The 71,864-nt window shown below is 38.3% G+C and overlaps 5 protein-coding genes and 1 pseudogene across 6 annotated transcripts; 5 read left to right on the forward strand and 1 right to left on the reverse strand.

The window, feature by feature from the left end:
- Window positions 1–22,346: 22,346 nt before the first annotated feature.
- LOC145598536 (osmotin-like protein OSML13) lies at window positions 22,347–23,033 on the forward strand. The gene has a single exon (XM_081654910.1). The coding sequence runs from the start codon at window positions 22,365–22,367 to the stop codon at window positions 23,031–23,033; it is 669 nt and encodes a 222-aa protein (XP_081511036.1). The 5' UTR covers window positions 22,347–22,364.
- Window positions 23,034–25,182: 2,149 nt separating this feature from the next.
- On the reverse strand, window positions 25,183–25,869 carry LOC145596734 (alpha-amylase/trypsin inhibitor-like). The gene has a single exon (XM_081652942.1). It carries the CDS (start codon window positions 25,867–25,869, stop codon window positions 25,183–25,185), a length of 687 nt encoding a protein of 228 aa, XP_081509068.1.
- A 3,801-nt stretch (window positions 25,870–29,670) lies between these two features.
- LOC145598943 (uncharacterized) lies at window positions 29,671–32,599 on the forward strand. Its single transcript, XM_081655343.1, has 2 exons — window positions 29,671–31,033; window positions 31,523–32,599. Exons 1-2 carry the CDS (start codon window positions 29,771–29,773, stop codon window positions 32,549–32,551), a joined length of 2,292 nt encoding a protein of 763 aa, XP_081511469.1. The 5' UTR covers window positions 29,671–29,770; the 3' UTR covers window positions 32,552–32,599.
- Window positions 32,600–40,104: 7,505 nt separating this feature from the next.
- On the forward strand, window positions 40,105–47,121 carry LOC145597799 (carbamoyl phosphate synthase small chain, chloroplastic-like). Of its 2 annotated transcripts, none has more exons than XM_081654043.1 (11): window positions 40,105–40,291; window positions 43,018–43,161; window positions 44,007–44,145; window positions 44,246–44,334; window positions 44,516–44,576; window positions 44,658–44,725; window positions 44,834–44,962; window positions 45,040–45,149; window positions 45,242–45,589; window positions 46,033–46,198; window positions 46,407–47,121. In XM_081654043.1, the coding sequence occupies exons 2-11, from the start codon at window positions 43,035–43,037 to the stop codon at window positions 46,454–46,456; spliced, it is 1,287 nt and encodes a 428-aa protein (XP_081510169.1). In that variant the 5' UTR covers window positions 40,105–40,291; window positions 43,018–43,034; the 3' UTR covers window positions 46,457–47,121. The 2 variants fall into 2 exon arrangements, with proteins under 2 accessions (XP_081510169.1, XP_081510170.1); XM_081654044.1 differs by having other exon boundaries at window positions 44,013–44,145.
- Window positions 47,122–58,231: 11,110 nt separating this feature from the next.
- On the forward strand, window positions 58,232–62,803 carry LOC145598883 (uncharacterized). Its single transcript, XM_081655284.1, has 8 exons — window positions 58,232–58,773; window positions 59,055–59,109; window positions 59,268–59,325; window positions 59,646–59,740; window positions 59,864–59,967; window positions 60,546–60,674; window positions 60,797–61,824; window positions 62,421–62,803. The coding sequence occupies exons 1-7, from the start codon at window positions 58,634–58,636 to the stop codon at window positions 61,809–61,811; spliced, it is 1,596 nt and encodes a 531-aa protein (XP_081511410.1). The 5' UTR covers window positions 58,232–58,633; the 3' UTR covers window positions 61,812–61,824; window positions 62,421–62,803.
- Window positions 62,804–66,993: 4,190 nt separating this feature from the next.
- LOC145596735 (galactoside 2-alpha-L-fucosyltransferase pseudogene) lies at window positions 66,994–69,036 on the forward strand (annotated as a pseudogene).
- The last annotated feature ends 2,828 nt before the right edge of the window (window positions 69,037–71,864 follow it).

The raw sequence follows: 71,864 nt of genomic DNA on the forward strand, positions 1-71,864 counted from the left end.
TACTTTCTTTATTAATCAAGAAAATTTCAGCTTTTATTTTAATTAACTTTCAATTAGAGCAATGAAAACAATTACAACATTTGTTTTTCGGAGAATTAATTCGAGTACGAAAGTCGAATAAATTTCCAGAACATGCGAAACTGGTCTAGACACTCGCAGAAGACTGGCGCTGCTATCTAATGCACTGTCGCTGACGATTTAGCTCTGTCGCCTGGCGACAAAATTGTCGTCTGGCGACAGAGACTATCGTCTGGCGCCAGTTTTGAAATTTTGCGGACGTGCATTTTTTACTTCGGGGATACAGAATTTGTAGGAATTAAAGTGGCCGCACCCTGTACGGGTTGCCTACGTATCCTTTGCTTAAGGAATCAAGCCAAACGTAGCTCTCTTGAGCGTTTCACTCAAGTATTTATGGGTAGTATTTCTTAATTTGGTCAAGGTTTGTCATGTTTGAAAATTCATTGCCATCCATATCAGTTAATTTAGCCGCGCCTCCTGACAGGATTGTTTTGACAATATATGGTCCGGACCAATTAGGCCTGAATTTGCCTCTTGGATCTAAAACATTTTTCCTTAATGCTTTTAATACCAAGTCCCCAACCTTGATATTTCTAGTCTTGACCTTTTTGTTGAAATGTCTAGCCATACGGGTTTGATAACATTGGGTATGATGTAGAGCTTCTAATCGTTTTTCATCGAGTAGGATTAACTCTTCATATCGTGCTCTAGTCCACTCAACTTCATCGAGTTTACTTTCTAACGCAATGCGTAAAGAAGGTATTTCTAACTCTACAGGTTGTACGACATCCATTCCATATACTAAGTTGAATGGCGTATTTCCTGTTGATGTTCGGATTGACGTGCGATAACCCCACAGTGCGAAGTGAAGTTTGTCAGGCCAATCTTTATAATTTTCAGTCATTTTCTCAATGATTGTTTTCAAATTCTTATTAGCGGCCTCAACTGCTCCATTTGCTTGAGGTCTATACGGGGAAGAATGGTGATGTTGAATACCATACTTTTGTAGCAATTCTTCACATTCTGCTTGAAAGTGAGTTCCATTGTCACTTATCATTTCATGTGGGACTCCGTATCGACAAATTATGTTTCTTTCGATAAAGAGTGCTACATGCTTGGCGGTGAGTTTAGCATATGATTGTGCTTCCACCCACTTTGTGAAGTAATCTATTGCAACCAAGATGTATTCATGGCCTCCTGTTCCGGGAGGTGTAATCTTTCCAATTATGTCTATTCCCCATGTAGAGAAAGGCCATGGTGAAGTGTAGGTGTAGAGAAAAGATGGTGGGATATGTTGCAAATTTGCATTAAATTTGACATTTTGGGCATCTTTTTACATATTGATGACAATCTTTATTCATGGTAGTCCAGTAATATCCTTCTCGCATTATCTTTTGGACTAGCATTTTGCCGTTAACATGTGTTCCGCATATACCCTCATGGATTACTCTCATAGCCCTTTGAGCATCTTTTTTGCCTACACATAATAGAGCTCGTCCCTTAGGTACCCTTTTGTGTAGTTCATTTCCTATGAGTACAAACTGGGAAGCTAAGAGTCTTAATGCTCTTTTTGCTCTTTTGTCAGCATGAGGAGGATATTCTCCTTTGGTGACATAATTCAATATATCTACGAACCATGGTTCTTCCTCTGGTTCTTCTTCTTGAATTACTTCGTCGTCTTCTATGGCCTGAATGTATGCTGGTTTATGCCTTTTTTCTATGGTTAAAGGCATTTGCTCGATTTCCTTAGGTATTCTAACCATTGAGGCTAGCCTCGCCAAGGCGTCGGCGAATTGGTTTTCCTCTCTAGGTAGGTAAGTGTATTCTACTTTTTCCAATTGATCGGTGAGAGTTTACAAATATGTTTGGTAAGGAGCTAAACTTTCACTCCTAACCTTCCATCTTTTGGAGATTTGATTAATAATTAAGGATGAATCTCCAAATATCCGGAGTTTCTTTACGCCTAGGGCTAAAGCGGTTTCGAGGCCTACCACGCATGCTTCATATTCAGCTGCGTTGTTGGTGACGTCGAAATCTAATTTGATGGATATAGGGACATGTTCTTCCTTAGGTCATACTAATAAGACTCCTACGCCGCACCCCTTTTGGTTTGAGGCCCCATCAAAATATAGAGTCCATGTATCATCCTCTGTCATCATTAAATTTTCGTCTGGGAATTCATCCTCTTCTAAGGGTGTTGAATCTTCTATTGGGAAATCTGCTAGAAAATCCGAGACCACTGATCCTTTAATTGCTTTTTGAGGCATAAACCTTATGTCGAATTGGGCCAAATTTACTATCCATCTTGAGATTCGTCCATTAAGTGTAGATCTTTCGAATAGATATTTTAGGGGATCCATTCGTGAGACTACTATACGTAAACAGTATGCACGAGCATGTAATGTCTCAATTTAGTTGTGGCCCATACCAACGCGAGGCACAGCTTTTCCAATGGTGTGTAGCGTGTTTCATACTCGAGCATTTTCTTACTTAAGTAGTAAATAGCATTTTCTTTGCTTTCTACCTCTTGTGCGAGCATAGCTCCCATTGTTTCCTTTGTGACGGTTAAGTATAGTCTTAAGGGTATTCCGGGGAGTGCTGGGGCTAATACGGGAGGATTCGCAAGATAGGCTTTGATCTTCTCAAAGGCTTTTTGACACTCATCGTCCCATATGATTGGTACGTTTTTCTTGAGCTTTTTGAATATTGGTTCGCATATCGTGGTTAACTTGGATATGAACCTACTTATGTATTGCAACCGGCCAATAAATCCTCGAATTTGCTTTTCGGTTTTGGGCGGTGGCATGGACATAATTGCTTTAATTTTGGTGGGATCTATCTCTATTCCTCTAGAGCTTATGACATAACCCAAGATTTTCCCTGAGGTAACTCCAAAAGCACATTTAGAGGGGTTTAACCTCATGTTGTATTTTCTTAATCTTTCAAAGAATTTCTTTAAGGCTATTGGGTGTCCTTGGCGGTCTTTTGATTTCACAATCATGTCATCCACATAGACCTCCACTTCTTTATGCATCATATCATGGAGTAGGGCAGTTGCTGCTCGTTGGTAAGTAGCACCCGCGTTTTTTAACCCGAATGGCATTACCGTATAGCAATAAGTACCCCAAGGCGTTATGAATGTTGTTTTCTCCATATCTTCTTCGGCCATGAGGATTTGATTGTATCCTGCGTATCCATCCATAAATGAGAGAAGTGCATGGTTTGCTGTGTTATCTACCAAAATATCGATGTGTGGCAAAGGGAAGTCGTCCTTTGGACTTGCCTTATTTAAATCTCGATAGTCGACACACATTCGAACTCTACCATCTTTTTTTGGAACCGGGACAACATTGGCGACCCATTCGGGGTATTTGGATACCCGGATAAAACCTGCAGTTATTTGTTTTTGTACTTCTTCTTTTATTTTAAGGGCCACGTCGGGTTTCATTCGACGTAACTTTTGTTTTACCGGTTTCATTCCTGGAATTAATGGTATAGTGTGTTGAGCTATTTCTCTATTAATGCCTGGCATATCTTCGTATGACCAAGCAAATACATCGATAAATTCTTTAAGTAGATTAATTAAATCGGTTCTTTCTTCTTTGTTTAGCGTCAGTCCGATTTTAACTTCTCTTTTAATGGTTGAATCTTTTGAGATATCAACCGTTTCTGTATCCTCAATTATTGGTGTCTTATTTTCAAGTGTTTCCATTGCTTTAATTATTTCTTTGTCATTTTCATCATTATTTAAGCAATGCTCGTCATCTTTAGATAAAGAAAAACAAGAGGAATAAGGGGAAGAAAACATATTATTAAACTCAGAAGTCATTACATCAAATAAAGAGATGTCCGTCGGGACTTGATTGCTAACTATCCTAGGAGTAGAAAAAGAAGGTGAGGGTGCTATAACTAAAGACTTAGAAGACTCGATGAGGGAAGACTCTAACTCAGACTCTGACTCAGACGACTCTTCAAATATTGGTCCTTGCCCTGTAGTTATTGAAATCTTCTTTCCATTTATAGTAACTATCTTCACTGTCTTGCACCATCCACGCTCTTGATCTTCTATTGGAGTGATAAGTTCGGAGGGATCGAAATTTTCGCTTTGGAGAACCGCTTGGATAAGTGAAGAATCATCTTCCGCATATCTTGATTCGTTCTTTTCCCTTCCAAAGAGGAATCCCATGACATTAAAGTCGAAACAAGGGGGTGCCTTTTCCTTATATGTTGGAGCTGGGATCTCGTCTAGGAAATAACAATCCAAAAAGATTTCGAATCCAGGCTGTCTTATACCATTCACAACAAAAGGTTCAGGAAATTCGTGACAAGGGTAATCCTCTCCTTCTCTTATAAATTGCCCGTTTAAAGTGAGAGGATATTGATCCATGGGTATTTCCTTTTTTTGTATGCGGGCATTTCTTCGTGCTTTTGATTTTTCCTGGGCTCGTTTAAGGTCTTCGCGGGTTGGTTCAAAACCAAGTCCGAAAGTATCCAATTTAGGGAGGCCAGGTAAGCCCATGTGTTTAGCTACTCCTTTCTTCTTTCCTAAAGTCATTCCAGGAAAGTGTCCTTGTTTTCTTAGGATAGCATTTGTTATCATGTTTGAGTGGAGGTCATAATGAAGAGGGGTCCTTTCATCTTCCTCTATTAAGGAGACCTCTTCGCTAAAGCCCCACAAATCTTCATCGTTTTCGTCGTGCTCCACATTAATTAGTGGATTTTCTACTGTTTTAATCCTCATAGATGAAGCATCAATGGTTAATGGAATGCCTCCAACTATGGCCTTTACTTGTTGATGAAGAGATGAAGGGACGACCTTTAAATCATGAAGCCAAGGGCGTCCTAATAGTAAGTTAAAAGATGCCTTGATATCTACAACTTGAAATGTAGTAGCATGTTCTATTGCGCCTGCTGTTACATTCATGGTGATCGTCCCTAATGCTTGACGACGTGAATTATCATAGGCTCTTATTCCTTGGGTTGACGGGGATAAATCCTCATCTCTTATTCCTAACATTCTTGCGGTTCTAAGTGGGCACTTAATTGCTGAACCGTTATCCACAAGAGTCATAGGGACATTCATTCTTTTGCATATGACTGTGAGGTTTAAAGCTTTATTGTGTTTGTCACCTTCCGATGGTAGATCTTTATCCGAAAAAGTGATCAAATTAATTGGACTTGGGAGATCGCTCGTGAGAAAGTTTGCAAGTCCCTCAGGAGTGGTGTCCGAATCTATGCCTACCTTAGCCAGTGCATCCATGACTGCGACTCTATGTTCTCGAGATGTGGCTAAAAGTTTCCATACACTCATTTCTACTTTAATCTTTTTTAGCTATTTGACAACATCGTTGTCTTCTATAATAGGCACGGAAATTTGCTGAATAGAAGGTATGGGTTGTGTTGAAATGGGAGGTTGTATTCTCCCGGACCTAGTGAGGACATCTATGGGTGAATCCTCCTCGTCCCAAATGTCACTTACTGGGTATATTGTTGATAGAGGAGTTTCTTCAATGTCTTTAAGGTAAACATCTTCATCATCACTGTCCCATACTCCATTAATCATGGCATCTTGTGGAAGTCGAACTAACTTTTTCTCATCAATCAAACGTTGAACCAAGTCTTTAAACTTGAAGCATTGCTCTATTGTATGTCCTCCTGATTGATGATATGCACAATAATATTTGTCTGTCCTTTTCAGCGATTCAAATGGTCTTGGCTCGAGAGGTTGGATTTTTCCATTCTCGAAGAGCATCTTGAACATGTTTGTGTATGATGTCCCAATTGGAGTATATTTCCTATTGTTCTTTTTGGGAGTGTCAATTACTTGGAGAGAAAACGGTTTCTTCTGCTTAAGTGGAGGTTTATTTTTAAGCAACTCATTTTTCTCTTTTATAGCCTCGAAGGTTTGTGAGATTAATTCTTTCAATTCCGAAAGTATTAATGTCAATGCTAATACTTCTTGCTTAGTTGCGGGTTCCTGACCGGAGAATTCGAGAGCATCTTCGAAGATTTCTTCTTCAATGGTCTTGATAGGTTCTATGAGACTAGATGGATCCTCTTGGTTTTCTTCGTCGGAAATAGCCAAAGAATCCGATAGCGGTGCAGTATTGATACTTGGCTTCTTACTTGCAGGAGGTAATGGGAGCTTGTTACTATCAATCAAATCTTGAATGGCTTCCTTTAATCTCCAACAATTCTCTGTAGGATGACCCCTTCCTTGGTGATATTTGCAAAGTTCATTTGGGTTCCAGCTAGCCGTTCTCCTTTCGACAGGTGGGTCCCCGAATGGTCCAATAGGAGTTATAAGACCTTTTGCATGTAAGCGATCGAATGCGGTATCATAACTCATACCAATAGGAATATAATTCTTCCTAAATGGTTTCTTTTGTCCTTGATTATTATTCATTGCCAATACTTCATTAAAAGGAAAAGTGCTAACATTATTTGAGTGGGTAGATTTGGATGAAGAAGGATTGTCGTTCTTCTTGTTTTTCCAGCCACTACTTGAGTTGTTATTAGCAATTTTCTGTTTAGCAAGGTCATCTTCAATGTTAATTCCAATGTCATATACCGCTTTGAAAGTATTCAAGTTGCTTTGATATTTGAGATGCTTAGAATATTTTTCTTGGAGGTTTTTAATGAACATTCTAACGGATTCCTTTTCACTAGGCACTTCAACCATTTTCGCAGTGGTTTCCCTCCATTTATTGAAGAAGGAGGTAAAACCCTCGTTTTCTTTTTGTTTCAGCATTTCTAATTCTCTATGATCGGTTTCAACTTGTATATTGCATTTATACCTTTCAATGAAAGCGCTCACAATGGATTCCCATCTAGAGGTCTTTTCTTTATCAAGTGAAAAGTACCACTGTTGACATACAGCTTCTAAGGATAATGAAAATACAGAATGAAATGCCTTTCTATCTATCCCCTTAATACTCATTACAGTTTCAAAAGCTCTTAAATGAAAATAAGGATTGTCCATAGCCTTGAATTTAGGGATGTCATTGGGATTGAACTTTTGTGGAAGAAGGTCCTTATCCACCGAGACCCCTTGGGAGCTAATCTCTTGAAATCTAAAGTCGCTGGACAGTTTGCCCAAGCTTTCCTGGATTAGGTCCATTTGTTTTTGTTTTTCAGGATTACTTATTTGCAGCGATAAGTTTTGCAGCATTTCAGCCAAGTTGGCTACCTGTCCCTTGACTTCATTAAGTTCTTCTTGACTAGCCATTGCCTTCTTAGCTTTCCTTTTCCTACCGAGTGGTTTATCGAAAAGTAAAACTTGAACAAAAGTGTTGTCTTTGATTAAACGCCCTTCCTTTCTTGACCACGCGCTGTAATTTAAACCATATTTGTTTTAATATTTGACTCTAATTGACTTGACTTTATGTTTAAAAGACTTAAAAGAAAAAGTGAAAAAATGGGGTGTATATTTTAAGGGAATTTAAAAAATTGGAGGATTAATATCCGATACCCCCCTAAAAAAAATGACGGAAAACACGCATTTAAGATTCTCTAGACATGGTCATAATGTGACAAACATGTTATGTGTGTGCTTTATGTGTATGTGAGTGACATGCTTTGACTACTAGTGTATGACCATGGGACTTTAAGTGCCTAAACTCAATTAAAGACTTAAACATGGTTTGAACCATTAACAAACTGATTAATCCGATTAGTAGACTGTTAATTAGACTCGTCGTGATGACTTGAGCAAAAGAACTGGATTGTCGCTAAAACAACAGGACTGTCGCTAAGGTTTAGAGCCTGTCGCCAGACGACAAAATTGTCGCCAGGCGACAGACACTAGACTGCAGCGCCACAGTCCAAATTCCCGCGCCATTGCTGGAATATTAATCTGGACTGTTTCCAGTAATTTTACTTTAAATGGACATGCCTAAAGTCGTACTAAGTCGAATTGATTAAATTATTAGCCTTTAATTAATTCAAAATTAATTAAATAATTAGACAAAGTCCTTTTAGTCATTAGTCAATTCATTTAGTCTTAATCATAGGTCAAACAAACGGTTAGCACATATATAATAAATTCAAGCAAGGGTGCACAAGTAGTTCACATAGTCACAAGATGAGTTTGCAACCTAACCATGGCTCTAGTTCTCTAAAGTTCGAGGATATGGGTTAAGTCAAAAAAGGTCCATGGTTAAGAATCCATATGCATTGCACACAAGACTACCGGGAGGGTTGGAGCGAATGGACAGGATTCCGCGAGTGCGAGATGAAATCGGACTCGACTCCATGGTTTGGTGGATTCACAAACATTACACGTACCCAAATCTGAACTTTGCACATGATCGTGGGATATTCCATTGGGCAGGTGAAGCAGGAACCCCCAGAGGGTTATTTCCATATGTAGAACACATATGGGTTCAGAAAAGTGAAAAAATGACTCAATCAATAAGCAAAATCGAGCCAACAACACTAGAAATGGTCAAAGCAAGAAGGCAGACCCCTGGCTCGGTATTGGAAGAACTTGGCGCCAGACTACAGGGACTGTCGCCGCAAAAAAGCTTCTGTCGCCAGGCGACAGAAACTTTTTACAGGCGACAAGCCCTGTTTTCTAGACGCTAGTTCCTACATGCCTTGGCAAGTTTCTGTGTTCTTCGAATTTTCCAGATTTCGCATCATCTTTTCGATTCTAGTCATGAAAGATATTTCCCAAATTTCCTACGTGTAAAAATCTTATGGATTGACTCATGGGGTACTCCCATGAGAACCTTTTAATGCATATGACAATAATGTTAATCAAATCACGCACATGAAATACTTAGAATTTTTCAAGTCTCATCCGCTCATTCTAAATAATTGCCAAAATTTAATAAATTTCAGGAATATAAATAGAAATCCTCCCCAGTGGAGTCGCCAAAAACTGTAGGGAATATTTCAAGCATTACAACAACCCCAAACTTGAACCCCACTGTGATCATACACTAAAGTACGGTGGCGTTCCAAAGGGAAAGACAAAGAGCAAAAAGAGTCGCCAACAAGTTTTAGGAACTTGTAAACCCAAAAGACAATCCAAAGGACCGTCAACTACTCCATAAGGTCTAGAACCAAACAGGGTCCGGGGATGAAGGTACGAATCCAATCTACAAAAGAAAGGACCCGCCCTATAAAATAGGCCTCTACTTTGTTCTGCTCGTATTCATGCGCGCTTTTCGAATAACATACAAACATTATATTAAACCTACCCTGTTTATCTATGTTGGTTGAATATTAATGCACAAATAATACTATTATTGGCGATCACTTGACTTAAAATCACATTAACCTAAACCAAATTATCAATTATCTTATTAAGCGTGATTCCAAGTACAAATTCCCTTTAAAAATCATAAAAGGTGTGATCAAGCAATAACAATAAAATAAAATAAATATCAAGCAACATAATAATAAACAATAATGATAATAGCATGATAAGGCATAATAAAGCTTAATAATAATAGCAAGATCCTAGGCATGATACTAACAAGATTAATAACAAATCCTAGCATGTCACTAAACAATAAAGATCAAAGCTTCAAACCTGACATGGTACTAACATGATATTAGAAAGAGTAAAGGCACCCTAAACATGATACTAGAAAGCATAAAATAACATCCTAACATGATACTAGAAAGCATTAAAAGCATCCTAACATGATACTAGGAATATAAAACAATAATAAACATGCTTTCTACATTGAAAGAGAGTAATAAGATTACATACTTTGAAGCCTCGTACCTCTTTCTAATAACAAAATACACAAGTTAGTAAACTTCAATGAAAATAATAAACAATAATTAAAGAATTAAAGAATTAAAGAATTAAATTGAAATCAAATTAAATAAAGTTTAGACTAGATTTGGACCAAACCCTCAGAAAATATCAACCTTGCGCGTCTGGGGCGAAGGCAACTTCGAACTTGGCTAAGAGACTCTAAGTCTTGTGAATGCGGAATATTGTATGTAAAAAGGTTGTTTAGAAAGAGAGAGAAAGAAAAGAATTAAGTAATTCTTGAGAGGGAATAGAGAGAATTGAGAAAAAGTTGATGATTGTGAATTGATGAAGAGAATTGAGAATAGTTTGTAGATCCTTTTGAAAACAGAGATTCGGACGCTATTTATAATGAAAATAATCCGGAAAAACATAGAATTTGATAAGGAATAAAACTCCACGCTGTCGCCAGGAATTAACTCTGTCGCGACGCGACAATGTCTGTCGCGAGGCGACAGGGTCTGTCGCGCGGCGACAGGGTCTGTCGCGCGGCGACAGACTTGTCGTTTGGCGACAGCCTGTATTAGCGCGTTTTTCTTCACGCGGAATCAGATCTTTAATCAACTTGATCTACGGAATCCGTACAGAAGATAAAATACATACTTTTAAGATAACAAGACAATATTTTATTCCAAATAAAAATCTTTTAAAGATAATTAATTATTAAATCTAACAACATTAGAATTAAAAGGAACTTTCTAGAAACTTCTAGAAAACTATAATTAATCCTAATAATTTTAGGAATAATAATTAATATTGGGCCCTCCTCTAGATCATTGGGCCGTATTAAAATAAATAACTGGGCCCAGTTTAGTATTTTGGCCATAACTTCCTCAATATTCATCGGAATCGGGCTTATAATATATCGTTGGAAAGGTCTCTTCGAACCCCATCCATCTACACCATTATTGGACCCTTATTATGGACCAAAATAAACTGGAATGGACGTATTCAAATAAAATAAGTCATTTTCAAAAACAGAGAGAAAAGAATTTAATTAAAACTAAACCGCAACACTTGGCTCTCGAATCACTTTCACCTAATTCGATAACAACACAACGTGTAAGGCATTCATCACTGGGTTGGTTTTGGGGAGACACAAATGGGTGTCTACAGGCTTTTAATTGGATCATTTAATGACTAGGCCCAATTGGACTAAATTGGACCCAAACAACTTGCCCCCCAGACCCGATTTGGAAGAATGACGGGTCGGGTTTAATTAATCAGAAAAAGGAGGGAAGTAAATGATTTAATTAATCCAAAAAATTTAAATTTAAACTGCCATTAATGAGATAACGGATGATGGATGGATAATTTGTGGAAGTTGGACGGATAATGGGTAGTTAATCATTGGGACGTGTGTTTAACGGTTACTTAGTGAGGTATTTAAGAAGAAATTAAAAGTGCGGCCCCTCAAATTCCATTTCTGGAAATAAAACTAAAGAAGCGCACTATCTCTCCTCACTTCTTCACAGACACGAACCCAAAATTCTCGAGAGAACTCAAAAATCCGCATCAAAACTTCACCAATTCCCCGAGCTTTGAACCTGGAAACTGAAATCCGTCACTACCATCTTGTAGATCGGCAGATTCCGCTTCAGAACAAGGTAATTTTTCTCGAACTTAGTTTGATTTTCTTCGATTTGAACTCTTTCCCCCTCTTTTTCGACTTTTTTCTTCAAAAAATCAACAATGGTGAGAGGAGAGAGAGGTAGAACCCGTGCTCCGAGGAGGGCAAGGCAGCTTCCCGACCCTAGGAACGGGACGGGAACATGGAATGGAGAGAGAATGGGACCTGACCCTGCTGAGGGGATTAGGGCGGTCCCAATATCATCGGCACCTCCCGAAGGATCGGAGGGGCCCAGCGTTTCTGGGCGGGACGAAGGAGTTCCCGCCAGTCTTTGGCCTGTCCTCCCTGGGTATCAGGAGTGGGAGGACCCCGAGGTTGCCTCGTCCATGATAAAGAATACCCCTTACTCTTGGTGGGTAAAGCGCGCCGAAACGTGTCGGTTTGCTGAGCAAATTGAGTTGCATTACGGCATTATGGAAGCTGATGGGTATTGGTGCCGAATGCCCGTCGCATCGGACAGGATTCATCGCCCACCCCCGGGGTATGTGGGGGTGTACACTAGACAACTTCAGTATGGGCTGAGGTTCCCATTGGACTTATTCGTCCGAGACTTGCTGATACATTACAAGGTCTCCTTGTGTCAGCTAACTCCTGTCAGCATCCGAAGGGTGATGACATACCTCTAGGTCTGCAAGTTCATGAGATATATCCCCAACTTGCACTGTTTTAAGAAGATCCACAAGCTGGTGCCGAACATCCAGAGTGGACATGGGGACCACGGTCCTGGGTGGTTTAGGATCGAGTCTCGGCCAGGACATCTGACAATGTGGCCGAATGACTCTTCGGACAAAGAGTGGAGAGGCCAATGGATTTGGGTTAGGGCACCCACAGATCCTGACCATCCTCACGTCTTCAGCGCGCCGAGATACCTCTCCAACCCTGACCCAGAAATGCTCAGCCTGGGTCCCTTAGAGAACGATGGCCGAGGTGATCGTAACCTTGATCAGGCCAACATTTTTGGGAAGGCTGAGAACCCAGCTGGGAGAGGTCGTCTGAAGACCATTCCAGCAACTTGGCTCCCTGATAACCACTACATCTTTCAGGAGCACATGCTTGCTGCTGTCGGCCTCAGCCGAAAGTTCAGAGATGGTAAGCTATTTCGGCTGAGGCTGGAGCCCTTTATTTTTATTTTTTCGCTTTCGCACTTAAACTTTATTCGCCACTTTGATGTTGCTGAACTAACTCGTGTTCATTTTCTTTGTTCAGTGCTGAACGAGGTCACTGCCAAGGTTGACTACAATCGCCTCGGCGTTAACCAAGCAAGGACCATCTTGGACCGAGCCTCCTCTATTACTCCGTCCAAAGATCGCGCTATCCATTTGAGCTATACTCACTCCCAAATTGAGTCTTCAGACCACTATCTGCGGCAGAAGCCTTGGTGGAAGAAGAGAGATCCTTGGAGTCAGCTCCTGGACGAAGAACTTGAAGCTGCTTGTACTGCCGAAGAGGTTGCACGAGCTGTTGAAGCTTTGGAAGAAGGAGAAGGGTCCTCCAGAGCTGCTGAGGAAGAAGACGAGGCTTTGCTGAAGACCTCGGTGAGTTACACTTAACTTTTTAGCTTTGAAATTTCTTTTCTTCTTTTTTTTTTTAACTCACACTCTTCTTGCCCCCCTGTTTTTTGCAGTCTGAAGAGAGCAAAAAACAGAGAGAAGGAAAAGCTCTTGCTCGTCCCGAAGATCAAATCCGGGAAGACTTCGAAGAATCGGATATGGACGAACAGCCCCTTCGGAAAAGGAGGAGACGGATGGCCATCATCGGCCCTAACGACTTCCAAACGGGGCCGAGGTCAGTCGGCATCAGCATCAGGGAGCTCGAGGAAGGCGGCGAATTGCCGAGGGCTCCCCCACCACCACCACAATCTCCGCCGAAGACCCCTTCCCCACCTTCTGAGATGGAGGTGGACCAAAAGACTCCCAATCCCAAGGGAGGGGTCCCAGCTGAGGGGATTGTAGATAGTGCCGAAGGGCACAATGCTGAAAGTGCTGAGAAGCCCGCTGCTGAGGGTTTCTCAGCTGATATTGCTAGGGAGGTTGAGGCCTTCGTCCTCAACCCCGAAGAGGAAGCAGAGGTCATCATCATCGACTCTGCTGAGAAGGAAGAGAAGACTGCTGAAGAAGAAGAAGCTGAACCTCAAAGGGTTCAGGAAGTTCCTGAGTCTTCCTTCCCCTCATTCCAGACGCTGCACTCTGGAGAGATGGGGTTCTCGGCCTCCCGAATTCCAATTCCAGATCATATCTGGGACATCATATGGGGCCAGAACCGAGAAGGTGCAGAAGCCTACTTCGGCAATTTTGCTAGAATGTCCGAAGTAAACAGGGCAAGGGTCTGGTCGCTGAAGGCCACTGCTGGGATGGGCGAATCCAGCAAATCTGTCCCAGACCCTGTAAGGACGAATCAACTGCTGATGATGCAGGTAAATCCTTACACTTGCTTCTATTTTTCTATTCAGCTCTTCAGCTCAAAGTTATTGTGTTTTTTTTTTTTAACTGAGTTGTGCCTCTGCTTTCAGTTTGTGCACAATCAGACTCTCACTGTAGAGCTGATAGACACCCTACAAGATAGGGTGGACGATGCTGAGCACGCCAAGAAGGTGGCTCTTGAAGAGCTGAAGCTTGCTCAGCTGAAGCAGGCAGCAGCTGAAGAAAAGCAAAAGGAGGGAGAGGAATACGAAAAGAAAGCTGCTGAAGCCCTCCAGACCTTCTGCGCTGCTATGGAGAAGGAGGTTTTCCCCCCGCTAATAGAAGGGGAAAACTTTCTCCGAGACCACATGGGAGTGAACATTACCAAATTCAAGGCTGCCATTGAAAGCCGAATTAGGGATGGAGCTGCTGCACAGGCTGAGGTGCAACAGAAATTAGAAGCTTTAGAAGCCAGTAGGATGGCTGCTGAAGAACAGCTCCAAGCCCAAAACGTCCAACTCTCAGAGGCTGCTGCTGCTGCCGAAGCTGAGAGAGCCAAGCTTCGAGAGGCTGAGGATCAGCTAAGGGTCAAAAGTGACGAGCTGACTCAACTGAAGACTGAAGCTTCAGAGGTTCAGCAAGAGCTGAACAAGCAGAAGGGTGCCTCTTCCAAGCTCACTGAAGAGCTAAATCAATCCAAGAAAAGCTTGGAGGAGGTACAGAAGAAGCTAGCAGATGCTGAAGCCCTGCTCAAGACCCGCATTTATACTCAAGAAGAGTATGAAATGGGATTCAAGAACGGGTTCAGAGTATGCCGAAGACTTTGTCTCCATGCTGAGCCGAATCTGGACTGGTCCCAATGTGCTGAGTGGGTCCAGGATCCAGAAGATCCCCATATGAAGTTCCCTACTCAAGTCGAAGCTGAGATTCTTGCAGCTGAAGAAGCTGAGGAAGAAGAAGAGAGGAGGGAACTCGAAGCTGAACAGCTAGAGAGGGAAGCTCAGCAGGGTGCACGGCCTGCTTCATCTGTTGCTGGAGCTGAAGCCAGCATTGCTGATCAGTCTGATCCTCGGGCTGAAGCATAGGAACTCGGGCAGTCGTCTTCAGAATCTTGCGGTTCATCATGCGCTCAACTTTAGACTTGCCGCTTCTGAAATTTTTTGCCTTGTTTTTTGCTTCAGCTTGCCTTGATGTACAAACTGCTTTATTTGTTTTTGTATTGTACTTCGGCAGCTGTATTTTCCGCTTGTGGGCGGCTGCCGATATTTCATTATGCCTTAGACAATTCTGAATTCTGTAGCTCATTTTCTGAGCCTTTATCTTTTAAATCTGATGCATTTCTTCCATTTCTTTGTCTTTTTCTCTTTGAATGCTTTGCTGTTTTTAACATAGAAAAAATTTTAGTCTTCTTCGAAAATCCGCAAAAATTTTCTAAGTACAAAGCTTCAGCTTGAAGAGTCCTGCCGAAGGTAGGCTTGCACTGATAGTGCTTCTTTCCCCCCTTCAGTAATCTGAAGGCCTAAGGCTTTGGATTACTGAGATAGGCTACTCTGATTTTCAGACAAATTCTGAATAAAAAAATTTTTAACAGTTGTTACTTTCAATTTTCTGTCTATCCTTAAAATGGATATCTGAAACACAAGGCCAACTGAAGGCAATGTTTCAGATAATGGCTTTCTGGATACAAGGCTCAGCTAAGGCAATATCCCAGATTTGTCCATGGACTCATGTCTTTGAAGAACAAGCCTTACTGAAGCTTAGCTTCAGCTGAAAGACCAGAGTTCTTTTAAAAAGACGAGTTTGTCAGCAATCTGAAACCCAGTTACCCAAAGGCGAAGGTTCCAGACGAGGCTGAATGAAAACCCCTAAAGAGTAGATAAACTTAAAGAAAATTTTGAAAGGATAAAAAACTGTAAAATTTATAGAAATGGTGGCTCTAAGGCCTTTTATTAATAACTCAAGATGTACTTACAAAGATTGTTCTGCCCCGAAGGGTTTACACATGGTATTTCTTAAGTACATCAGCGTTCCAGTGATTTTTCAGCTTAGTTCCATCTAACTGACGAAGTCTGTATGTCCCTGGCTGAAGCTCATCATAAATTTCGTAGGGTCCCTACCATGCAGCTGAGAGTTTCCCATGGATTCAGCCTTTCTGAACTGCAGCAGCATTCCGAAGGACAAGGTCTCCAATTTTGAGAGGCCTTGCATGGACCCTTTGGTTGTAAAACTTGCTGATTCTCTGCTTATAGGCAGCCATTCTATCTCGGGCTGAGTCTCTTACTTCATCAAGGAAATCGAGGGATTCCTTCATAAGTTGCTCGTTTTCAGCTGAGAAGTGGTGCACTCTTAAACTTTCAGAACCGATTTCCACTGGAAGAACGGCTTCGGCACCATACACCAGCTCAAAAGGTGAATAGCCCGTTGCCTCTTTTTCAGTTGTCCGAAGTGACCAGAGGGTTCCTGGGAGTTCCTCTATCCACTTGGACTTTTGGTCTTCAACCCTTTTCTTCAAGGCGTTGAGGATTTGTTTATTTGCAGCTTCGGCTTGGCCATTACTTTGTGGATGACAAACTGCTGAATAGGCCAGTTTGATGTCGAATTGATCTGTATACCTCCTCAGCGGTAGATTATCAAATTGCCTTCCATGATCAAAGACAAAAACCCTCGGAATACCAAAGCGAGTAATAATATTCTGCTAGATAAATTTCCTGACAGTTTGCTCTGTGATATTCGAGGCTGCTTCAGCCTCAATCCATTTGCTGAAATAGTCGATGCCGACTATTAACCATCTTTTCTGGTAAGGTGCATCTGGGAAGGGTCCCAAAATATCCAGCCCCCACTGGGCAAATGGGAGCGGATTAAGGATCGGCTGAAGGTCTCTAGCTGGCTGATGGATGACTGGTGCGAATTTTTGACATTTCTCACATTTTCTGACCAGCTCCTTAGCGTCTGAGATCATGGTGGGCCAGTAATATCCAGCCCTCAATGCCTTATGGGCTAGGGTCCTTCCGCCGATGTGGTTCCCACAGATGCCGAGGTGAATCTCTCGAAGAATGTAATCCGCATCTGTTGGTCCCACGCATTTCAGCAATGGGGCTGAGAAGGATTTTTTCAAAAGCTCTCCTCTGAAGACGATGAACCTTGAGCTAGTTCTCTTCAGCTTGGAGGCCAAAATTTTGTCTTCGGGGATTTCTCCCTGAAGCTTGAAAGCTAGGATGGGGTCCATCCAGCTGGGCTCTGGGTCGGCGCAGCACACTTCAAGTGCTTCGTCGACACTTCTTTCTCGGTGCACTTCCACGTATACAGATCTGTCCAGCTCAGTGAGAGTTGAACTGGAAAGTTTGGAAAGTGCGTCGGCTTGTGCATTCTGACCCCTAGGGATCAGCTGTATTTCAAAAGTTCTCAGCTTGGCAATAACTGACTTGATCTTGGCAAGATAAGCTATCATGGAGGGCTCTTTGGCCTCGTAGCTGCCACTGATCTGATATGCCACTAGCTGAGAGTCTGTTTTGAGACAGACATGCTCGGCTTCCAGAGAGATGCACAATTCTAGGCCTGCAATTGCTGCCTCGTACTCAGCTTCGTTATTCGAAGCCTTGAAAGAAAATTTTAGTGCATACTCAAAGGATTTGCCTTCGGGAGAGGTTATCACTACCCCTGCCCCCGAACCATTTACGGTGGAGGATCCATCTGTAAATACGGTCCAGATTTTCTTTCATCGTCTAGCGTCTCTTGGTACGAGCATTCGGCCAAGAAGTCCGCTAGAGCCTGAGCCTTGATGGCTGCTCTCGGCTGGTAGCTGATGCTGAACTCAGTGAGCTCGAAAGCCCACTTGGCCAGCCTACCGGATTTTTCCACTTTGCCGAGAACTTTTTCCAGCGGCTGATCAGTGAAAACCACTATCTGATGGTAATCAAAATAGGGCCTCAACTTCCGAGCAGCTACCACTATTGCAAAGGCAATTTTCTCAAGCAGAGGGTAGCGAGTCTCGGCATCCGTCAGAGTGTGGCTGACGAAGTAGATCGGTTGCTGAACTTTATTTTCTTCCCTCAGCAGCACCGCACTGATGATAGCTGGGCTAACAGCCACGTACAGATACAAAGTTTCTCCCTCCACTAGGCTAGCCAGAGTTGGGAGTTGAGCCAAGTGCTCCCGAAGCTGCTTAAAGGCTCCTCTTTGCTCTTCTTCCCAAATGAGCTCTTTTGTTTTTGGAAGTTTCAGGGCTTTGAAGAAGGGTAACCCCTTATCCGAAGCTCTTGAAATGAACCTCGAGAGGGCTGCCATTCTTTCGGTGAGCCGCTGAACGTCCCTTTTTGTTTTCGGCTCAGGAAGATCTAGAGCTGCTTTGACTTTGGAGGGATTGGCATCAATCCCCCTCTTGCTGACCATGAATCCAAGGAATTTCCCTGACTTCACGCCGAAGACACACTTCTTCGGATTCAGCTTCATTTGATGTTTTCTTAAGGTGGCGAAGGTTTCAGCCAGGTCCTTAACATGGTCTTCAGATTTCTTGCTTTTGACGATTGAATCGTCAACATAGACTTCCATGTTTCGGCCTTTTTGATCGGCAAAAACCTAATCCACCAGCCTTTGATATGTTGCCCCCGCATTTTCTAATCCGAAGGGCATCATTTTGTAATTGTACACCCCGGCGTTCGTGACGAATGTCGTCTTTGCTCGGTCGCCGGGGTGCATGAAGATCTGATGATACCCCGAGAATGCGTCCATGAAACTAAGCAAGGCGTGGCCGCTCGTCGAGTCGACTAGCTGATCGATTCTCGGCAAGGGATAGAAATCCTTTGGACAACCCTTATTTAGGTCCGTGAAGTCAACGCACATTCTCCAGGTACCATTGGCCTTCTGAACCATCACCACATTTGCCAGCCATTCTGGATATTGACAAGGCTCGATGAAACCTGCGTCCAGCAACTTTTTGACCTCGGCTGCGATGTCTCGGTTCTTATTTGCGGAGTAATTCCGCTTCTTTTGCTTAACTGGCTGACATGTTGGGTCGACGTTAAGCTTATGGGAGATGAGGTCTGGACTTATCCCAGGCATATCAGCTGCCGAGAAAGCAAACACATCTCTGTTGTCCCGAAGGAGTTGAATAAGTTCACAACGGGTGTTCGGATCAAGGTCCATCCCGATTGTTACATATTTCTCAGCATCTCCTTCGGTCAACTCGACCGTTTCAGTCTGCTGGTCCATGTCCATTGCTGATGGACTGGACTCTTCACAATCTGGCCTGCTGTCTATATCAGCAGGCGTCCCAGACTTCTTTTTCTTCGGCTGGCTCCCTGAGTCTTTCGGCTCAGATGAAGAGCTTGCCTTCTCTTTTTCTGACCCTTTTTCTTTGGGTACAGAACCTTGCGCCGAAGCACTTAGACCTTTCGGCTTCTTCGTGCTCGGCTCTTTTTCTTTTTCTTTCTCCTCCTCATCCTCATCATCGTCCTCTGGGCGACTAGTGGATGGCTTGAGGTAGTTGCACCTTCGGGCTTCCTTTTGGCTGCCCTGGATCCTTTCGGGGAAGCCGGCGTCTGAAACGTATATCATCAGCTGATGATAAGTTGAGACAACCCCTTGGATCTCGTGAATCATGGGTCTCCCCAAAATCACGTTGTACACTAAAGGAGCATCAATGACTAAAAATTCGGTCATGACATTCCTAGCTGCTTCGTCGCAGCCGATGGTGACAGGAAGTAGAACCTTCCCATCAGGATAAGTTGAACCCCCATTGAATCCGGATACTGGGTAGGATACCAGCGTGAGGTGCTTGGGCTTCAGCTTGATTTGATTGTAGGCCTTTCGGAACAAAATATTTGCCCCGCTACCACCGTCAATTAAGACTTTGCTAACGTCGTGGTTGGCCACCGTGGCGATGATCACAAACGGGTCCTCGTGAGGGTACGTCACCCCCCGGCAGTCAGCGGCTGTGAACGTCATGTTCGGCACCGGTGACTGGGGTGGCTGTATATCAGCATGATTCACCTGATGGGTCAGAGCCCTGAGGTGACGTTTGTGCTCCCTCCGAGAGCATGCTCCTCCCGAGATAACATGGATTGGAGGGAATTTTCCTTCCGCAGTTTTGCTGTTCTTTCGGGGGAAGTCAATTTCTTGCCGAGAGTCTTTCTCAAGCTTCTCGGCTTATTTTTTCTCGCGGTGATCCGCGATATATTTTTTCAAGTACCCTTTCCGGACCATATCCTCGATTTGGTCCTTCAGCTGGATACATTCTTCAGTGTTGTGTCCCGGTGATTCATGAAACTCACACCACTGATTTTTATTCTTGCGCTGATACCACTCTGGGAGCGGTCTCGGCTTTCTGTAACTCTGCTCCTCCTTCGTCACACTGTAGATCTTAGCGCGCGGAAGAGAGAGCGGAGTGTAAGATTCGTATCTGCCCGCGAAAGGAGCAGATTTTTCCTTCTTCAACTCGTTGGCCGAAGATTGTTCCGAGGCTTTCGCCTTTCCCTTTGCCTTCTGGCCTTGGCCTTCAGACGAGGGTGCTTGTTTTTGTTTCCCTCCCCCAGATTGAGGTTGGGTTTTTGCTTTGTTCCACTCCTCAGCTCGGATGAACTTATCCGAGGCATTCAATGCCTCCTCCAAGGTCTGAGGTGAATTCATGACCACGAAGTCGGAGAACGGCCCAGTTCTGAGACCGTGCTGAAGGGCGAAAACTGCCAGCCCTTGATCCAATTGAGAAATGCTGGATGACTCGTTGCTGAAGCGAGTCAGATAGTCTCGGAGGCTCTCGGCCTCACCTTGCTGCAGGCCCATGAGCTCTGCGGTAGTCTTCTCTCGGCGGGTGGAAAACTTGCTCTTGAACTTGGAGGACAGATCGTCCCACCCAGTAATTGAGCCTTCTTTAACTCCCTTGGAGATCCACGCTTGCGCGACCCCCTTGAGAGTGGTTGGAAAATATTTGCACCAAGTTGCTTCGGACCTGGGGCAGAGATGCATATGAGCCTCGTACGAGGCAATATGGTCCTTCGGATCCAAAGTTCCATCATAAGTAATGTGCGACGGGATTTTGACCGTCGGCACATGGGACTCCAATATCCATTGCTCGAATGGAGAACTGGAAGGCAGCATCACGGCTTTGCCCTTATTCCCAGCCAAAGGGACCGCGCTCCGCCCTCTCAGAGAGGTAGAAGTGGTTTTCGTCCCGGGCTGGGAGGTCTGGGCCTCGGCTATAGGGTAGGAGAGGCGACTGTGCACGCTCCGTTCCCTATCGCCGAGCCGGTCGTGAACGCTTCGGCGAGCAGTTTCTGGCCGAGAGGCAGAACTGCTGCTTTTATGGGTTCGGCTCGTGGTGAGCTGAGTGGAGGAATCCCTGAAGAAGTGAGAGTTCCTGTTTCTCTTCCTCTCGGTTCTCCAAGTATCCTCTTCCCATTCGCCAAGCTCCTTGAAGGAGGAGAGTTTCCCCCCTCCTGGCCGATGTTCCTCCGCTAATTTCTGGTTTGCGGAGGGGTTCGGTCGCGTGGAGGTGGCATGTTTTGGGCCTTCATGGCTTCCATGAGGACCGCTAGGGCTCTCGCTACCTCCTCCGAGTTGGGCCCTGTCAAGGGTGTCCTCGGCTGAGAGCGAGAGTAGGTGCGAATGCTCCGGGATTGGCTCCGGGCATGAGATTGGGTCCTTTGACTGGACCAGTTGTCCTCATTTGACCGAGGCGGACTCGGCGGATGATTGGACTGGATGATAGGAGATTCGGATCTCTCCCTAGGCTCCTCATGAGAGTCGGGTCCCGCGGAGGGGCTCCTATCCCGAGGAGGAGACAGGCTAGACGTGGGGCGTTTCGAGGGACCCCCTCCTAGTGACTTTCGGCGCTTTCTCAGAGGAGAAGCATCGTCGTTTTTGTTCTTGCGATTCTTAGCCATTGGAACTAAGATTGAGGTGGAACGATTGAAATTGGCTTAAAGATTTTTTGAAAGTCTTCCCCACAGACGGCGCCAAATTGTTTCGGGTAAAAACAATGGGACCTTGCCGAAGGTCTAATAAGGTGGTGAAGACTGGGCTCGGTCCAAGTGATGATGGACTGAGGATTTCCTGCACAGCAAACACACGTAAACTAGCCTCGGGGGTGTTGCCGAGGAAGGCCCCTCCGATGCTAAAGTCAGTACAATGTGTAGAGAGAAAGCTATGCAAGAGAGTTAATTGCTTGAGGCTTTGTGTGAATGAATGTACAAATGTAATATTGATGGCTTTTATACCTTTGCATATATGGGAGAAACGGGCTTTGGCCCAATTGACTTGCCTTGTGGACTGATCTTGACTTTAGCATTATTTGGAGAGTTGAACCTTGACCTTGGGCTTTTAATTGGATCATTTAATGACTAGGCCCAATTGGACTAAATTGGACCCAAACACTTACCATCAGAATTCAGAAGTCCGTCGATTGCAATTGCACCAATTCACCAAAACACGCACGCAAAAAGGATCAGATTAGCCGCCTCCAAGCTGTATATAAACACCCCTCTATCATCTCAACATTTCCTCCCATCAAAACTTCATTACATAAATTATTACCAAAATACACCACTTCATCATGAGTCCTATCTCTGCTTCTCTTGTTACATTTTTACTTTCCATCATTACCATCACCCATGCAACCACCATCACCGTAGTCAACAACTGTGACTACACCGTGTGGGCTGCCGCCGATCCAGGAGGCGGTAGGCAACTCAATAAAGGAAACACATGGAACCTAAACCCAGCACCCGGGACCAAAATGGCACGTATCTGGGGCCGAACTGGGTGCAACTTTGATGGCAATGGCAACGGTAATTGTCAAACTGGAGGGTGTGGTAAACTAGTGTGTAACCCGGGCAATTGGGGTACAATCCCAAAGACTCTATTCGAGTATGCTCTAGCACAACCAAATAATCCAACCGACACCATTGATATCTCCTTTATCGAAGGGTTCAATATCCCTATCTCCTTCAGCCCCACTTCCAACTCCGGTGCACTTGGTGGGAAGTGTCGTACAATTAGGTGCACCGCTGACATTAACGGGCAGTGCCCCCAGAACTGGAGGGTTCCCGGCGGGTGTAAAAGTCCTTGCACGTCGCAAGGTATTGGAACGTGTGGTGCTAATGGTGACTCTAGGTTTTACAAGCAAAGGTGCCCTGATGCTTATAGTTTCCCTGAGGATGATCAAACCAGCACTTTCGCTTGTCCTTCTGGAACTAATTATTGGCTCACTTTCTGCCCTTGAACGTTGATAAACAACAAACTAGGGTGTTTAAAATTGGTTCGAACTTGCTTTTATTATTACCTTTACATGTGATACTACAAGCTATACATGTTAAATTAAAGGGTTTCAAAAAAAAAAAATTAAAGCTATAGATTGATGGAAATTCAACTATACGTGCAATAAGCTAGGGCTAGTTGTTCTTATATGTTCAGCTCTAGCATTCTGTATTTCAGCTGAAAATAATGATCATAATAATAATGTGTAACGTTGTGTTTATTTATCACTGTTTGTCTATCCTTGGTCTACAAAACTACTAGTGCCGAAGGAAACGTTCTTTTTCTTTTTTAAGCTCAAAGATCCAATTGACTAAACTAGACTAATGTTCCATTTCTCTAGCCCAAAATTTAGACCAGTTCTAGGCCCAATGAGCATTTCTAAGCCCATAGATAAATTTTGTTTCAATGGAGCAGTACATTACAGTGGTAACCCAAAGTTTTGGATTATTCTCTTTAATAGCCAAACCAAACTTAATTTTAACTCTCAATGATAACCATTTTTATTTATTTTTTTGGTTTATATTTGAGAATATAGATGAAGTGGGATTATCATTGAAAAGTAAAAATTTGGTTTGGCTACCAAAGAATATTTTTCAAAAGTTAGGCCGCTTATCATTGAGAATTTCTCATATATAAAATTCAATTTCAACAAATTATTTTTCATAATATGTGAAGTTAGAACTATCAAATGATAATCGAATATTATACCTGTCAAAAGCCAACTTAAAAATAAACAACTTTGTTCAACTGACAATAATTAGTACACACAACTATACAAGCAACTTCATAACTTCGTAATATTCCAAATAAAATGGAAGTATCTAGTCAGTTAATACATACAATTGCAAATTTAATCAAACATTTGATGGGCCTAGGGTTATTGATTGGAATTTGAGCATTCATACTTTTTTCATCTCACCAAGGCTTTTCAATTTCTTGAAATCTAAGCATTCATGCTTCTTTCTTCTCAACTTTTTTTGAGCTTATCCTTCTCACTTAGAGCATAGCCATCCATTGTTCTTTTGTAATGGGCATGAAGAGAGAGAATTGAAGATTAAAAACAATATTATAAAATGCAAAAAATAGCATTTTTGGAGAAAGAAATGTCATGACCAGGTTATGGCCATGACCTCTAGCAAATGGTGGGCAAAAGATGTTAGCGTGCCAAATGTCTTGTGAAAATAGGCCTACAGTGTTATTTTTAATTTTTTTTTCAATGTTTTCTGTAAAAAAAAATATATATATATATAATCAGGATAACCGATGAAAGTATATGGGCATAGCTGGGTATGAGAATTGGGCATGAATGAAGTGGAAAAGAGAGATATGTATCAACTATTTGATGACGACCATTGGCTTGGGCAACCATTGGTAATACTCTAATAGATAGATACTAGAACTAATAAAGTACGTCCTATCCAATGATAGAACCGTTGCTAAAGTTCAAAGTCTATTTTGTTTGCAAGAAAGACTAATTCCAAATTGCAAAGTAAGTGAAAACCATGAATGAAAATGTATGGTTCTACTCATGGATTTCTCTAGCTTTTTTTTTTTTTTCCTTCTTTGTGCTTAATAGTTGGTTTGTTTGCTTTGGGCCTTTAATTTGCCCCTTTCTTTCACCTCAAAAAATGTAATGATAGTGTGTTAAGCTAAGGAGAGGTGTGTCTAAAAAGAGATCTTTATCAATTAAAGTAGAGTAGAGTAATTAGAGAAAACGATTTACCATGTATTGATATTAACAAACATATATATAGTACAAACTAAAATAACCTAAAACTCCTAAAAGATATATACCAAAGACCACAAACATAATATTTGCATAGCCAACCGAATTCTAATGTTATCGAATGCGACACATTAGTCCAAATGTCGAATCCTAAAATAGAGTCCTCAATTTTGAGTATCATACTTTCAAAGACATTCAATTTATTGGCTTTTAAAAATAGATATTTATGAGCCAAAATACAACATTGCACACTCAAACACACTACAACAACCAAATTTGTGCATTTTATTATATATTAGGATGATATCCCATTTATTTATAACGGAGTATTATCGTAGTAGTCCATACTACATTTTTAGATAGATTTAAAGAGTACTACTATATAAAATCAAGGACAAAATGTAACCCTGTAATTGGTACCAGAAGGACAAGTATAAAGGCTAGTAGCATCATCCTTAGGATAACTGTAAGCATCTGGACACCTACTCTTAAAATAGCGAGAGTAATCCGTTGGAGGGCAAGTATCTCTATAATTATTTATACAACAATATCTATCTTCTCTGAGCGCCGTGCACGGGTTGTTACACCCTCCCGGGGCCTTAAGCCGATCAGGGCACGGGCCAATAAGGTCAGCCGTGCAAGAGGGTCCTCTGCTACACCCGCTTACAGGCAAGAAACTCATGGGCACATTGAACCCATCAACCAAAGAGATGTCAAAGAAATCCATGTTGTTATATTGTCTTAGGGCATACTCAGCTAAGGTGTTAGGGGGTGTCCCATAATTCGTGCATTGGAGTACCCCACCACAGTCTCCTGTGATGCACCTTAGCCCATTTGACCCGTTGGGTGTGCACCCGGTACGAGGCCAAATGCGACCACGATCTTGTCCAGGGTTGGCTGTGATAGTCCATGTTTCACCGGTATTCAAACGTCGGCCACCACCGGGTACTGCAGCTGCCCAAATAGTGTAAGGGCAGTTGTTTCTTATTGTAAAAGTGGCTGCATGGGTGGGAGTGGAGATTAGGGAAGCAAAGACTATGAAGTGGCAGAAAATGAAGGCAGATTTAGAGATCATGTTGGACAAAATAATTAAAAAGAAAATTATATGGAAATTGTATTTGTTGATTGTTAGTGTACTTAGTTGAGCTTGTTTGAGTTTATATAGCTAGGAAAGGAAGGGAAGAAAAGTCACAAATGATCACTATATCCAAGGAAAATGGTGGAGTCCTAGGTAGAAAATAGAAATACCAGGACATTTTCTTTAACCAAACTTACAAGTTTAAGCTAATTTCATACGTGTATAATTTAATAATTATGAGCGCTGCGCACTGAACAATAATTCATGTACCTTATTGAACCATAAATATCATTGCATACAAAATAAATTAACGAGTATAGCTGTATAAAATGAAATGAAAATATAATGTCCAACATGTTAAACAAAATTAAGGCTAAATTAAAGGTTTTAACAACATACGAAGTATAATATTAAAAAATGGAGATTTTGAAGCTAATTATCGGCTTATAGATCGACTTGATGCGCCCATCAGTGTTATAACTTGTAAGGGTCTAACCGTCTAAGGACAACTCAAGCGATCGTCAATATTTGTACGAGTACTACGTATGCGTACCAACGGTTGCATTTATATTCATTTATTCAATGCCATCATCATTTTGTTAAGTCATAATTTTCGGTACCTTGCACTTCTATGGTATAGGGTGTTTTAAAGTCATTCAGTCATTCTAGATAAATACTCATGTTAATTATATTTAAGTTATAAATCAGATTTATGCCATCATCAATTTTTTTTTTTTTTAAATTTATATATTGAGAATGAAGACATACATAAATAATAAAAATTAAGTGGATATTTCTTCAAAAAAATAAAATAAAATAAATAAATAAAAAGTGGACTTATTAAAAATTGAAAGAAATTATTCCATAATGATAAACTAGGGCTCGTTTATTTGATCAAGTTCGATTTTAAACTCAAAATGAAAACAAGCACGTTCGTGAACAAAGCTCGAACAAACCATTTAAATTCTTAACAAGCTAAGCTCGAACAAGTTTTCTACAAGATCGTTCAAGCTTGAGATCGATCGAACACTAATAATAATTATTAAGCATAGCTTGGACAGGCTAAATCTCGGCTCGATTTGGATTGTTTACATACAAACCTATTACACATTATATTGTAAGGAGTTTTACAATAAATGAAATATTGTTTTATTCACATAAGTTTTCACTTATCTAAACTTGCTTGTCTGAACTTATATCATTATGGGTCTGTTCACATTTACTTAATTTCAGTTCAGTTTAGTTCAATTCAGTTCAGCTCCAATCAGTTCAGTTCAGTTCAGTTCAGTTCAGCTCTTAATTTCCCTCTCTCATAAACTATTCATTTCAGCTCAATTCAGTTCAATTCAGCTCCAATCTGTTCAGTTCAGTTCAGCCGAGTTCAGTAAATGTGAACAAGCCCTATATGGACTTATCTTAACTTATCCAAAAAATTTAAACTTATTTCAATAGTAAATTGTACTTGAGTATTTCTTATCAAAACTTATTTTCTTGAACTGAAATTTATCTAAACTTAACTAAATTAAACTTATTACATTTAAAATAAGTGAAAATAAAGTGAACAAAACAAGCTCTTATACACATTCTCCATTATTTACTAAAGGTGGATAGCTGTAACAAATCATTGTGCTTCAAAATGTTAGAAATCCTTGTCATTTTCAAAGAATAAAATATTGCATTAATACTTCAAAGCTGCTCTGCATATTATACATGCTTATTGCATGCATTACATTATTGTTTGTTGGATCTTTTTTTTTTTTTTTTTTTTTTTGAAAGCAATTGTTTGTTGGGTCTTTTTTCATTTATAAATTATTTTGGGAGGATTTTTTTTATTTAAATTGATAACAAAACATACAATCTATATTATTATATATTAAAAGGCGTTCCTAATCAAGGATACACGCCACGTGTCACCCCTCTCTTCCACCAAGAGCATGCCACATCACCCAATTAGAAATGTGAATGCCACGTGTCATTTGAAAAAAGTGTTTTTTGTCAAGAGTCGAACTTGATTCCATTGGAAAATAAATAAGAAGTCTTACCAACTTAGCTATCTAATAATATGGTTAACTTATTCTTCTTAAATATATTTAATGTAGACCATGAGAGTGTTTTTATTTGTACTTTTACATGTCAAAATTTTTTTAGACTAAATCTAAAATAAAAATATTTAACACTATTATGTACATACAGAATATTAAAAGTAAAGTTTTATCTACATAAAATATAATATATGAAAACTATAATATATTAATTTTTAACGTATCGACCCGGGGCATCGCCCGGGCTAAACACTAGTTTTTTTTAAAAGTGAGGGTCATGAGTAAATGGTTGCATTAAAAGACAGTTGTTTATGATAATTGTTGCATTTATAAAAATTGATGTATTATTATCTAAAATTTTATGTGATGATTAAATATTGGAACAGAGAGAGTATATACGTTTTTTTTTTTTTTTAACATGCTTTCTTAACAGAGTAACTTTTTAGTTTAATTCATGTTTCTAATCACACTTTTTTTTTACAATAATATATCCTCATTTGGCCCATTACAAGTTATCTAGGTTTACTAGTAATATTCCCTCAAAAAAAAAATAAAGGTTTACTAGTAATAGATTTCATACCCAATTTCAATTATATACAATCTCATCTGACTAAAAATACGATAGAGTTTACCTACTATTCCATAGTAGACCTGGTAATCCTGACTCAGACCCGATAACCCAACCCGAATGACTCGAAATTGACCCAAAAACATTGACCCGAAACCCGAAATTGACCCGACCCGAAAATGGAGTTGACCCCATCTTGACCCGACACCCGAACTGACCCGACGCGAAGTTGACCTGACCCAAAATTGACCCGAATTGTTTGATCCGAACAGACCCAATACCCGAAATTGACCTGAACTAACCCAATACCTGAAATGACATGAACTAAAATTACCTTATAATTGAACTTAAAATGTTTTTTACCAAAAATAACTCAAATTGTTCATCTTTAATCGTAGATTAGCTCATAAACTGAATTGGTAGTGTTGTTAAAACAATAACAAAATATATACAACATATAAAATTATTGATTTGAACTTGCATTGATTCACAAATAAAACAACCCGAACATGACCCGAACAGATTTTGACCTGGCCCGAATATGACCCGAACATACTTGACCCGAAATTAACCCGTCCCGAACATACCCGACCCGAATTGACCCGACCTGACCTGATTTTTTTTTTTTTTTTTTTCGTTTTTTGAAAACACTCCATGGTAGTATTTAATTTATGCATAATCCTAGATTCCCAAATCCATCTCTAACATCCGTGATTAAGTCAATTTATTTGTAACATCCAAACAATAAATTCCTTTCCAAAATCGCTAAACAAAAAGCTAGTAGCAGCAAAATCCAAATTTTTCCAACCATGTAACATGCACAAAGTAGCCGTTACCCAATTCAAATCAAACCACATTGTGACAAAAAAGATTCACATTTAGGAAAAACACGAAATCTTATCAATCTTTTAGACATTAAATATTCTAAATTAAAAGGGTAAGTAAGTTCAAACAAAAGGTCATTTCTTACTGTACATCAGTAGTGAAGTGAGTTTAAAACAAATAATCCAAAACATACACATCAGAAATCACCCACTTTTAATTTAACGGCTACATTTCCACATTCGCCCGCCCTTCCCCCAAAATTTGAATTTCTTTCTTTCTTTGAAAACTGTGCCCTGTTTTCTTTTCTCTCTCCTCCAAATTCCTCAAATTTCAAATCTTTTTCTTCTCTACCTCTCATTTTGCTCCTCCCACCTACTTTAATTAAACCCTTTATCTTTCTCTTTCTCTTTAATCCTTCAGATTTTTAGTTTAATCTTATCAAAATTAATTTCATAGATTAAAGATGGGTTGTTGTTTGAGCAAGAATGACCCATGTTCAAATTCAAATTCACAAATCAAACAAACTGATACAAAAAAGAATCTTCCGGTCCCGGTTCCGATTCCAATTCCGGTTAAATTAGAGCAGTCTAAGAAACAATTAGCCGGTTTCGAGGCGGCAACCCCGAAACCGGAATGTAACACAAAAGAGATAGAAAGAGAAACAAAGGAGGTATCAACAAAGAAGAAGGAGGTTTTTGTAATCCAACACAGAGAAAGTAATGAAAAGAGACCGGATTCAGATGGGTCAGCTTCAAATTCATCGAATTCGAGTGACCCAAGTAGAGGATCCGGGTCAGAAGAGATTGGTAGGAATATACTAGCAGCTGCTGCAAATGGGCAAGCAGTGAGAACTTCAAGTTGTACAAAGGAAGAAGTTGATGCCATTTTGATTCAATGTGGTAGGCTTAGTAGGAGCTCATCTGGTAAAGGTAATGGAAATGGGAATGGGAATGGGAATGGGCATGGAAGGAGGTATTCGGGTTCGAAACGGAGTTTCGATTTCGATAGAGAGAATGATACTATTGAGGATTCAAAAAGAATAGGAAATAGGAATGAAGATGAATTGAATGATGATGATGAACGATCGAGGAGGCGACAGTCCCGGGGTTCGAACCGAAGGAGGACTACTCCGAGTAGGAGTAGGGAGAGGGACCAACAGCAGTTAAGGTCAGGGAGTAAAGAGAGATCACAGAGTAATGGTAGAAGGGTTAGTAGGTCCCCCGGAAGACGGTCCGAAAGTCCGATAACTCAAACGCAAAATGGTAATGGAAATGGTAATGGCAATGGGAATGGGAATGTTAGGCCAGGGAAATTAGTGTCTGTTCCTGCAACTGTGACTTCACTGTCTGTTGAAAAGGGTAGTGTTGGAAATGGAAATGGAAATGGAAATGATGGGAATGTGAAGAGGGTTTTGGTGAAGAGGAATGTGGGTTCGCCGCGGTCTCAGTCACCGGCTAGGGCGATTTCACCTGCGAGGGCTAGTTCACCTGTAAGGGGTGGTAATCAAGGGAATGGTGGAGGGCAGCAGCAGCCGGTTTCGGCTCCGTTGAGCCGGAATGGGTCGAGGAAAGCTGAGCATTCGCCGTTTAGGAGGACTCCTTTGAATGAGATTGATATTAATTCGCTTCCGTTTCATCCGCTTTCTAATAAGAGGCCTGTTAGTAAAGGGAAGGAAATTGAGGAGGATGTTGTGGCTGTTAAGCAGCCTGTTAATTCTGGTTTTCAGGTAACTTTTTTGACCTGTTAGCCTCTTTATTGGTCTTAATGTTGTTGATTTGTGTTTTGTAAAAAATTGTTAGTAGATTGGACATGCTATTTTATGCTTATTTACATAATTAGTTTACTGCATCTTAACTCAGAAATCAGAATAGGATAAGGATTTGGAAATAAGACATGTTTCTGATTTGCTATTTTCTGTGAAATACACTATTTATTTGTTTGTGGTCTTTGTACCTTGTATACTACTATACCATAACACTTGAATAAGAATGGCGTTTTCGAATTCGTGTATAATGATAATCTATATGCAATTTGGGGGTTGTTTTTCTAAATACAATTTTTAGGCATAGGGTAAAAATCAAGCCTTGATATTGCAATGATTCAGTGCAGTACTGACTGCCTTGTTTTGGAGTGACCGAGATTGCAAATCATATTTCTGCTTTTAGTTGCATCATGTCTATAAGCTGAGTTGCTCCTGTTGTGAATTGTGATGCAGCAGAACAAGTATGCTGAGACAAACAATGTTAAAGCATCTATTCAGGGGACTCATAGAAGAAGCAGAAGTAGAGGGGCTGAAGGATATGAGGTTACAAAAACTAATTACTGCAGAGTGAATGAGCTTCAGCCGCCAAATGTTGAGCAAATGATTGAGGATAAGAGAGGGCCATTAGATACAGTTGAGTATGATGCCATGGTGACTCCGGTCGTAGTCTCGGGTGCTGAGACCCTGAAGTTGCCACAAACATTGATGAGAAGTAGGTCTGCAAGGCGATCACGAGACCTGGACATCAGTGTTGAGGCTCTTTTAGCCCCAACCCCGGCTACTGACTATAACTCTCTACTGCTTCGAGACATTCAGAATTTCCACCAGAAGAAAATCTCAAACACGAATGCTAATGCTAATGGTAATGCTACTGTAAATGCAAATGTCAGTAGCAGTAATAATGCTGGAAGTTCTAACATGGATGCGAGCAATTCGTACAAACTCCCACCATGTGTCAGCAAAGCATGTTCAATAGTTGACGCTGTGGCGGATCTTAACTCCATGACTGGCTCTGATGACAGGCGAAAAAGCCCAAAGGAAACCAACTTCTCTTTCAACAGTAATAAGAAGGTTTTAGAGTCCAAGGACCCCTTTGTAGAATCAGAAGTGAAAGTAAGTGATGATTTGATGGAGCCGAGTTTACACAAGTATGTGACAGTAAGGATGAAGGGGGGAGATTTCAATGACGAGGAGTCTTCTGGTAGCAATAGCTATGTGGGTGGAAGTCAGCAAAATTGGCTCTCTTCTTCAACTTGGGAGCCAACTTCAGCTGATTCAACGGAGTCTTGGACTTCAAAGTCTTACAGCCGAGAAGAGCTGAACCCTGCAAGATTTCAAAGATACGCTACATCTGAAATTGCCTGTGGAATCAATGAGGAACCTGAGAAGAAATGCAGCAATGGAGGAGCTGCTCGTGTTAGGACAATCGCCAGTAGAGCTCTTACTGCATCAACATCAAAAGCAGCTGCTGCCTCAATGTAAATTGTTTGTTCTGTGTTTTAGTTTCATTGTAGGGTAAGATTATGCTTGTAAAGTAGTTGCATACTTTGCAACTCGTTTTTCTTTAGCTTCTTATCAAGATTGTTTAGAGAAAGTTTCTCTAAGGTATTGCAAATTATGCCTTTCACCGGATTAATTTGAATTTCTCAATGTTATTCATAAATGACCAATAATTACAAGAACTAACAGTTTACAGAATTATGCACATTCTGCCATTAGCAGATTAGCTATATATGAGTAATGTTGTTAAGATTTCGTAGCAGTATCATGTAGAAAGAATGATTAGTGTGTTTTTGAGTAAAAGATGGATGATACAAATTCTCGTCACCTGGTCCATTTGATACAGATGCAGACTGCTGCAAAAATTTTACATCTTTTGACAGTATAAAAATGCAATATAAAGATAAGAGGAGTACATAAAGTACTTTAGATAGGTTGAAAAATATGTAGTATGCTGCAAGGGAGATGCAATACATCTGATCAGGTGGTAAAGAAGAGTATTTGTAGATATTATCGTTGTTTTGAAGTGTTCCGAATATATAGAAAGGACAGATTGTTTGGAACAACATAATAGTAGGCATGAATTTCATGAAACAACTTGTTGTAAGAAGTTGAGTACTAGAAGCAATATGTTTTATGAGTTTCAGTTATTTTCCAATGAAATCAGCCATATATGAGAAGAATAACAATTGCATTCTATACTTCAATGCTTAATCAAGTCATCAGTAATGACTGTTGGTTAGTGTTTTCTTGATAACAGTTCATTATATGCTCATTTCATCAATAATAAACATTACCCTTCATGAAACATACTCCGTAATAGTGTAATACTAGTAGTAGATGTTACTGAGTACATTGTTTATGTACAATTTTCAAGATTAAACTTTGTTTATTAAACTTTCTTAGATATATGCTATTGAAGTAATAAATAAAAATCATACCAACCACTAAGGTTCTGTTTAAAGGCTTTTTCATGATATTGTATAATCAAAATGTATAAAGGAGTAATCAATGGTCAAAGTACAACCTCGAAAATCTTATGAATGAAGAGCGTATTCAATATAGTAATCTCCTAAGTTGCATGACTCCAAGAGCTTAAAGATGGTCCTGAACTCCTTTTCACCTCAAATATTTTTTTTTTAGTCATTTCATAAAGCCAATCCACTTTAGACACCATAATCAACCCGATATATATATATTCAATATATATATATATATATATATATATATATATATATATATATATATATATATATATATATATATATATATATATATATATATATATATATATATATATATATATAATCAGCTCTAATTTAATCCTTCTAGTAGTCTAGTTTATGAATTCTCAACCAAATAGCTCCACGCAATTGCAAATTCGGAGTGAATTTTACAAGTTTGGGCCAAGGTTTCAACGGCTTAATATGAAGTAAATTTTAAAACTGAACCATTACTTATTGTGATATTATCAATTTTATTAGTGTGACTTATAAATAACACAGATTATTTTTTAAGGTTTATTCCGTGATTAAATTATTCTGTATTTGTAAATCGGTGTATGTTATTTTACTTAGTTCATTTGGACTTGAATATAGTATGTAGAAAATGGGTTGATTTTTTTGTTATTTTGCATATTCCTCCTAGACATATCGAATTTTAACAAATGGGTTGAATTATAGTTAAGGTTGTCTTTTTGTCAATTAATTTGTGGTCCTACCACTAAATTGACTCAATCAAACCTAGGTATTGAAATTAAATTTTATCATACATTACTTGTACTCCACAATAGTGCACATTTCCAATCTATATTATAGTTTCAAACCAAACATGTATTGATTCATAAATACGGAATAAGCAAAGCAAATAATGTTTACAAAAGTCACAAACAATTGAGAAAGTTTGTCAGTTACATAGCGCAATACAAAATAGCCTTCGAATTAGATTACTACAACCTACGATTAACAATCTAACATAAGAGTACTAAATTACATTGGTTACATCTTACATTCTTACCTACCTTTAGTCAATATTTTTAAAATTTGACCTTCATAAAATGAGTAGATATGAAATTATGAATCAATAATGTAATGTGTTTTTTTTTTGATTCATATGAGCCACAAGGGCGGGTACAACGGGGGGCGGGGGGAATTCCAGCATATGCTGGGGGTAAGGATCGATCCCGTAACCTCGAGGTTACGAAATGGGAGTGCTACCATCAGGCTAACTCCACATCCTTTCAATAATGTAATGTGTAAGTGTAACTATTTAGTAACTGAGGAAGTATTATCTCCGTCCTCGTCCTCGCCCTCGCCCTCGCCCTCTTCATCCGCGTTATTGCTATTGTTCTCCTCATCCTCATCCCCGTCCTCGCCCTCGCTCTCGTCCTCATCCTCATCATCATCATTCTCCTCGTCTTCGTCATCGGAGCTACCCGAACCTTGCTGCTGAATCATCGGTATCACGTGTTCTTTTACTAAACCACGGATCATTTCATCAATCTGGGAATCCATTATATAATTGAACACCATAAAATCCCAAATAAAATCCGAACTCGAACTTGAACTTGAACTTGAATTAGAATCACTATCATAATTATACGAGTAGTCACGCATTCGCATTCTTTCAAGTTTGGATTCAATCATACGACTCAGGACTTGAGTTTGCTCACCATATGTTTTAACTATATTTCTTAAACTACTTTCAATCGCATTTTTCTGGGCCACATTGCTTGGTTCAATGCTCTTAGAATCTTCTGAATTTTCAGGAACACCAACACTTTCAGAACAAGTAAAAGTAATTAAATTCCCATTTACTGAAGAATCTGAATTTTGTTGTGGGGTTGGATTTCTTTGGATTGGATAATTTGGAAAATTCGGACGAGTTCCCGGATTTTGTACATACATTTGAAAATTTGGGAGAAAATTAAAATTCTGATTAGATTGGAAATTATTCGGATTTATTTGGTTTGGATAAAGAGGATTTGGAAAATTTTGGTTAGGATAGAAATTATTTGGAAAATAAGGATTCATAAAATTTGGATTAAGTTGGAAATTATTCGGATTTACTTGATTTGGGTTCGGATTAGGATTTGGATGATATGAGAAATTTGGATTTATTTGGTTTGGATGATATGGGAAATTCGGATTAGGAAAATTGTGATTAGGTTGGGAATAATTTGGATTTGTTTGGTTTGGATGATTTGGAAAATAAGGATAATAAAGAGGCAGATACATTTGAAAATTAGGATTGGAAGTAAAAGTTGGGTTTGGTTGGGAGTTATTGGGGAACATTGAGTTTTGATAATGAGGATAATTGGGATTGGGATGATTTACAGTATTCTGCAAATACATTGGAAAATTAGGTTGGGGATTAAAAATTGGGTTTGGTGGTGTTCTTTGTGGATTTGGAGTGTTTCGAGGATTCGGATTGTTTGAATTCATGTTTAGGTGTTGAAGACTGAAGAGTAAGCTGAATGAGAAAAATATTTGAGATGAGCTTGTGAGAATGCAGCATAATCCAGGGAGTAGGATATCTGATTTTTTTTTTCTTTTAAAAAAATTATTGAAATGAGAAAATGTAGCCGTTGATGTTTTATTTCAAAACAATGTTTGTTTTATGGCCGTTGGAAAACAGTGGAGCTAAATCTTGGGTTGTTGGAGGAAAAGCTGTGAGCTCAGTGCTAAGTTGCTATGTCGCATGATAAGTAATCATAGCATCAGTTAAGCTTAATGTGTTGTACAAGTTGTACTCGTACCGTTGCACAAGGCAAGGTTCTCATGTTAACCGACAAATTTTAGTTCAATAAGAAAGGTTGATGAGAGATTCTGAACCAAAGTCTATTAGTGATATCCATCCCCTCCGTTTTTTAAATAGCATTGGGGGCATGTGTCCTAGGGATGTCAATGGGGCGGGGCGGATGTTGGCCTTCCCAAGTTCCCATCCCCATCCCCATTCCCACCTAACATTTTCATCCCCATCCCCATCCCCGCGGCGGGTCTCATATTCATCCCCATCTCCGCCCCGGCGGGTACAACTCCAAAACCATCCCCGCCCCACCCCCCACTTGGATATCCATCCCCGCCTAATCCCCACCAAATACCCGCCTAATCTCCACCCAAGACCCACCATATTTCCGTGTCTCAAATACACAATCCTACATAATTAATACGGATTATAATATTAAAAAAAATTCTTAATATTACACACATTTTTGTTTATAATATAAGTGTAGTACAAAATATTATAATTTATATTTATTTCACGTAATTATTTTATAAAATAATATAAAAGTATATAGATGTGGGTATGAGGTGGGGACGGGGCGGGTACGAAGTGGGGCGGGGATGGGGCGGGTACAACTTAAAATCCACCCCCGCCCCATCACCCATGGTGGGTATCGTTTTCATCCCCATCCCCGCCCCACCACCCGCCAAACCGAGACCCATCCCCGCCCCACTGGGGCGGGGATGGGGCGGGTCTCCTATTTGACCCGCCCCACTGACCTTGTACGGTTGTACCACCTTCTTAACACAAACACAAATGAACTAACTTCCCAAGTGTACATTCATTACGGTGCTGCAAAAATGCTAAGACATCAAAGAAATCAGCTCGATCTTGGGATACAAATCCAAACTAACATATAGTAGCACCATTTCCACCATCAAGGCAGTAGGTGCTGATACAATGATACTCAAGGATTATGATGTCAATTATTTGCTTGTAAGCCCACTGTTGTTTGGCCGAAGCAGCATAAGAAAATAAACATACTTGCCAAAAAGGCAGGTCTTTTTACAATTATCAAAGAATAATTGTTACTCCATCCCTAAATTTTTGCCCCATTTGACAGTACACGGTCCCCAAAACACGTCTTAAAATGTCTATATTTTATTTCCATACACGTAAAAATTATGAAAATGTTATATTAATAAAATACACAATGAGACGAATATAACAAGACCTCTCATGACTATATGATATTTTATAGATTAACGGTAATTTTTGGTCAAATTTTTAACATTTGACCCCAAAAATGACAATGGGTCAAAAATAAAGGAATAGGGGGAGTACTACAGAAAATCTAAAATCATACATAATTGTAATTGTGATTGTAAATTCAATCATGAATTTAACCATAAGCCAAAAATACTTGTGAAATGTCCAAATGAGCAAATGCATAGATTACAATATGACGGAGTACAATCAGTACATAGAACGACTAATACACACTACACACTACACACCTAAAGTCCTAAACAAGTACGTCTCAAGATTGTTCTTTTGCTACATAGTGATCTCAACTAAACTTTCACAGGACCCAAAATATGCTTCCCTTATGCACAAATACATAATTTCTAGTTATTAAACTTCTGGTTCACTAGTTGTACGCTAATGTCAATCTTCATCAATCCTTTCACTTGTATACGGGCCATTAACTTCATCCTCGTCCCCATCATCGTCATCGGAACTAGTACTAGAACTCGAGTTAGGCTTCTGTAACATTGATGCTAGTACGTGTTGGTTCATAACATCAATCATATAATTCTCCATCCTTCGGCTAATTTGACGACGTTTAAATCTGCGACTATCACTTGATTGGTCGTGCCACTTATTAAATTTGGATATCATGCTATTAATATTGGATAAAATTGGATCTGGATCCAAACTCGAACTAGAACTTGAGCTTGAACTTGAACTCGAACTCGAACTATAATCCTTCAACATATCCTTAAGCAAATGATTGATTTGTTCTTGAGTTTGATGAGCATTACCTTGAACTGAATTCCGGGTGGAAGTAGATGGTTGATTAGTTGGAGAAGTGGATTGTTGTTGAGGATTTGTTGGTTGAGATGTCTGTTGAGAGGGTTCTGACATTGAGATTGTTTCGTGCGGCGTGTATACTGTATAGTGAATTAGTGAGTGAGAGAATGGAAAACTGAATCTGTATGTGACTGAAAGAATGAGATAATGTAGCCGTTGTTTCTCACTTTTTCCTTGTTAATACTGACACTGTGATATTCTTACCAAGGCATAAACAGTTTTTATAATCTATGCTTCATGGAATCATGGGTTACATTCATAAATTTCTCAAATGTAATAAAATACAGGGATACCAACAAGAGTTGACTCAAGTGATAAGCAAATTGATATAGTTTAAGGGAAGTCTCGGATTTGAGGGAGGATTCTTTAGAAAAATAAAAAAATAAAAAAACTAAAGGTTTTTCTACATAATGCTCTTGTGTAAGTAACTTTTTAAAGTTGTGCCATTGTTTTTCCATATTATAATTTATAATATATTATAATTTATAATGGTACCCATTAGTTTCAATTTTTAACTAGGGATGGCAATCCACTCCGGATCCGACCTTACTCCGCCCCGATCCGAGGTAAAAAAATCCGCTCCGAGTCCGAGGTAAAAAAGGTAATATGAGTTCGACTCCGAGTCGGAGGAGGATTGGAGTCAGATCCTACAAAAAATCCGAGAAAAAAATCCGACACCGACAAATGTCCAACTCTAACGGATTATTTGACTCCGACTCCGATAGATTGTGGATTTTGGTGTGGGTCATGGTGTCATTGGGTGTTGGTTTAAGGCCTAAATAGCCCAATTTCTCAATGTATATTGAATAACGAAAAAATAAACTCAAAATCGGGTCGGATCGGAGTCGGAGTCGGAGGTCGGATATTGAAGTCGGAGTCGGATTTAGTCTCCGACTTTTCCTGCAGGATCGGAGTCAGATTTAGCATAATCTGCTCCGAGTCCGACTTGTTGCCATCCCTATTTTTAACGCACCATGCCCTTGTCATTTACCTGACGTTAAGTAGTTCTGTTAGTGGTGAGGTAATTAAATTTATTTTCTCGTTTTGCATGTTGAAAAAGGTTCCGTTAAGATTTTAGGGGTCAATTTAGTTCTTATGAATCCAAATTGAGCTCAAAATTGGCAAAAAATAATGTACGTAAGTGCCTCACTTTGCGTATCATAATTTTTTTTGTCACTTACGTTGTTTTTTTGCCAATTTCGAGCTAAGTTTGAATCCTTAAGAAATAAATCAACCCCTAAAACCTTAATACAACTTTTTTTGACGCGCAATATGGGAAAAAAATAATTAGCTAATCACTAACAGAATTACTTATAACGTTAAGTTAAATGCTGGCATGGGTGTTAAAAAATTATAATGGACGGGTACCATGTGTAATATGGAAAATAAGAGCACAACTTAAAAAAGTCAGTGGATGTCAATGGGGCGGGTCTAGTAGGAGACCCGCCCCATCCCCGCCCTGGTCTAGCTTTGGCGGGTCGCGGGGCGGGGATGGGTCTAAAATCCATACCCGCCATGGGTGATGGGGCGGGGGTGGATTTTAGGCAATACCCGCCCCATCCCCGCCTGACCCACCCCATACTCGCCCCATACCCGCATTATGCCCGACCCATATGTACATATATCATTAATTTATTTATTATGTATACAGCAAAAAAAAAAAAAAAAAAAAAAAAAAAAAAAAACTAATTAATGAAGTTTCTGGAGAAAAGCCCACACACTCTCAATTTCTCATTCTCAAACATTCAACCCCTAGCCGTCACGCACTCAGGCTCACTTTCTCCTCCGTTTCTCACTTTCTCCTCCGTCATCTACTCCTCTCAGGCTGTCACCTTACTTCCACCTCTAAGGCTGTGAATCTCGTCGCCGGTCAACGAAGAATTCGACCAGAATTTCGACCAGGTAATCTCTCTAACTCTCTCTCTTTTTTCCCCTAATTATTTTTTCCCTTACCATTTTATCTTATGAAAAATAAATTTACTAATCAACTAAGAAATTAAGAAGCCATTAAGATTTTGGATGCTTAAAACTACAAGTTTGATTATGTATGAGTTCATTAAATTGATTTGCGTTTGTGAGACTGTGAGTATGTTCTAGGTGACAAAACCTTTTTTTTTTTTTTTTATGAAAAATAATTTGATTAATTACCTGAATAATTTGCTATTATGTTTGATTACTTGTTTTTTGATTTGCATGATATTGATATAATTGATCTGTCTATTTGCATTTTATTTTGTATTTGTATTTGTATGACGATAATGGGGGGTTCAAGGGTATTTGTATAATTTGTATTTGATCTGTCTAGTTGCATTATATAGAATAATTTGTACTTGTATGTTCAATTCTGTCTACTGTTAACCATAAATGTTGATAATTTCAAAGTATATGTTGATAATTTCAAAGTATATGTTGATTTCTTAATATGTATTTTAATATTTGTAAACTTGTAGTATTTTTAATTTTGGACTTTGAACAATTTGAGTTACTGTTTTTTTTTTTTTTTTTTTTTTTTTCAATATGTGAAGTATGTACTGCTTTCTTTGTATTTGAGCTGTAGGCTTGACTGCTGTAGTATAGAATTTTTTTTTTTTTTTTTGGAATAGATTTAAATATATTATTTGTGGTGGATTTCAGGTGGGGATTTGGTGGGTATGGGGCGGGGATTATGTGGGGCTAAAACGGGGATGGATATCCACATGGGGATGGGGCGGGGGTGGTTTTGAAGCTAGACCCGCCGGGGCGGGGATGGGGAAAATTTCCAGACCCGCCGTGGGGATGGGGATGAAAATGGGAGGCGGGGATGGGGATGGAAATGCCAAAACCCGCCCTGCCCCGCCCCGCCCCGCCCCGTTGACATCCCTAAGTTACACAAGAGCACTAGGTAAAAAAAACCGTATAAAAAATGAGGGAGCATTGCAATTTGCAATACAATACTTATTATATCTAGGCGCATAGGGCCCATGTGTTTTACAAGCACATAGGAAGGCATTTTGGGATTTTTTTTTTTTCCTCTCCCTTAATGATATAGTGGTACATATATTGTACCATTTATGCATGCAGGGTCTGTTCACATTTACTTAATTCCAGTTCAGTTCAGTTCAGCTCCAATCAGTTCAGTTCAGCTCTTAATTTCTCTCTCTCATAAAATGTTCATTTCAGCTCTCTTCAGTCCAGTTCAGCTCCAATCAGTTCAATTTAGTTCTCAATTCAGTTCCAATCAATTCAGTTCAGCTTAGCTCAGTTCAGTAAATGTGAACAGACCCGTTGTGGTACTTTTTGGCATTTTGCCATTAAATTTTGCACTACCGTTTATTCTCTTATTTCCATTATTTACAAAAATGGCATCCTATTTATTGCATTGGCACATACTTCGTATGTCTTATGCGCCTATACTTTTCCCTTATTACTTCGGCCCTGTTTGGGAGTTTGCTGTTAGAGGTGAGGTGAGTTGATTGAGTTAGCTGATTTGACTAGCTGATTGAGTTAGCTTATTTGACTAGCTGATTGTGATAGATGATTTCAGAAATAAAATAACCAAAAAGCTATAAGCTCTTCCAAAAAGCTCCTACTATGATCTTTTTGAAAAAGAGCTTTTTCATCCCAAAACTTTCTTCCAAACCTCTAACTACCAAACACCCCAAATAGCTTTTTTTCCTCAAACCTCTAACTCCCAAACACCCCCTTCGTCAGTAAGATTGATTAAAAAATAGGGAGTAAATTTTGTACAGTAATACATACGAATGGTGAAAGAAATGAATGGTTAGGATTGGTAGCCTTGGAATAAGAAAAACCCTCATGCCATAACATTAAAAAAAATAGCATAAACCCTAAATAGTACGGCTCCACATTCACCAGTCACCACACCGTCTTCCTCTCAGCCCCGCTCTTCATTTCCGGTCGTATGTCCGCCACCCTTTTCTCTAGTTACTCTATTCCATTATACTTGTTTTTACCTTGATTTAAAAGTTTAACTAGTGTGTGGCTCGAGCGATGCCCCGAGTTGCTAGTTTGTAATTAACATTAGATTAATTTTTGCTTAATATATTGAAAATCATCTTCAAAATTTAATATTTTGGAAAAAGATTTGTCTTAGAAGAACCATATTTAATATTTGTAACAAAATTTAATACAAGTTGTTGAATTATCCTATGATATGTAATGAATAGTACAATTAAGGACTAATCATCTTATCCAAGTTAATTATAATTTTGTTGGATAAATTTACACAATATATGTATAGCTAAGGCGGTAAGACTTGCATAGTAATACTTGTTGGTCTCAAGTTCAAGTCTTGCTATAGACATTTTTTAGATGTCAAATCTAATTCTTGTTGTGGAGGTGATGTGGCATATATTGATGACTTGGCACATTTATAGAGCTTAAAAGGGTGACACGTGACACATATTCTGTTTTAGGAACGCTTTTTAATATGTAAGTATAGATTTTTCAATTTAATTGAAATTTCTCTTTGTTAATTTCCCAATAAATTAAGGGTTTTTGGTAAAGATTTTATTGGGTTATTAGATTTTGAGTATAACACCTGAAAGTTGTAAATTTTAAAGATTTAGTATTAATAATTTGCTGTGTTGTTTATGCCCATTTTGATTATTGTCAAAAATTCTGTTCAGGAAAAACTAAGTAAGAAATGGCATGTAGAGCAATGGATTTTGCAGTGGCAATTCCTTTGGGAATTTGTTCTCCTCAAAAAAGAGATGTTAAGTTGTTCAGGGTCAAGTGCTCTGTTTCTCTCACCGAAAATGCTGCTGTTTCAGGTAAGCGTAATATGTCAGTGATTGCAACAATGTCCATAAATTTTGTAGTTTTTATTATGAGCTAAGGTGTTCTATTGCGATGTATTTGAAGGATAAATGCAATAATAAGAATCACTGAATTATTTTGTTTAATTACATGTCACTTGTTGCTTTTTAGTTGTTACTTTTGATTTACTAGTATTGCTTATTGCTGACCAACATTGCTAATGCTATGTTAAGTAAAGGACTAGATGAGTGTTTTGTAATTGCTAGTTTGCTACTTCGAATTATAACTGCTGTAGTGGGTTCAGTATTAGTAAACTATTGATAAGAGACAAATGCAATCTATATCTTTGATCAATAAGTTACAATAGTTCAATTCAGTTCAGCCCCAATCAGTTCAGTTCAGCTCATCTTAGTTCAATAAATGTGAACAAGCCCTTAGTAGGCCAAAAGAATGAAACTTTATTACTCCCATTTTTGAGATTAATAAAAATTGAGTCAGCTTCAATAAGCTGATAATGCCAGATGACACTGTTGTTGTGGTGGAAGTTTTTAGGCGATGGGACTAATTAGGTTGTTGTGGTCAATTTCACATGAAAATGGGAACTAATTTTTTCGTTTGTTTAAGTGTTGGTTCAGTTATATGAGGCTTAGATGGAAATGCATATCTTCCCCTTCCCTGTGTGTGCTTGTGTTTGTAATTTTAAATGACCTCAACGCACACTTTAGGTTGATAATTTGTCAATTTTTTGTTACTGTTGCCAACTGAAAATCGTTTCATAAATGCTTAGGTTGTTACTGCTCTTTCTGTCTTTTCCAATATTCTGTCCAATAATCATATCTGCAACATCATTTCTTTTAAGCCACAGGGTCAGGAGGCAGACCATGGAAGGTATCAGATGCTAGACTTGTGCTAGAGGATGGTACCGTTTGGAAGGCCAAGTCATTTGGTGCTGCTGGGACGCAAGTTGGTGAAGTGGTCTTCAATACTTCATTGACTGGGTGAGCGAACCCCATCTGTTAAAAGTTCCTAAGTTGCTGTTATTTTATTACCTGCGTCCACCCTTGGCTTGGTTTGTTGTCTAAGTGTTTTATATTTCAGATATCAGGAAATTCTAACTGATCCTAGTTACGCTGGCCAGTTTGTACTGATGACTAACCCTCATATAGGGAATACTGGTGTGAATTTTGGTGAGTAATGTTTATTTCCTCTGATGCATGGAATAGCATTACAGGATTGATGTATCTGTTTTCAATACACTATGTTTACACATCCTGTTTACCTGTTTCCATTTCCGTGCAACACAATTTACAATTGTTGCCAATTCATCTGTCAAAGATGTGTAATTAGATTAGGATTCAATCATTGCAGATGATCAAGAATCAAGTCAATGCTTTCTTGGTGGTCTGGTCATTAGAAGCTTAAGCATCAGGTTGGATTATTTTCATGATTACCTTGGTAATTGCTTATCTGAAATTTTCCGTATGTGCTTATCTTTTTCTTGTTTCTGCAGCACTTCAAGCTGGAGATGTGTTGAGACACTTGGAGATTATTTATCCAAAAGAAACATCATGGGTATATGTAAGTTAAAAGCCAAAATTGTGGAAGTTTTGATTGGCAAAGAACACCTCGTCAGTTTGCATTTGCTCACCTTTTGACTTTCTGTCAAAACTGTCTATTTTGGAATAGATGATGTTGACACTCGTGCTATCACCCGTAGATTGAGGGAAGATGGGAGCCTTATTGGTGTGTTGAGCACGGAAGAATCAAAATCAGACAACCAGTTATTAGAAATGGCTCGTTCTTGGGACATTGTTGGTAATGTTTACTTAGTGTTGAAAATAGATTAGGCTTTCTAAGTATTGTGATTTTAAGTTCTGATTATAATTTTGCAGGTGTTGATTTGATAAGTGGTGTTTCATGTGAAGTTCCTTATGAGTGGGTTGACAAAACTGGCAATGATTGGGAATTCAATACAAATGGGAGACCTGGAGAAACTTTCAAGGTCTGTGCTTTGCTACTACTGCTGTATTGACCCTGTATTTGGTTGTAAAATCTCATTGATCAATTCTGTCTGGCCGTGTTTTCAAAATGAAGGTGGTTGCCTATGATTTTGGTATCAAGCATAACATTTTGAGGCGTCTGGCATCATATGGATGTAAAATTACTGTTGTTCCATCAACATGGCCAGCATCAGAGACACTAAAACTGCAACCAGATGGCATTCTATTCAGCAATGGTCCAGGTGATCCTTCGGCAGTTCCATATGCTGTTGATACAGTGAAGGAATTAATTGGACAAGTCCCGATTTTCGGAATTTGTATGGGCCACCAATTGCTGGGTCAAGCATTAGGTGGTAAGACTTATAAAATGAAGTTTGGTCATCATGGAGGAAATCATCCTGTTCGCAATATCAGAAATGGTCAGGTTGAAATTAGTTCACAGGTATTTTATTCATGTGCTATCTTTCCTCCTAGTTTTGTGCTTCATCTTTATATTTCCTTGTGTTGTGTTCCCGTACTCCTCATTGTTTACTGATGTTTAAAGAAATGTCTATTGGCTCCACAAAATAATTGCTCACAAGTAGTTTATGTATCATTAATTTTTGAAAGTTTGAAACTATTTCCTTGCTGAGGGACTTCCTGATATATGAGTGGAAGTGCGGAGTTTTTAACACTTTGAAGAATATGAATATTTGTGTTATGATATCCCAACATGCTTCCCTAATATATTTTTGGGTTTGCAACTGATCTTTATCACATATTGTATAGTTTCTGGATAGGTGGATAAGCATATTCTTTGATAGAATTTAGATTGCCTGTAATTATGTAATGGTGGAACTTAAAGATTGAATGAATAATCTTGATTGTTTATGTATGATGTGACAGAATCACAACTATGCAGTAGACCCTGCATCACTTCCTGATGGAATTGAAGTGACACACATCAATCTTAATGACGAAAGCTGTGCTGGTCTTGCGTTTCCATCAAAGAATATCATGTCTCTCCAATATCACCCTGAAGCATCACCAGGACCCCATGATTCAGACCCTGGTATTTACAGCTTCCATTTAAGATATTTTGATTCATTTCAATCTCTCTGCAACATTACCTTGGTATCATGTATTCATGTCTCTTGTTTATATTCTCTATCATGTAGTTTCTAGTTCCAGCATCTGATAGATCAAGTTTAATGCATGAGTTGCTATGTTGGCGGGATGGGTGTTGTTTTGTTTCTGAATTACCGTTTCTCTTGTTACAGTTTTTGGAGAATTCGTTGACATGATGAGGCGCATGAAACGGAATGCTTGAACTAGTGAGGTTATTGCTATTGTTGGACATGGTTACAAGTCCACATTCTGCAATTAAAGTATATCCATTTACAGAAGATCTTTGCACACTGTCCTTGAAGAACAAGGATGTAGGAACAGGGTGATCTCTTGGAAAATGCTCCTTTGTTTTGTGAAGTATTAATTGTTTTGGTGCTGCGTAAATCTATGGTTTTATTTTGTATCTTAATTCTAGAAAGTCAAGTACAACAGCAAATACTAGCAAATATATGAACTGTTGCCAGTTGCCAGTTTTGCCACGAGAGATCATTTCGTGTGCCAAAGACAACTGCACTAGAAAGCTTGTTAAACAAGGGCTCATAACAATGCAAGGTTACAACAGTAATACACAACTGGCTGGATGTATGGGCGGAGCCCTTATTGGCTATGCTAGATTGAATAACCCTTGCCCAGCTTATGCTCATTGCCCATCTCAAGTTCCTGAAGCTGATAATCCTCCTGCAGAGTTGACACGGTAACAATCACAGCTTTTTATGTAGTTAATCTTGTACCTATGTAAGTTCCATGATGTTTGATCCTTCTCTCTATTTAGAACATAAAGGCCCAGCCACAGTTCGGAAGCATGCCTTCAGTTTCTCAATTGTATTAGAATCTTCTGTTTTAATAACAAGAAAACTATTGCTCCAATCTTCCTAGCTTTTGTAAACTTTTGATTTACTGCACTCATTATAATAGAAGGGGAAAGAGTAATAAGCTTTTAAATTGCAGTGTCACACTATTATCTCGTAAGTCGTAATTCTATTATCTCGTGCCATGAATCTGGTAATTACAGCTAAATGGAACTGAAAAATTTTCCGAATTGATAAAAAAAAAAAAAGAAAAATTAAAAAAAACACTCAGGTTGATCAGTATCATTATCTTCGGAATTTATGTGAAACAGAATCTCAAGTTGATAAGTGTCACTTTGTCAAAAAAAAGTTGATAAGTATCACTTATATAGACGTATTCAGTGCTTAATTATCTCAATTTGAAAGATATAAAGTACTAAAGTTGCATAAATTATTCAAATTAATGCCTTGAACTATAGATATACGACTATCATTTACTGCTTTCAATATTTTATGGAGTAGTAACTACAAAAACTTTCATGGCTCAAATAAATTGCACCCTAAAGCTAACCATGGTGGTTTTTTTTTTTGGGTTGGGGTGTGTGTAAGTGCAAATAAGCCAAAAGGGCAATTTAAGTTACCATTTGCAAATGGGATCGGGAACATTGAGACCTATCATACGCAAACTGTTAAGCCTTGTTTGAAAAAGACTAGCGGTTGCGAATAGCTTTTAGCAGTCAGTGATTGCCAATCAGTATTGGGTAGAACTTAGCTGGAACAATAAAGGTACGAGCGTCTAGTAAAAGTAGTGGTTGAAATAGCATTATACAATTAAAAAAAAAACATAGATATTGTTTATACAGAGTATAATAATTAGAATTGGACAAGCGCTAATTTTTTATTTTTATTTTTTTATTTTTTAATGTTTGAAAGTTAATTCTATCTCTACTACTAAGTACTAACCACTATTAGGCCCTGTTCTTTTGAGCTTCTAGGCAAAGCAGAGCAAAGCAGATTTCAGCAGAGGAGGGCAGAGTAGAGCAGGCAGAGCAGAGCAGATTGAAGCAGCTATTTTTAAGTACTATTTTTAAGCAGGGCAGAGCAGAGCAGATTTCAGCAGAGTAGAGCAGAGCAGATTTAAGCAGAGCAAAGCAGAGCAGAGCAACTCTAAAGAACGGGGCCTTAGTCTATTACCAAACACTATTTTTTCCTAATAATGTTTTGACCCGGCTTAAACGCTAGGTCGCTAGCAACATGACCTTAATCTTAACTGCTATGTCCAGATATCATTAGTCTCTATAGCTAGCATAGAAACTTAGTGAATAAAGCAACCGCCACATCTAATAGGCTAAACAACTATTCCTCAATGAAAAAGGGTACTAACTCTACTTGTCACCGTATGCATAAAATAATTAAGGCCATGTTCTTTTGAGCTTCTGGGCAGAGCAGAGCAGAGCAAAGCAGATTGAAGCAGAGCAGAGCAGATTGAAGCTGAGCAGGGCAGGGCAGGGCAGAGCAGATTGAAGCAGCTATTTTTAAGTACTATTTTTAAGCAAAGCAGAGCAGATTTCAGCAGAGCAAAGCAGCTCTAAAAAACAAGGCCTAAGTCGGTCAAGTTGAATTCAACTACTTGTCAGTTGTCACATTATTTTCAACTCAAATGAAAAGATCCATAAAATGAGTAAGATAATGTGTAAAATTTTCATTCTAATTGTGTGCTCGTATATTGTTTGATCAAATGTGCAATTTATTTCTAACTCAAATTTGATGTGCTTTATCTTTTGAATATATAACCCCACTAGAGATATTTTGGGTAGGGACTCTTATCTTTCTCCTCCACATCTAAAGTGCCTAGTCTGCTAACTCGAGCCGGAGGGACCAGTGAAAGATTCCGACCTGATAGGGTCCTTCTCCAAACCAACCAAAAATGTACATATTTTGATATCTACCCAAGAAAAGATAAACTTATAGATCAAAATTATGCACATTTAATTGAAGTAAAATGATAACTTGATTCAAATAATAATCCTTTTCCATTTTTTAAGAAATATTTTATATAATCTTTGAGGGTTGTGACGTTATGTTCAATTCACGTGATTTGATTTATGTGATTTTCATGATTGATCAAAGTTTCACCTAATTGTAGTTTTGTACATTAAGTCATTAGATAAAAGCTGTTAACTGAAATAATGTCATTAAGTTAAATTTTATGCACCAACCATGATTTTTTTCATAACATATATTATGATTAAAGATATTTAACGATAAAATATTATCTGTTTATTTCTTGAATAAGCAAATATCAACTTAAATGAGTTGAATTGTTTCTTAAATAAGCAAATACTCTGTATCAGCTTAAACGAGTGGAATTGAACATAACCTTAATCTGTATACTTCCTCTATCCATTTTACTTTTAATAATATGACATTCGTCACAATTCACATAGAAATGTGACCATTATTATTAGAGATTGATATGTAAGACAAAGTATAGTCAAGTGAGATTTTGTTAGATTCATTTTAATATATATTTTGTATTTTCAAAATTGCAATTTATTTTTTTTTAAATAAATTTTTGTCATGATTTTCTAAATTTATACAATTTTCAACAGTGTTTTTAATGCTTATATGTAGCCCTAAGAGCACCTCCAATAGTTGTAGCTAGGGACTTGCTTGCAATTTTCAAAAGTCTTTAGCTACTAGCTTGACCATTGGAGGTAAAAAAATACAATTACATTAGCCCAAGCTAATTTGCTTGAGGAAAAAGTTTCCAAAATTTTTGGAGATTAATATATTTAAGTAATTAAATTTATATGGCTAATTGAGAAAGTTAAACTTATTTAATTACCAAGCTAGTAGCTAACCATTAGGACACAAAATAGCTATAAAGAAAGTTAGCTCGAAATATGTAACATGACAAGCTAATTTAACAATTAGCTTAGAGCAACTCCAATGTCAAGCTAATTGTCAAATTAGCTTGCCATGCCACATAAGATTGCAAAGCGCTATTATTCCTTCTAGCTAATTCATACCACAATGGTTAGGCTAATTAACATTTAGATTTTTTAGCTTTATTTTTTAAATAATTAGCATTTTATTAGAGACAATTAATTTCTAAGCTAATTTGCTTGGCATTAGCTTGACCAAGCTAATTAATAAATATACTCCAATGGTTGGGCTATTAGCTTGAAAATTATTAAAATTGCAAGCTAGTCCCTAAAAGCAACCATTGGAATTGCTCTTACCATTGGAGTTGCTCTAAGGGCTATGTATAACATTTCAAATTTAAATTAACAATTGTTCTGAGTAAACATTGGTAAACTTAGAATTTAAACTGTTAAACGTAAAATGAAACAAAAGTACTTTGTATATACACCGTAATCTATAAATATATATTCATCGTTATCTGTAAATTTATATTCTTATACGAGTATTCATTACTCTGTATTCTAATGTTTCTCTGGCCAATTTTCGAGTTAGGTCCATTTCTGACCTCTTTTATAGAGTTATAGGGCTTGTTTGGTAAATTTCTTTTCATTGGCTTTTTTTATTGGCTTTTGGTTTTTTCATTTGGTCAAACATCCAAAATTTGTGTTTGGTAAATGGCTTTTTCAGCCAGCCGAAAAGCTGGCTTTTAAGCCAAAATGAAAAAGCTAATTGGAGTAGCTTTTGGCTTTTAGTTACCTAAGTTACTAATAACATCCAACTGCCAATTTTACCAAATATGTTTTTAGACTAATAAAAAGTCAAACATTTAATAAAAAAGTCAATATAAACAGCCAGTCGAATCAACCAATTAAATAACCAACAGCCAGCAGCCAATTGCCAAACAAGACCATAGTTATAAAACCATATGTCCTCAGACCTTTTTTTTTTAAGGGAAAATAGGAGAATATATTAATACTTAATCAAACATCCAAGGTTTGGAATATGCTGCATAGCAGCTACATGAAGCAGAAAACAAGCCAAAGTCCAACAAAATACAACCCAAAGTCTTGTGATTAAAATCCATAAACATAAAGGTAGTAGCTAGCATTCTGCCAGAACCAAGCAAATTAAATATCCTCCCTGCTATCCACCAGATTTCTTTCATACGCCTCCCTTGCACATATCGGAACTGATTCATGAGTCATGTTGTAATCCTCAAGTTGTAGAGCCAGTTTAGCCAGTTGATGCGCCACTTCATTAGCCTCTCTACGGATGTAGTTGAATTCGAACTTACAAGCACCTTTGAGCAGCTCACCAATATCCCTAAGAATAGCCGCAAGTTCATGAGTGCCATTCTTCTCAAGATCTTCCAGAATTCCTTTGAGAGATTGAGCATCTGTCTCCACTGTAACCTTCCTGTATCTCTCATTGATTGCAAGTATCATACCCCCCTTAATAGCCAATAACTCCGCTTCAGCAGAGCTTCTTGCAGTGAGCTTCCAAGAGCTGCCTCCGAGCCAACCACCATCAGATGCACGGATTACAGCCCCCGCACCAGCTATGGTAGTACTCTTCCATGCCCCATCCACATTCAGCTTGACAGATCCTCTTCCAAGACGCTCCCATATAGTATCCTCCCTGCTCAATCCTTCCTCACGTCCCTGCCCCTGAAAAGCATTAAATGTATCCACCAAATCGACCATGAACTTGTTAAAAAAGGTCACTGGGTGAATCATGGCAAGCCTAAACACCACCTGGTTCCTGTTTTTCCAAATGTGCCAAAAGGCTACAGAAAAAATGATTTTCCATTTGTTGCTTAGGCTTAAATTATAACTGATCCAATCAGTCCAACTTGTATTATAGAAAGAATGGAAGTTAAAATTTTTATCATGCCTATTTCCTTCCGAAATTCTAGCCCAAAGAACCTTTGAGTTAACACAGTCACGAAAAAGGTGAATATGAGTTGCACGCTCCATGTCACATCTGGTACAAATAGGATTGAAATTGGGAATGCTTTTTTGAAGTGTTGAGGTAGTAGGCAAAATTTTATGCCAAGCGTTCCAAAGCAGCATTTTATACTTATAAGGAACCCCTATACGCCATAATTTATTCCAGTTCAAGGCAGGGAAAGAAGAATGAGGAATAAACTTTGAGCATAGTCTATAGGCACTTTTAATAGTGAATTGTCCATTAGTTTCTAGACCCCAACAAGTGGTATCTTCAACAACAGCTATGGTAGGGAGGGGAATAGCTTTTATCCAATCACAAATATGGCTAGGAATAATGTGTTTAACTCTCCCCAACTCCCATTGTCCATTTCTAATGATATCACTCACTCTCCAATGAGCCAATCTATCCGGGATGGGTCTATCAATGACTTTATAAAGGGGTTCTCTACCCACCCAAGGATGAAACCAAAGGCAAATATCCTCACCATTACCCACTCTATAGGAAAGGCCTTCCAATAAAAGGTCCTTACCCCTAAGAATATCTTTCCAAAGGGGCGAATCGGTAGGGTTAGGAAAACAATTAAGAAATGTAGAGTTTTTGAAATATCGAGCCCTTAGAATCCTAACCCACAATTTATTAGGATCCTTAATGATTCTCCATCCCAACTTTGCCATGAAAGACAAGTTCCAATTTCTCAACTTTCTAATACCTAAACCCCCCATACTAATAGGAAGGCAAATCTTTTCCCAACTCGTTCTAGCTAGGTAATGAGATCTATCCACCTTATTACAAAGAAAACGCCTACAACTTTTTTCAAGATCATCTAGTATAGAACATGGGATGAGAGTGGTTTGCATAGCATACAAAGGGTAAGAGTTAAGAACGGACTTAATTAAAGTAGCCCTTCCCGCCATATTGAGAAGCTTTGCTTGCCAACCTTTGATTCTATCCTTAGTTTTATTCAAAAGATCAACATAATCCGACTTTCTAAGCTTATTAGGGCTAATGTTCACCCCCAAATATTTACCAAAGGAGGGTGCTCCTTTAATATTTGAGGCCTCAAGAATAGCCCTTTTTAAGGTGAAACTCATTTTGGGAGGAAAGATAACCTTGGACTTAGTAGGACTAATAAATAGGCCCGATTTATTTCCAAACTCTCTTAGCGTGTTTTTGATACAATTCACATTATCAATCGAAGCCTTTCCAAAGAGAAAAACATCGTCCGCATAAAATAGATGAGATATGCTAACATCATCCCCTATTTTAATCGGACTCCAATCGCCACTTCCTACATTTTGTTCAATCATGAGAGAAAGTCTCTCAAGACATAGGACAAAGATGTAAGAAGAAAGCGGATCCCCTTGTCTAATCCCTCTTGATGGAGTAAAACTATCCGTGATTTCCCCGTTCCAAAGGACGGAGATTGACGGGGTAGTAATGCAACTAAGGATAAGCTTAACCATACTAGCCGGGAAATTTAACCCCAAGAGAGTTTCTCTAATAAATCCCCATTCTATACTGTCATAAGCCTTAGAAATGTCAATTTTAAAAGCCATGATTTTCTTCTTACTCGACTTTTTGAACATATGAGCAATTTCCTTGATAACCAAAATATTTTCATCGATAGTCCTCCCCTCGATAAAACTTGATTGAACCGGGTTAACAAGGTCTCCCAACAAAGGCTTGACTCGATTGGAAATGATTTTAGTAATTAGTTTGTAAATAGAATTACACAAACCAATTGGTCTAAAATCACTCATCAAAACTGGATTAGGAATTTTAGGGATTAAAGCTATGTATGACTCATTGACTTCGGCAGGGATAATACCTGACTCGAAACACTCCGTAACAAGGTTGATGATTGAGGGGCTTACGGTATCCCAATATTTTTTAAAAAATAATGGTTGAATACCATCCGGACCTGGGCTCTTCATAGATGCCATAGCACCTAGAGCAGCCTTTACCTCAAGAGCATCAATCTTACTACCAAGAATGGCATGATCCACATCATTAATCACAGCATTAGGGACGAAATTCACATTCCTAGGTTGGGCTGATTGTTTTGAAGCAAAAATGCTTCTAAAATAGTCGACACACATTTTTTTAAGCTCTACATTGTCATACACCCATTCCCCATTATCATTCTTTAAACACAAAATTTTTCCCCTAGTGTTTTTAACTTTGGCTAAAATATGGAAGTATTTGGTGTTCCAATCTCCATATTTTCTCCAATCAATTCCCGCTTTTTGAGCCCATTTGATCCTTTCAATCTTAAGAAGGAGGTTAAGATCGGAAAGCAACTCCTTTTCAAGATTAATAAGAAATCTAGAATACCTAAGACAAAGAGCTTTTTGAATTCCTTCAATCCTGGCTATAAGTCTTTTTTTGTTATTTAGATTTTCATTAAACACTGTATTATTCCAGATTTTAACATCTTTAACAAAAAAATTCTTAGCCCTAATAAAATCATTATTGCCCTTAACCCACGTTCTATTAAAAAAATTAATAAAATCCTGATTGTGAGTCAAAGCCTCCTTACATCTAAAAGGGAAATTAGGATGATGAACAACAACATTAGAATTTACCAGAATAGGACAATGATCCGAATATGTTCTAGGAAGATGATATACCTGAGTGTTAGGATAATTCTCTATCCATTTTGCATTAGCTAGTGCCTTATCGAGACGTTCTCTAATTAAGTCAAGGCCATCACGACCATTGAAGTTAAGATCAATAAGCCCAGCGGCTTCCATGTACCAAGAAAAATCTTGACCTTGATTATTAGTCAATGGACGACCACCTGACTTTTCTGATTGATTAGTGATTTCATTCATGTCTCCAACCATTAACCATGGGACATTGTTAGGGGGAATGTCCTATGTGAGACTATTCCATAGCCTCGATTTATCACCAGTTGCTGAAGGGGCGTGAATGCCTGTAAGGAGCACTTCATTTTCAACTGGAGAGAATTTAATTAGAGCATGAAACATGTGTGGCGGCTCAGTAACAAAGTCCACCATACAGGCGGGCTTTTTCCACATGACCCAGATGCCCCCCTTCAGCCCATTAGCCTCGATAGATTTAAAATCCTCAAAGCCCAATCTTTTATGAACAACATTGGCATAATCATTCGATGCCTTTGTTTCGAGTAAAATTAACACCTCAGGGCGGTGCTGATTAACTACTTCTCTTGCATGCGGGACAAAATCCCTACTCGCTGCTCCCCTCACATTCCAAAGGATAACCTTCATATCTACAAACGGGACTGTGTTTGCAGGGAAGATCCCTAGTTTTGTTTCACGTTCATTCATTGGTGGGAGTGCTTCCACCCAATCCCTCCATAGATGCAACTTCTCCAAGGCCCAAATGTCCTCCATTGATAACGGAGATGCTCTCATATTGATCTCCGGAACCAAGTTTCCTGTTGGAACGTAATTGAGATCCAAAGCTAATCCCACTATTTCCTTATGTGGAATTAGAGCGATCATAAGGTTTGCTTGCTCCATGAGATTTGAGTGAATGTTTACGAATTGCAAGTTGTGAGTCCGGGGGTTTTTTGGTGGTGGTTCTAGAGGAAGAAACATTGGACCGTAGTCCGATGGATTCGGGGGGATGTGGTGTGCTAAAATCAATTTCAGACCCTCCTCCATTATATTGATTTTCTCCAATTGGAATGGGCGAGCAGCCAAGGTTTGCCAAGGGGCGGAGTTGGAAGAGTTGGGAAGAGGTGCAGGTGCAGAGTTTGGATTGGTGGTGGAGTTGGTGGTGTTGTTGGAGATTGCAGTAAGCCCTGGTAGAGAGATGAGGCCTGGGAATAAGAGAGAAAGTGGTTCTGCAGCGGTGGCGGGCTTATCAAGTGCTGAGGTATCCGGTTGAGTGTTTGGGCTAGGGTCTGGGTTTGTAATGGGAGTGGGTATGGAGATGGTCGGGGAAGGTGCAGGTTGAGATTTCTTGATGATCTCTGTATTGCCCTGTTGAGATTGATGTCCTGATTCTGTCGAATTTCCCTCAACGGATCCATTTTTTTCTAGTATAGGATAGGGAAGTAGGGTGAGAGTAGAGTTGCTGTGTAAATTCTGAGAATGTTTTTGTATAGGGGGTGCATGCGAATGGTCTATCTCGACATTAGTAGGTGAGGTTTGCCTCGAAAAATAATCAAATTTATTTCTGTGATTTCCCAATGCAATTTCCTTCTGTTTTGACTTATTATGCATAGAATCAATGTTCTTAGAATGTTGCTTCCCCATATTTTTTGCTTTTTCCATAACAACATCCTCTTTTTCTTCTATTGGCAAAACACCCCATTGAGTTCTTCTAGTTAATTGTTGGCGGCTTGTTTGTTCCCCATGCTTTCTTCCTTTTATTTCTTTATTATTTTTTTGATTTTCATCTCCCTTTACATTCTTTGCCTTTTCCTCCTTTCTATAAGATTTTCTTCTGGGCGCCGCCAAAATCCAAGGCCCATACTCCTCCTTGTCTTTTTCTTCTCTGTTTTGTTGTACATTGTTGCTTAGTTTTTTATTTTGTAGCTCTGTCTCATCGGACTCGAGATATGCTTCTCCTGGAATGTCTATTCCCCTGGCTACTCCCTCTATTTCTAGTGTCACTAGTATTGCCCTTTGTGCTGCTACCTTTCGGTGATGATGCTTCAACTTCCCTATTCTCATTGCAGCGCTCCTTCGCGTGTCCAACACGACCACATGCGAAACAGAGAAAATGGATTTTCTCATATTCAACTTTCTGCCAAGCTTTGCCCACCCATACTTTGGTGATTAGTGGTTTGTTAAGCTCTATTTAAATGCACATCCGGGCGTATCTGCATTTACTAATTTTATCCGTTGAATAATCAACTCGAATTGGTTTTCCGACCACCTATGCAATTTTATACAACGCCTCCTTGTCGTAGTATTCTACTGGCAGTTCCGGGAACCTGATCCAGATAGACATATTGAGAAAGCTTTCCGTTGAAGGTCTGAAATTCGGTCTCCATTTGGCAATCATTAGATAATGATCTAGCACAAACCAAGGTCCACCAAATAATGCTTTTTCGAGATCATCTAGTAGGCTGAATCTAAAGAGATATGCTCCCTTCTCCATCTCAATAGTTTCCAATCCTCCTTTTGGATTCCATATCCTTTAAACTCTTTGAGCCATAAATTCTGCTCTAACATTTATTCCAAGACATTTTCCTATTAATGTTAGCTCCCATGGCTTACGAAGCTCCCTAATTTTTTCCGGAGAAAAAATCACTGCATTTTCCAATCCTTGCGTATCATCCTCCTCTTCCTCCCATTCCATTGAGTTGATTACTATCTTTCTAGCTTCCTTAAACCATTGCGAAGACTTGACCACCGCCTCTCGAAAGGAGTTAATTGGTTTAGATTGCTGTTGAGGCTTGTTCAGCAGCTTGTCCTGCTGTATAACTCCTTTGTCCCTGTTCTCACTGACCATGTCAATGTCATTGGGTTGACTCTCCTGAGATGGAGAGAGTAAGTCAACTTCCATTTCCCTGTTTTCCTTATCAATGTTAGCATTGATATGGTTAATGGCTAATTCCTCCTGGTTTCCTGCTAACTGAGCATCTAATTTAACTACTGATCGATCCCGCAAATCCAACTCTTCTGTCGACGTGACATCCATTTCTGATGATGTATCCATGGAACAATGATCCAATGTCAAAGACTTAATTGAGAACTAAACTAAGAAAAACTCGATAAAGCTATAGCTAAAATGCAAATGCATAAAGAATTAAAGAACCTATGACTCGCTCTCTGCAAGAAGAGAGTTCCCGGAGCCCCGATCACCAGAGTGACAGGGTTAGTCCCCGATGCCTACACTTCTAGAGAGAGAAAGTCTCTATAATATGAGGATGACATCAGCTAGGTTATATGTCCTCAGACCTTAGTTGTATACCACTCGTAGGATTGAAGTATTGACTATTGAGTATTGACTATGAGCGGCTAGCCCTTGACTAAACGTTACGGAGTAGTACAAAGTTGTGGACTGTGGACTGTGGAGTAGTAACTTCTAACGTAAGCTTTCGTTATAGGAGAGATAAAATAAAAAAGGCAAAGCATTTAAAAGAGACCCCAAATTGAACTTCCTCAATTCAACACTTCCCGTTAAAACTCCATTTTCTCTCTCCTTATTTTTATTTTCTCTCTCATGTATTTTCCCGCTACTTCATTCTACCCAAAAACTAAACCCTAATTCCCAAAAAAAACAAAAAAAAATCTATCTTTTTTCTCTAATTTGATATTCTAGCTATCGGTTACGATTTCTCAGAATTCTGAGGTTAGTTCTTTCCAAATTTAATTCATTAACATTGTGGAATTATTAATTTGTATGATTATGGAAATATTCGTAATTTTGTCAACTGGTAACGGATGAATTTTGTGTCGGTTTTCGAGGAATTTTTATCATCAATGAGGTTGTTTTATTAAATTCAATTTATACGTTGATTTTTTTTTTTTTTTTTCATTTAATACTGATTTTTGATTGAAATTTTTAATTAATATCTACTGAAGAAACAGAGTTTGTGATTATTATGATTTCGGTGAACCTGAATTTTTTGGAATCTTTATGTTTTCGTTGTATTCTTCAAATTCTTGTTGTATTCTTCCAATTTTTAGTGCAGATTTTTGTTTATCATTGTGATTTTTGTATGATTTGATCAATTAGACGAATTAGTAGTGGTAATTATTGTTTTTGGGATGATGAAGATGATTGAGGTGAAGAATGAGGATGATGAGTGGAACTTAGGATCTCCTGATGGTGTTACGATTGCTTCGAATTCGTCGATGTCGTGTAGCAGTTCTGAAAATGCTACCCCGAGATCTACACCATTGCACGGGTATGCATTTTCCTTAATTTCAAAATTAAAACTTTTATTTTCTAGATGATTTACTCGTCCAATTATTTTTCGTATTCCGTATACGCCGTTTATGTGAGTATGTTCGTGTGTGTCTGGGGATGGTGAGGGTTTGAGTTTTAGTGTAACTTGGGTTTATACATTTTTATTCAATCAATGTTTATTCATTAGTTTGTCTGTGTGAGGCGTTTTTGTTTTCTAGTATTGAAATAGCTATTCAAATTTGGGTAGTCTGATACATTGATGTTGTTTATGTTAATTAGAAGGACAAGTGGTCCGACAAGACGCTCATCGAAGGGTGGGTGGACAGAGGAAGAGGTGAGTGCTAGCTCTTAGATCCTCCATATTTTGATAATCATGCTTAATGCTACACTAGTTTAGTGTTTGATCAGATGTGTATGTGTAGTGGTGTAGTGTATGACTACATTAAAATCAATGTGTTTAACCTTATATTGGCTTGCTGATCTTGAAAACAGGACGATCTTCTTGCGGCTGCTGTAAAGAAACACAATGGGAAGAATTGGAAAAAAATAGGCGAGTGCAAACCTTTATACACAGTAGTTCATTTGTTCTTTTACTACTCCGGATCGTTTAAGGATTTAGACTTGATTATTATAAGAAACTTAGTCTAGTTTTTGTATTTACCATTTTGTTCAGCTGATATATGATAGGCCTTGATGGCATTGCAATCAGTTTGATTTTGGTCGTTTAACATAAAAATATTAAATTCTCGATCAAGGAAATTTTGTGAGGTGAATCTTTAACATGGTCAATATGTACTTTAATTGTACCTAGTAAAGTTCTTGTAGTTGTTTATAAGCTGTTTATTGATTATGTATCTGAATTTCCTACAGCTGAGCATTTTTCGGGAAGGACAGATGTGCAATGCTTACATCGGTGGCAAAAAGTTCTTAATCCTGAACTGGTTAAAGGACCCTGGACAAAGGAGGTGAATTAAACAATTTAAACTCTTTCTCACTAGAAGCTGCTTCTGGAGACAAAATATTGTGCTGGTTGATATTGCTGATGCCTATAAATATTGTGTTTGATTAGCTTATCTAACATCTTTTAGGAGGATGATTGTATCATTGAGATGGTTCAGATGCATGGCTGTAAGAGCTGGTCTGTCATTGCAAAGAGGTTGCCTGGTCGGATAGGCAAGCAATGTCGGGAGAGGTAACAATTTCTCTAGTGCATTATATCCCTGATCCCTACATGCGAAAATCTATAAATATTGTGTGAAAGGAAATGATGAAATTTTATTTTTCGATCATTACCTTCTGACTCATTGTTGCCTATAATGATTTGCTCTGTTCTGATTTTTTTTAGTCAGCTATTGATGTTAGCTAAATGTTTACAATGGGAAAGTGGTTGTGCATTGTAATTTGCTTGTTTGGGATAAAAGGTTTGGATGGTCAAAAGAGAGATCATTGGGCATTGCTTAATTACTCCCACCACTAATGCTAAATGTTGACAGTAGAAGATAGGGAAAGATTCTAATATATACTTATTTAAAAAGGATGAATATCGAAAAGGGAAATCTCTGTTTTTCTAATATGATAGGCAAGAAAATGTTATTTTTTCTGGTCGAAATGTAAATTCTTGAAGTAGCTATTAAGATCTCTTTTTTGTTTTTTCTTTGTTTTTGCATTTCTGCTCACTAAAAGCAAATTAGAATGCAAGGCAATTGATTGGAGGCAAAAGTTTTGTTTTGGCTTTTCTTTTTTACCCCCTCATTTGTGGCTCTCATGTAGGTGGCACAACCATCTTGACCCTGCGATAAAGAAAGATGCCTGGACAGAGGAGGAAGAATCACTTCTTACTTACTATCACCAGAGATATGGCAATAAATGGGCAGAAATAGCGAAATTTCTTCCCGGAAGGTATCTGTTTTGGAATTCGCAATCTTATCATGGTTGCATGCTGACATTATAGTGTTTACTGTTTTGACAGTCAATTTTCAGCAGTATTTATGTTTTAACTTCTTAGTATCGGAAATATGCAGGACAGACAATGCCATAAAAAATCACTGGAATAGCTCTTTAAAAAAGAAGTTGGATGCAAGATCGCCTCATGGTTCTACTCAGATCATAAACAAGATTACTTCTGAAATGAACTGTTATGAGGGAAAGTTAGACCTCTACAGAGTCCAAGTAGCTGCAAATGTTTATGAAGATAGCTGCACAGCATCAGCATCAATCTATGGTGCTGAAACTTGCTCTACTGAATTAGCCCTTGGAAATACTCCTGGAAATGCTAACCGTTCAGAAATTAGACTAAACCGACCAAGCAGGATGTTGTGTGATGAACAAGATGCTCCTCTTGGTGCAGATCTTCAGCTATCTAGTACAGATACTGTAGGTTCTCACATGAATTTTCCTTCAACAAACTATAAGGCTACACCCTTAACTATGTTATCGCTGGAGTCTCCCAAAAGGCCAAGAAGTGGTAGCAAAACTGTTGATCAGGTCTTCAGGAGTTTAGATGAGCCTTTCTTGAGTTTAGGAATGTCTGGTTTCAGTGAGGATGATGCTCAGGGCAAGAAGAAAAACAGAGTTAATGGTATATCTACAGATTCTGAACGTACAAGTTACGGCAATCTGTGCTATGAGCCTCCTGGGTTAAGAATTTCAGAGAATGGCCTGGTATATGGAGTCAATTATGTAGAGAACAATGATGCTCAAACTAACAGTCCATTGTATCTTTCTACACCACCTAGCCATGTATATACCCCTACAAGTAGTGGCAGTCCAGAATCTATATTGAGGAACTCTGCTATGAGCTTTAGCATGCCTTCTATAATAAGAAAGAAAAGTTCAAGTAAATTTAGAAATTCCGCCGAGAAAGGGATGGGAATGCAAGATGTCAGGAAGGCTGAAACTTCAGCAGCTCATAAGCCTGTTGAGAGATGCCTTGAACTTTCATTTGACATGGAAGCAGATGTTGGTGGAGTGAAATGTGGCGCCTCTGTTGCAACTCCAGGTGATGTTGTTGGCTTGAAGACAATGTCGATATCTTGATATTCCCCTATTGGTAACGTCTGATCTGTTGATGCCCCTCTCCCCGAATTGACCTGTTATCTTAATAGCATTTTACAATTTTTTGTTCTTTGTTCCTCTGAAGCCTGATACTATACAGTGATATTCAATAACCATAGGTTTTGATAAGTGTACAATCTATTTTTTTTATTCTTCCATTGCCAACATTCCCGGTCTTCTCCCTAACCCGGCATCACATTGTGTAGGTTATATACTTATATGACAGCTTTCAGAAAGGGACACATTCTAACTTTGCTTTTATATAAGCCATGCAGAATTATATTTTGGGATTGCCCTACTAACAGGCCTAAAATCTGTCTGTCTTGTTGGTTTTGTGATATTTGTCTGGCTGCAAGGTATTGTCAGTTCAAATCTTATCTGATTCAATGTTGCAGATAAGATTTCTTGTTAATGAAACATTTGCTAAAGGCTTGCTAATTAACACATCTATTGTGTTGCCTGCTTAATGGCATTCCTTCAGAAAGTCTTGCTTTACTTTAACCTGCATTTGCTGTTGTTTTTTTATTTTTATTTTTATTTTTTTTGATATTATACGACATACTAATAATAATATAAGATGTGTACTTGCAGACTCTGAAGCTGTTCTTTCTGTGGCTGTTGGGCAGTCTAGCAACTTGGACGAGAAGGGTGGGAGTGAGATAAGACTCGACCTAAATAGGTGAAAAGAAAGGCATGTTTTAAACTTTGACAATAAAGGGAAATGTAAATTTTTTAGAACTGGTTAGCTGCTTAGATAACAAAATTTTGGAGAACATTCATAAAAATTGTACATATTATCTTCTAATAAAATTGGTAGTACTGATGGAAGAAGTCGGAAACCATGGTAATATTCAAGGATGTAACGAATCTCTCTCTTGGTATTCCATTGGCTTTCTAGAGTAACCTATCCCAATTTTAATGTGCTTGCCGTCCATATCTTGGCAATAAGGTGCTCTTGTAACCTGTTTAGTTCACCAGTGAGACAAACTTTGAAAAAAAAAAAAAAGACCTCTTACTCATTGATGTTATCTGCTGCTTTATGGACACATTTTCTTATTAACTCTTTGAGAGAAAGCATTAAGAATAATTGTTATGTTATGGTTATCTGGATGTACATTTGCTATCAGCATAGCTTAATCAAGAACTAGTGTGTGTCCCGGCCTCCCGGGCGATGCCCCGGATTGCTAGTTTTTACTTCTTTAATTTGATAATGATGTTCAAGTGTTGTATAGCTAGTGTGTGATTTTGGCGTTGTCTCGGATGTTATGGTTTTTTTTTTTTTTTACTACATATGTATTTATTTTCTAATCTTGTGATAAATAAATAAATTAAATAACCTCAAAGGAATATATAATGTTAAATATGTGAAATTTAAAACACTAATAAAAGTTGGTTGAGATGGTAAGTGTGTAACATTTATTTGTTTGAGGTTGAGGGTTCGAATCTGGATAAAACCATATTTTATTAATTTTGTTAAATGAAGTCGCAAGCTTATGTGTCACTGACGTGGCATTGTGACATGTTGCCATATACGTTGAAGGGTGCCACGTGGCACCGTTCCTTGTACAGATTGTTTTGGCGTATAATACATAATTCGTGTAACAGTCGAGATATTTATTGCTCCCCGTCCCAAACTGTCTAGTTTTACTTGTTACTGTCATTACAGTAAAATTTTGATCATCAATATATTTAATTACATATTATTAAAGATTAAAAATATATATTTATTTTATGAACAGTGATTAAAACTAAAATAACAATATTACAGCTGATAATTTTTTCCCTGTATGGTTGTTAATTTTTTGATAAATGTTATCAAAGTGTATTGTTAATTTTGTTGTGATATAACGATTAATTTGAAACGGAAGGAGTACATCATTTATATGGATAATTTATCAAGGAGTATGAGATACATGATGTGCATGTATAAATTTTATGGAAAGCCAGCAAGTGACATCAAATTTGTATATTTGTCCAACTATACATGATCTTGATTATCCCCCAAATAATAAAACACTTTATTTTTTTTATTTTTTTTTTTTTGAAAACATAAAACACTTTATTTTTATTACTGTATATTTTTTTTGAAACATATGACTGGCGTGAATCATGTTGTTTCAAATCCCTCAATAGGTGGGTGAGTTTTTGGTACAGAGTACTAGTTATTCAGTTAATCTGTTTCCTTTTTTTTTGGCGGGATGTACTGTATTATTTTTGATAAATGTTAATCGTATTTTCTTAAACATTAGTATTCTACATGTAATTAATGCATTCGTAGTATGTTGGTTAGTGGAGTATACTTTTGTAAGGTTATTAAGCAAAAGTGTCGTTTAATTAAGCCATATAATTGGCTCATATAGTTTCGTCTCTTTTTGGCGAAAACGTAGCTTTTCTAAATCATCTCCTTAACTTCAATAATACCCTTTTGAAATTGATTTTGTGTCAATCATTTGGCTAATCATCATCGTTATTATATTTATTTATGTTTCTAAAATCTTGGAGGTTGAAGGTGTTGTTCCACAAAACTAGCAGTACTAATCAATCAATCAATCAATCAATCAAAGCCTTAATCCCAAAAGTGGGGTCGGCTAACATGAACCAAATTTGATTATTCCGTGTAGTCATCAACATAAATCTTTCTCCTCCATCCCTTACGATCCAAAACTTCATCCTCACGTAAATCCATGCACTTCATATCCTTCCTCACTCCTTCCAACCAAGTCATCTTTGGTCTCCCTCTTCCTCGTTTAATCCCTCCATGGTCCCACTCTTCCACTCTTCGCACCGGTGCACCCTCGGGTCTCCGTCTTACATGTCCAAACCAACGCAGACGATTTTCCCTTAATTTATCTACAATGCCCGCCACACCTACTTTCTTGCGAATAACCTCATTTCTGATTCTATCTCTTAAAGTGTTTCCACACATCCACCTTAACATGCGCATTTCCGTAACCTCCATCTTTTTAATATGCTCTTTCTTAGAAGCCCAACATTCTGTACCATAGAGCAACACTGGTCTTATGGCAGTCCTGTAGAATTTTCCCTTCAACTTTAAGGGAATGCTGCGGTCGCATAACACTCCCGTGGCCGCTCTCCATTTAAGCCACCCTGACTTAATCCTGTGGGTCACGTCTTGATCAATGTCACCATTCTTCTGGATGATCGACCCTAGGTACTTAAAACATTCACTCATGGTCAAATCCTTTCCATCCAAACTCACCACTTCATTGCTTGTCCCCCTCTGAGTGCCAAAACGACATACCAAATATTCAGTCTTACTCCGACTTAGCTTAAACCCTCTAGATTCCAACCTTTGCCTCCATTGCTCCAACTTGACATTAACCCCATCCTTAGTCTCATCCACCAAAACGATATCATCTGCGAACAACATACACCATGGAACCTCATCTTGAATTGGTCTAGTTACTTCATCTAGAACCGTTGCAAAAAGAAAAGGGCTTAATGCAGACCCTTGATGCAATCCGATTGTAATAGGGAAATCTTTTGTCAACCCTCCGCATGTCCTCACATTTGTTGACACATCCCGATACATATCCTTAACTAGGTCTACATACCTTCGTGGGATACCTTTCTTCAACATTGCCCACCAAAGTATCTCTCTTGGCACCTTGTCATATGCCTTCTCTAAATCAATAAAGACCATATGAAGATCTTTCTTCTTTACCCTATAAAACTCCATCATTTGTCTTATCAAATGGATTGCCTCCATAGTAGATCTCCCAGGCATAAAACCAAATTGGTTATCTGAAATGCTTGTGCATGCCCTCAACCTTTGTTCAATCACCCTTTCCCACAACTTCATAGTATGGCTCATAAGCTTAATTCCTCGATAGTTAGAACAATCTTGAGCGTCTCCTTTGTTTTTATAAACCGGGACCAAGGTGCTCTTCCTCCAATCTTGTGGGATCCTTGTAGCCGTCCATATCTTGTTGAAAAGGTTTGTTAACCAATCAATACCAATCTTACCCAAACACCTCCACACCTCTATCGGTACCCCATCAGGGCCAACCGCCTTCTTAGGTTTCATCTTCCTCAGTGCAATCTCCACCTCTACTCTCCTAATCCTTCGCACATACTCCATGTTGATTTCTTCATCACTCATAGAGGTATCTCCTATCACAACTCCATTACTTCCATTAAATAATTCATCGAAGTACCCCTTCCACCTGTCCTTGATGCCCTCCTCTTGCACTAGGACCATTTGGTTCTTATCTTTGACACACTTCACCATGCCAATATCCTTCCTTGCCTCTTGTCTTCTCTTTGCCATCTTATAAATGATCCTTTCTCCCTCCTTGGAATCAAGCTTTTCATAAACCTCCTGATATGCCTTTTCTTTTGCTTGGCGAACAGCTGCCTTTGCCTTACTCTTAGCCTCCTTATACGCTGCAAAGGTTTCATCACTCCTACATTTTCCTAAGGCTTGATAGCATTCCCTTTTTTGCTTAATTACTGCTTTCACCTCTTCATTCCACCACGAAGTAATTGTTATATGTTAGTCTTACTCGTAGCTGTAAGCAATTTTGGTACTTGCTAGGTTATATACTTATATGTTACTTGTTATATGTTAGAGGTAAATCGTCCATAGTTATCTAAACAATTACTGTTAGGTAAAATCACAAGTTAGATTAGTAAAACATTATAATCGATCTGATCCATGTTTTTTTTCCTCTAAAATTTTCTTTCTGCAGTTGAAAGTTCAAACAAAAGACGCGTCACCTAAAGATTAGCATAAATATACAAATAACAAGATTTTAAGCTGTAAACTGTTCTTATTGTCCAGAAAATAACAGCAGCTTGATGTTACTACTACTAGTCTACAACTCCATTTATAGGCCATTTCACTGAAATTCCAGTAAAAAAAAACAATTCCTGCCTGTTAACTTAAGTGCAAGAAAACCCATCTTATTGTTTACTTAAAGCACCCATTTTCCATGTGAGCTGCTGAATTAGTACACTAAATTTAGCTAAGACAGCTACAGATCACACCCCTTGTGACTCTTGTGCATATATTAACCCAATTCTAGTAACTTAAAATAGCAGGTTACATCATTATTTCTGGTACTAAACTTATTTTTGATTGCTCGCGTAATTTGATGCTGTTAAGAAGGATGTTTTGGCTCATTTTTTGGTTTTAGCAAAGATGAGAACACTGCACATCTCTCAAACGATGCAACTCGTTGAACGATTTACTGAGAGGGTCAATGAAGGAGGGAAATATACAAGAGTCACATTGATCTTGGTTGTTTGTTTTATAATTCTTCCTGTTTTTCTGATCTTGTTCAAAGACACAAAACCTCCTCTTTCTGAGCCATTTGATACAACTGAAAAGCCTTTGAAGGAGAGTTCAGCTGAGCTCTTGGGAGGAATTTCACAGGATGTTACACCATTAGCTGCAGGTAATGGTCTTATAATAGCATATTAGTCTTGATTATTGATTAACTAATCCTGTGCGAAGCTGGTCTTTTCGGTCCAGGCCATATACATTGTTTGTGCCAGGCCGATTAAAGGCTAACTAACTGAATGTTAGGACTCAAATCAGGCCAGAAAATGGCACCCGAAACCAGCCTGAATGTCAGATTTGATCTTTTCTGAAACAATATATTCATAGTTCCTTCTAGCTGTGTGCTTGATTTCAATTTTGTTATGAAATACAAAGTATGGTTATTACGAGTCTTTGGTTTCTTTGATTACATGTATTGCTCACTATTTTGTCATTGATTTATTCACAGATGAAAAGAACAGTTCATCACATACTTCTATTCCTAGCAGCAAGCCTATTAGTGAGCAGCACAAGCAGGTTGATGAGCTATTTGCTTCAGGATTTGTTAAAGAATCATGCATAAGCAGGTACCAATACTCTTCATACCATAAAAACCAACCTTATTATAAACCATCTTCTTATTTGATATCCAAATTACAAAGCTATGAAGAACTTCATACACGGTGTGGGCCGCAATCATTGTCCTACAGAAAAATTATAAGAAAGCTATCAAGAACACAGCACATACATGATACTGAGACCATACCATGCAAGTACCTAGTTTGGACACCTGCAAATGGATTAGGAAATAGAATGGTTAGCATGGCTTCGGCTTTCCTATATTCCCTTATTGAAAATCGAGTTTTCCTTGTTGAGTTTGAGGCCGATATGGATGGCCTCTTTTGTGAACCATTTCCTAATTCAACATGGCTTCTGCCCAAAAATTTTCCTCATAAAAACCGTTGGAGTCAAATACCAACCTTTAAAAACAGGGCAAATTCAGGGGAAAGTGGGTTTTCGCCGTCTTTTTTACACCTTGATATACAACATGGGCATGGTGATCATAATATCCGGCATTTTCATTGCAATGAAACTCTTTTATCCCTACAGAAAATCCCTGTTTTGATCATAATATCGGACCAATACTTCGTTCCTTCACTCTTCATGAGTACATCCCATAAGGAAGAGCTAAACAAAATGTTCCTAGAGAAAGATGCAGTTTTTCACCAATTAGGACACTACCTTTTTAGCCCTTCCAATGAGGCTTGGGGACTAATCACAAGATTTTACGAAGCATACTTAGCCAAAGCAAATGAGAAAATCGGCCTCCAAATTAGGGTCTTTGATCATCAACACACTCCATCCCAAAATATAATGTCACAAATTTTATCATGCACCCAATCCCATAATATACTACCGTCATTGGATAACACAAAAAGGTCTCTAGAATTTCCATGGCAAAACACAACCTCGAAATCAAAAGCTGTACTAGTAGCATCATTATATCCCGAGTATGCTGAGAGGTTGAGGAGTATGTATTGGACAAGGCCAACGACGAATGGAGATATGATAGGAGTTTATCAACCAAGCCATGAAGAATACCAAAAATTTGGTGACAACATGCATAACATGAAAGCATTGGCTGAAATATATCTGCTTAGTTTGTGTGATGTGTTAGTGACTAGCCCTCAATCTACTTTTGGGTATGTTGCCCAAAGTTTAGGGGGGTTAAAACCATGGATCATGGTTAGTTTAGGGAAGAACAAGCACTCGGATCCGCCTTGTAAACGAGGCATTTCTATGGAGCCTTGTTTTCATACTCCTCCACAATATGATTGCAAGGGCAAGACTAGGATTACTAACTTTACCAATCTGTATCCTCATATAAATGCTTGTGATGATTTGTGGTGGGAATTAAGTTAGTTGATTTATGATCTTTTGAGCTTCAATAATGTAATTGTAATTATTTCATTATGAATCCTATGACTATTGTATGTTTTGAATTGTACAATTGATCAATTTATACAGATTTACAAAAATGACATTCTTAACTATAATGCAAAGTAATATTTATGTAAAAATACTGAATATCAAGACATTAATGTTTAGTGTATATACTCTATATCAATGTATGATATCTGGCTTCAAAATATTAAGATGAACTAGATAGAACTATAGAACTGAAAAAGACATGGGCCCTAGGAGTTCATAGTTAAGCCCAATCCAAAATCCAGGGAATTATGATCCACATAGGCCCAATAACTATACAATCTGGTCCAATAACTGTACATACAGTGTCCCACCTCAGTAGTAGAAGTGTTTTCTAATCTAGTTTAAAGACTTGAAACAATCAAAATGTTGATTTTGATGCTTTCACTAGTGAATGGATTGTGCTCCCATCCTCTCATGGATGGAGTGCCAAAATTTTGAGTGGGAAAATAATAGGACAATATATATGTTGATGCAGTCTAATTTGTCTCTCTAGTTGCTTGAAAAAATTTAAAATCTTCTATGATTATTATGCTCAAATTGCTTCATAGGTGTTCCAAGGTAGGAGTGTTCAAAAAGCCTAATGGGGTTAAATACAACTGATCTGGTTAATTAGGAGACTATAAATTGAAGTATAATTAATGAATACAAAAATATTTTAAATTAAACAATCATGAATTCACACTAACTAGTATGCAATAAAAAAAATAAAAAAATAAATAAATAAATAAATAAATAGGTTAGGTAGGATGCAATCAAACATGTATCATGGACTATTATCTCCAAGATTAGCACAACACTTATTATATAAATGCAATCAAAGCATGCTGATATATAAGAAATAATCCAATAACAATGAAACGATATCTTACCATACCTTAAACAAGATGTTGTCGATAAGACTTTGATAATAATGTGTTCTTATAGAAACACCACACCTCACTCATTCACAACCACCATGTGCACTAGCCGTGAAGAAGTGTGAGGGATGAGTTTACCAACTATAGAAAATTCAAGTATTAATTAGATGGGAACACTTCAACAAACTATTGAAAGACTAAATATATAAGAGAATCAAACAAGTCAATGTAAATATAATTTATTTTCATGTATACCTATAAAATAAATAGAAAAGAAAGGTTAATTAAAAGACTTCGAATTGAATTATATGTTTAATTAATTAATATTTCCATCAACAAACTTACCTTCACCTAAAGTTTTGACAAGCATATATTCTTTTATGAATTTCAATTCCGAAATTTCATTAACGCAAAGTGAAATTCATAATATTAATAGATTCAAGTGTAGAAATCAATTCAAATTATAAAGTCCATCTCAAAGACATCTAAAATCTAGTTTACCTTTTAATTTTCAAAATTATATAAGTTCAAAGTAAATATATGTCTACACTAATTTATCATGAATCTTGATGTGTAACAACCATCCATTTCTTACAAGCATAAATATAAGCATATCCTCTTTCATCATTAAATATTAAAAATTTATATTTTTCAAAAAGAATAAACCTTCACGAGGTATTAATGTATTATCCAAGATAAGGGATCGAATCTATCAACGTTTTGTTACGGCAAATGGTAAAGTCGTCACCATATAATATAGTGTCTAACTACCAAAGTGGTCGAGGTGCTTGGAAACTTAAAGAAAAGAAGAACAGCTCATGCAAATATAAATTATGCAACTTGCACTTAGCTTAATTGAGCAAGTGAGGAACAATAAAAAAATGTGGGGTATAAACTAAATTGTACATATTCCCACTTAACAGAAAAACAGAAAATCCCGCCAACTTGTTGTTGCTTTTTTAAATACTCTGGAAAATTAATGTGATTGTATTTTACTTATAGCATGTGGCTTTAACAAAAGAAAATAACAAAATCAACTTTGAAATTGAAAGGTAAAAAGTACCATTTACGTAACAACCACCTTTTCTTTCTCCAACTTCATTGTCTCTTTGTACAATTTCATCATGGTTTATTGATTCCCAAGCAATAGCATATGATTTCTCAATTCAATATCATAACCAAATTCTAAACCAATAAAACTATGATATGTCATCCACCAATGATCCCACTAAAAATAGTGATCAAACTATGAAATTGATTAGTTGATTCTTTTTTTTTTTTTTCACTGCAAATTGTTAATTGTTTTCGGATACACTCAGAGTTAGGTGTATCACTGCATGCTTATATTTTTTTTTGTATTTTTTTTTAATTAAGTTTGTCTACTAAATGGATCTTTTCTGATCCAAATGAACAAAATAGATAAAATGAGAAGAAGAAAAAGAAAAAAGCCTCATTGTATACGCCACCCGGGAACAAAATAAAAGTTTAGTTAGTTTATTATAAGAAAAAAAAAATGATGGATCACTTTCATTGTCAATGAATAAGAATTTTGAACTTATACAAAATATTACACGAAATACATGATATGCATCAATAATTCAATACATGCATATCCATTCTATAATGATACCTCAAAAATAAAAGTATATTGTTGTAGGAAATTGGAAAGGTTCAAACTAAATTGGACTTGTATTATGAAATCAAAGAAGAAATTAAAGAAAATGAACTATTTAGTTCCGAAATAGCATTACAATGCATGAAGTGATGAACACATTTCAAATTCATGGCACAATTGTACAAAGTATAGTAATATAAAAGTCATAAATTATAATTATGATAAAATCCAATAAGTATAGTTTTTTGTTGAGAGGATCCAATAAGTATAGTTAGCACTTAAAAGGG

This window comes from Chenopodium album, chromosome 20, assembly GCF_948465745.1.
Source record: "Chenopodium album chromosome 20, dcCheAlbu1.1, whole genome shotgun sequence".
Classification (NCBI taxonomy): domain Eukaryota; kingdom Viridiplantae; phylum Streptophyta; class Magnoliopsida; order Caryophyllales; family Amaranthaceae; genus Chenopodium; species Chenopodium album.

Excerpts from the sequence above, each read along its gene's own strand:
- LOC145596734 (XM_081652942.1), bottom strand. The coding sequence starts at position 25,869 with ATGATCTCTAAATCTGCCTTCATTTTCTGCCACTTCATAGTCTTTGCT.
- LOC145598883 (XM_081655284.1), top strand. The coding sequence starts at position 58,634 with ATGATGAAGATGATTGAGGTGAAGAATGAGGATGATGAGTGGAACTTA. Across the intron at positions 58,774-59,054 it reads AGATCTACACCATTGCACGG|AAGGACAAGTGGTCCGACAA; the intron begins GTATGCATTTTC and ends TATGTTAATTAG. Across the intron at positions 59,741-59,863 it reads AAGGACCCTGGACAAAGGAG|GAGGATGATTGTATCATTGA; the intron begins GTGAATTAAACA and ends AACATCTTTTAG.
- LOC145598536 (XM_081654910.1), top strand. The coding sequence starts at position 22,365 with ATGAGTCCTATCTCTGCTTCTCTTGTTACATTTTTACTTTCCATCATT.
- LOC145598943 (XM_081655343.1), top strand. The coding sequence starts at position 29,771 with ATGGGTTGTTGTTTGAGCAAGAATGACCCATGTTCAAATTCAAATTCA. Across the intron at positions 31,034-31,522 it reads CTGTTAATTCTGGTTTTCAG|CAGAACAAGTATGCTGAGAC; the intron begins GTAACTTTTTTG and ends ATTGTGATGCAG.
- LOC145597799 (XM_081654043.1), top strand. The coding sequence starts at position 43,035 with ATGGCATGTAGAGCAATGGATTTTGCAGTGGCAATTCCTTTGGGAATT. Across the intron at positions 44,577-44,657 it reads ATTAGAAGCTTAAGCATCAG|CACTTCAAGCTGGAGATGTG; the intron begins GTTGGATTATTT and ends TTGTTTCTGCAG. Across the intron at positions 44,726-44,833 it reads AAGAAACATCATGGGTATAT|ATGATGTTGACACTCGTGCT; the intron begins GTAAGTTAAAAG and ends ATTTTGGAATAG.